Raw genomic sequence first — 62,500 nt, 5'->3', positions numbered from 1 at the left:
CTGCAGTGCCCCAGCCCCTAGCTGCAGTGCCCCAGCCCCTAGCTGTAGAGCCCCAGCCCCTATAGCTGCAGTGCCACAGCCCCTAGCTGCAGAGCCCCAGCCCCTAGCTGCAGTGCCCCAGCCCCTAGCTGCAGAGCCCCAGCCCCTAGCTGCAGAGCCCCAGCCCCTATAGCTGCAGAGCCCCAGCCCCTAGCTGCAGAGCCCCAGCCCCTAGCTGCAGAGCCCCAGCCCCTAGCTGCAGTGCCCCAGCCCCTAGCTGCAGAGCCCCAGCCCCTAGCTGCAGAGCCCCAGCCCCTAGCTGCAGTGCCCCAGCCCCTATAGCTGCAGAGCCCCAGCCCCTAGCTGCAGTGCCCCAGCCCCTATAGCTGCAGAGCCCCAGCCCCTAGCTGCAGTGCCCCAGCCCCTATAGCTGCAGAGCCCCAGCCCCTATTAGTCCATGGGCTCAGACTAGAATTTTTACTAGTGAGGGACATTCAAGGTGGCAAATGCTATCATGTTTTTTTGAAAAGGTCTATATCCCTAGATAATATTTCAACATGATAGCAGTTCCCAAGTGGTAGCTTAGTTGCAGTTATCAGCCTTCAAAGACACCAACTATAGATTCACAGAATGAAAAATCGCCTAACTGTTTTTTGAATAAAACATGTCATACAGAGGGAAAAATTAAGAATTATCTGTCTTTCACTCACTTTAACCAATGAACATCATCATAATCATCACTGTCATATCAATATCAATCAGTTTCACTTCAGGTTTGTAGCTTGCACATTTCTGTGCACTTTAATTTGTTGGCAAGGCAGGAGCAATCTGAAAGCTTGCAGGTCCTTACACACTTGCAGGCCATAAATTCCAGCACAGCCATTTGTGCTGGTGCCCCCCCATCCCCAGTCTAAAATCAGCATACCTATAAGAATAAGAGATGTCATCCATATCAGTTAGGAGCCCAAATGACTATACATTTCAGATTGTTGGGCATGGGGGGGTCAGATCAACATATGGAATAAATTCTGTACTGGCCATATATGGAGTGTGTCTTGAGTGTACAGGGTTTCATTAGGTCAGATCAACATATGGAATGTCAGAACGGGTCAGCTCCATATATGGAGATCTAATGGTGGGCGGGGGCAGTGTATTGAATATACAGGGCCTGTTGAGAACTATAGTTTTCGCCGGCTGCCGGGCGCGGCTGCACTAATACCTTTGCGGCAGGCCCGTCTAGAGTTTAAATGGACAGGTATCAGTCAACAGGCCCGTCTAGAGTTTAAATGGACAGGTGTATCAGTCAACCGGCCCGTCTAGAGTTTAAATGGACAGGTATCAGTCAACCGGCCCGTCTAGAGTTTAAATGGACAGGTGTATCAGTCAAAAGGGAGACATCAAAGAGGAAGGACGGGTGGGGATGGATCAACATATGGAATGTCAGAACAGGTCAGCTCCAGTTTTGAAGCTCCATATGCAGATCTAGGTGATGATCCAGTCTTCTCCATGTATGGCTATCCAGGGTTTGATGAGGGCAGTGTCGTGATCTTCATATATGAAGACGGCCATATATGGTGGTGTGATGTGTCACGAGGCATGAGGCACTGACGGCCATATATGATGGTGTGATGTCACAAGGAGAAATAAAACACCACATTCCACTATAATCTTTGGCCTTTGTTGGCAAGCGAAAACATTCAGTGGTATTATTCTGGTTGCTGATCAACATAACCAAAGTCATATAGTCCTCTTCTGGTTGGACAGCATTTTGAGTATAACCTTGCTCTCTCCTCCTATGTCCACAAGGCCTACAGTGACCTTTGTGATGTGAAGTGCATTATTCACCCAATGGCACAGGGATCTGATTCTTATTGAACATGAAATGTACATTGATGAATTCTTGTATTTTAGAGGGGAATCAGAGGGGACGTAGTTTCATAGCACATTGAGAAAAGAAAGGTAAAGTTCCCCTATTTCGGGATCTTCTCATCCTCTCCAATTTCGGAGAGCTCATGCTCTCAAGTCTCAACCAGCTGCGCTGTCTGTTATCAGTGTTATCTCATTTCATCTCATCTCAAATGCAAAGCACGAAGACCTCTGTCAAAGGCTTCTCAGATGCCAGGATTGAGTTATATGCTGACCAGATAAGGATATTCGGGTGTGGTGGAGGTAGGACTGCTGTTTCCTCAGGTCTTTCAGAGGGCAACTGGTCATTTCAATAAGTAGTGACTGCTAAGCCCTCAGGGACATCTTGCTAGGAACCCCAAGAGGGTGACAGGTCATCTGTTGACATGGTGTCCACGACCAGGACATCCTCAGCTTCAGTTGTGCGCATGAAGACTTGAAAGTAGCCAGACCAGACATGCTTGATTCCTTCAAGGCTTGCCCCAGGATTAAAGTCATCAAGGTTACATAACTTAATTATGACAAGACGTTATTTTATGAACATCAAAACAGACTTAGACTGTAAGATCCTTCTCAATAAAGGTAAAGCAAAACATATAATAGCTATTTATGGGTTTCAGCCCAGTTATGCAAATGGACATGTATAGACTCTAAGAGTCTAAGAGAGACTAAGATAATTCTTTACTAAATTGTGAAAAATGTTGTTTCTTTCACGACTTATGCAAATTATGCAAATTAAAAAGGTGGCATGATTGAACTATGGTAACAGATGAATTTCTAAACATCACAAACATAGACTTAGACTCTTAGATCACCTTTTTAAGTAAAGCAACGTTATAGTAATTTCTTGTTTTGGGGAATAATTAGCTAATTATGCTAATTTATTACTATTATAGGCCTACATGTTTATATACTTTTATAACATACTCTCATGTCATTGCATGTGTGTGTGTGTGTGTAATTATAAGTGTGAATCAAACATAATTGTTACATATACCACCTACAGTAAACTGCACAAAATCCTACTCTGCATATAATGGGAGTTAATGGGGAAACAATGAATGTCCCAAAAAAGTATTAAAGCTACTCTTTTGAAAATTCTATCATGTCTCAAAGTACTTATATGGACCCAACAAACAAAATGGTAGCAAAGAGATTTTGACACCAAAAATGTCCCTCACTTCTGGTCTGGCCCATGGACTACTAGCTGCAGTGCCCACCCATGCACTCAACCAAAGATACATTATGTAAACTTGCATTAACTCACACATGCAGCCTTAGCGATAAGATGCAGTGCTGTTCCCACCCCTTTCAGAGAAGATTAGTGTTTCCCGTTGTGTTTAGACTAGTCAACCTACAGTAACCCCAAAAAAGAGAGTGCAGTGGCTGTGTGTGCAATTGAATGTCTGGGTATAAAGAAAAGTAATTTAAGTAGCAAGGGGGCACTTGGGAACAGGAGTACAGGACATTCACTTTCACTCCATGTGCCAGGTCTGTTATGTAATACACTTCAGTGCGAGTGTACTCAGTCTGCTTGCCTGTCTGCTCCTAGCCAATCAGAAAGCTTTCTTTCTATACTGTAGGTCCCCAAGGACCAGTGTTTTGTCCCTAATCAGATTGACAGGCAGAGGGCGGGTCTAAAGAGCTTTATGGGCATGAAGGCGTAGCCCAAGGCATAGACAGAGGGGGGCCTTGAGGGGGTACCAGGGGGCCCCCAGCAAACGTATTTAATAGCATCAAAATCAGTGTGGCTATTAACAAGAGCAGGTACTGATTTGACTTCTTTTTCACAAAGTGCCTCCAGGCCAAAATTAAATTAAATTGATAATAATCATGACTTAAGACAAATCCTTCAACTCTCGTTCTAAAAAAATAGAACAAATCTATGGTGGCCTGTGCTGAACTATTGCTACTGCCATTTAGCAGTGGATGAGTTCAAATAAAGCCGATGATGTCGATCTACAAGCTCCCAACGGGTCGCTATTTTCCCCAAATTGTGAAAAACATTTAGATTAATCTTAGATCACAAATCATATGGGGGGGTCCCTGGCACAACATATTTTCAAATGTTGGCCCGCAGCTAAATACATATGAATTTTAATTGGGGGGGTCCTTGACATCAAAATGCGTGAGGGAACCATTGATACAAACAACACTGGAGACAACATGGTGTGGTCATGTGTGTGAGAGAGTCTGGGAGCAAGAAACTGCAAAACAGCAGCTGTTATTCATGAATATGGAAACCTGTTGCCATGGTATAATACATGCCAACCCCACCTCCCTCCTCCTCACTCCATTTTCCTCCCTCTACCACCGCCCCTTCCCTTCTCCAGGGAAATGCAAAGACCCCTAACGGTATCTGTCACACTAGTGCACATTTGGCTTCCAGTTTGTCGGGTCAGTGAAACATCTTGTCTTTTCTGTCCTAGCCGTTCTTTGTAGGGTTACCGTTTATATTATATAACTCTCAAGCCAGGACCTATTGGTGGGTGGTTTAGATGGGGGGGGGGGAGCAATCTATACGTTGTTTTGTTGTCAGTATAGACCTTCATTGGAATCCCTTCACTGAAGCACGTCGTATAATGATCTTCTCATTGTTTTAAGTAAAGTGATCACACATTCACCAGAGGAAAGGACAGTAAATCAATGTTTCTTTACCTCGTTAGCAGGCTCACATTTATGAGGTTTACGATTCAGTGACTCTTAGGTCTACAGTGCACCATAAATTAGCAATGAAGCCTTTGACCTTACTTGACTTAACGATATGATGTTTACCATTTACCATGTCCTTCAGCTTTCAATGGTAAGGTTTTTCCTATAGGATCAAATGACTTATCTATAACACAAGCTGGGTAAGGTTCTCTTCTGGTTATTTCTATTACATCACACTGTAGAAAATGAGATACAATGCGTCCAACTCACGATTCTAACAACTGGGTATGTTGAATCATTAAAGTAGTAAACAGTAATTAAGAAGACAATGACAGGCCTCCAAATGGACCATTTAGAGTGCTGTCCTTGCCTCCTTAATTACATCACGCACTGTAAAATCAAAGCACCCATTAGGGCTGAAGAGTGTGTGCAATGACGTGGGAAGGATTTCTCATCAGTAGCCTATTATAAAATCAGCCTCTGCACTCTGTAATAAATGCATATACAAATGCAGTGGGATTGTGAACTCTGTCCCAACATACCACTTATACCTTAAACCCTACATACTTCGTTGACCGTTGTCCCGTAGGGGTCTGTACTTGGGATCTACAAGATCACAACAAATATGTGAGCTTCTAGCTTCTACAGTAGCTGCACTTTGTGCCAAATGTTGGCCTTTATTTTCACTGAATGCTTGTGATATAGGATGGTGTATGGAGTTAAACAGATTTGGTTTGTGAGTGTGGAAAGATCTGTTCCAGTGCCTGCCTGGCTGTTTTTAGCTTCTTATTGATCTGAAGAGCCTACCGGAGGTGATCGAGGGCCGGGGAACTATTGGTGTCAGCAATTACTTTCCCCAGAATCCCCACCCTCTGCCTGGCTCTGAACAGATTCTGGTCAATTAAATGTTTCATGACATTCATTTTTATTTAGTTTTATCGTTTTTATTTTAGGTTTTATGACCTCAATTACACCCAAACAACCTGAACTTTGAACATTCAGTGGATTTTCTGTTGCTTGGGATTTCCTCTGTGTCTGTGAAGCCTTTTGAGCTGCAATGAAAACAGGCAAAACAGTGACATCTGCTGACAAATCCCATTGTCATATATGGGATTTGCTGGCTCTTACATCACACTCCACAGGAAGATCAGAGCACTTGTTTGAGCCAGAAAACCCAAGACCACAGAAAATATACTGAATGTTAAAAGTTCAGGGTTTCTTTGGGTGAAATTGAGCTCAGAAAACCTAAAAGAAATAATAAGAAAAATTACAAAATATATATATTTTTTATGTCACAAATTAAATCCCTTTAAGAGGATAAAAGAAAAACTAAAAAATACAGACATTGCTAATCTGATACAAACAGGCTCTGCAGTACGAGGCATGCTGACTTAGATGCAGTGTCTTTAACAACCAGTCTAGTCACATCAAGTTGGCAGCGTTCCCTGTGACTGTCACTGATCCGCCTCAAGCTTCCGCCACCTTACGCAACTTAATCCATTGTCTGGGTTACAAAAAGCCTTAACCGCTGATTTAGGGTCAGATTGGCCTCACAACAAAGCAACTCGACAAGCCGAGGGAACCTTATTCTCTTAAATCCACTGGATCATGTAAATGAGACAGACACACTGTACTGTACTGAGACAGACACACTGTACTGGGACACGTCTGGATTTGTCCTTACCTTGCATTTCTATTATTTATGTTGACTTTCACTGACTATATTCTCAAGTCAGCCTTTTGTTCTAATGCAGGGGTTTTCAACTGATTGTGAACCAGGGACCACCACCATGGCTAAGAATCAACCTGGGGACCACTGTTGTGTTGGGTGGGGATATATGGGCTAAAAAGATTATAGTGTTTTCTTAATCCCATGCATCCCATGTGTATACAACATCCCACTGTTTCTCAACAAATATGGTCCATTGATTAATAATTTCCTAATAATAATGACTCAACCAGACAACCCGGTGCACTTCCCCCTCTTGAGATTCTAACTCCCTTTTTCTGTTGAATTTCTTGACCTCCAACTTGTGGAAATAAAATGAAAATAAAAATAAATCAACACATTACTAGATGCATGGTCAGGAACCACATGCACAATCTATGTAAAGCGCCTTGGATAAAGGCGCTATATAAATGCACCATTTACCATTTACCATTTACATGCAATACCTTCATGAAGCACCTGTTTAAAACCCTGCCTGTTCAAATGTAACTGCTGTGTATATCGTATTATCGGTTTAGATCCTGTCACCTCTACCAATGAAAAGACATGCAGATGGTTCAGTAGTTTTAATCCCTCAGGGTTATAGGGTTAACACAAACTCTATATCTGTATCTCCATTGTTTGTAAATGCCAGGATGGTGTTCCTTCACTCAATGATCATAATCTTAATCGGACTAGATTGCATTGTGGTCTGGTTCTAGAGGTCAAAGGTGGACTGGCTCAGTCTGGGTAAGAGGAGTGAAAGACTATAGCCTACAGTATAAGGTATAATTATGCTTATCGGCGTTGCGAGGATGAGGGGTGTACCAGGAAAAAAGTCTCCCCCCAAGGGGTACCTGGGCCAAAACAGTTTGGGAACGCCTGCCCTATTGTCTGTTTACACATGACAAATGTGTTCTCATTTAAAGATTGTTGATGAAAGCACAGTGACTGGACTAATAAGTGACAGCGATGAGAGTACCATAGGAGGGAAGTGGAAGATCTATCCATATGGTGCCATGATAATAACCTCTCTAAATGTTGATATGACAAAATAAATGATTGTTGACGTCAGAAAGAATGGGATGAAATAACATTTGTATTTCTATCAATGGGTGTTGTTGAAATGGCAAGAACACAGGACTGTACAGCCAAAATCATTTGCGTCAGTGGCTCAGGGGTAGAGTGACCGGACGGGAACTGCAAGGTTCCCATTTCGAACCCGGGCTCCCCCAGAGTTAGTGTCAAAGTGTCCTTGAGCTCTGAACCCCAAATTGCTCCCGATGTGCAGGTTGGTGCCTTGCATGGTTTCCTCCGGCATCGGTGTGTGAATGGGTGAATGTAATGCACTTGTAATCTCTGTAAAGCGCCTTGGATAAAGGCGCTATATAAATGCACCATTTACCATTTATACCACCACAACTTCATAACATTTACACCACCACCCACCACCTCAGTCATACATTTACACCACCCACCACCTCAGTCATAAATTTACACCACCCACCACCTCAGTCATACATTTACACCACCCACCACCTCAGTCATAACATTTACACCACCCACCACCTCAGTCATAACATTTACACCACCACCCACCACCTCAGTCATAGTCCCTTCCCACGGTCAGGTTGCTGAACAGCTGACACACCCTGTAGGCTGTGCACCGTACATATTGTTGTATAATATGTAACGTTATACTGTGTATAGAATGCATTGCCTACTGTATGTATGCGTGCATTATGGCTACACAGTATGTCTTGTTTGTTTTGGGATGGTGTGCCATTTGTGTTTAGGCACACGTTATTTCATTACGGTATTAATCAGGTATAAGATGTTGGTCCCCATCATTGACATTTTATTTCTTTTTCGCAATCCTAAAATGACATATTCCCAACTCAAATTATACTGTCTGAAAGACGGACATGGTTGTGGCAGTCTTAGATTTCCAAGAATTGAAAATCAACATGACTTTTTAACTATAGACATCATTAAAATGACCCCATATGAAACTTCTGAATCGTCTGGTTGTTCTTATGGAAATTGACCTCACTTGATTTTCTATGACAAAATTACAAAATTGTCAAACGTCAGAAGTCCAAGACTTTGTCAGAAGTACACAAACAGTGTGTGTCCTTATTGGGACCAGTTGGAACATGAAGATGTGTTTACTGGTGTTGTTACTGGACACCTTGAGGTTTACAAAGAAAACTCAGTACTCAAGTATGCTTTCCCATTTATTGGTGCCAGGGACTTTTTCATATACTGTAGCCTATGCATGACAATACTGTTGAGCTTGAAGTAAGATTTCTTTCTTTCTTTCTTTCTTTCTTTCTTTCTTTCTTTCTTTCTTTCTTTCTTTCTTTCTTTCTTTCTTTCTTTCTTTCTTTCTTTCTTTCTTTCTTTCTTTCACCTCAATATTAATCTATGCCAGGAGCTTTCCTCAAGGATATGTATGTTCAGATAATATGTAAGAACTGTAAACACAGACTTCATAATCAGTCAGTTTATTTTGCGATAGGCTTGGTAAATATTAAGTTCCCATTCCCAAAGGCTTCAAGACGTCTGTATTTGACTCAACATTTGCTCAGCATTTTGCACTTCAAAATTAAATAGGGTTGGAATGGTGGCTATGGTAATGGTGCTGGCTGGCCTGACATCTGTTGACCAGTACACATGTTGCCCACACACACACACCCCCTCACGATAGGATAGATTGCATAACAGTTGCATTAATATTCATGGAAAGTAGCCAATCGTCACGCCTCGCGGTTACAACTGCATAATAGTGTATTTGTAGCCTACTCCGGCGTAGTAAGTCAGATGGTGTCGCTTGAGAAAAATAAACAGATCACCGACCGATATAATATAATAATAGCTTACAGATCTGTTCTTAATTGGCAACTGAGACTGAAGTATCAGATTTTCCATCAAGAAATAGCAAACATTAGCCCAAAATGTGTTGTTATTGTTATTACATAATAAAGACCATAAGATAAAGACCTTATATTATGTAATGCAGTGGTTCCCAAAGTGGGGTCCGGGGACCCCTAGGGGTCCTTGAGAGAGTTCCAGGGGGCCTCCAGCTAAATGATAATTAGGAACCAAATGGACCCTTATGGGTCTATAACTCGATCAGAGAGTGTACAAATGGAACCAAATGGACCCGCCTCAGAGTTAAATTAACATTGATTTTACAATATACATTGGGGTGCCAGAGATAGAAATGCCATTCAATGGGGGGGGGGGGGTCCTTGAAATGGGGGTCCTTGAAATGAAATTCGGTGAAAATCACTGATGCCAGAGCAGTACAAATATTCTCTAATGGGGGTCCAATTAGTGTCAATTTGTTGGTCCTTTACTCCTTGACATGAAAAAGTTTGGGAACCATTGATGCTTTTTTATTATTATTAAGTATTGTTTGCGTAAGATAATAAAAACATTAATTTAAAGCCCTGTTTTGCATCATGACCCATTCATGGTGCTATTTAGTTTGGACTGTAGCTCCCTCTTGTGTGGAAATGAATGCATCACAGTGTGAAACCACAAATAAACACTGCACGTGTACCTAGTATTAAGTAGCATTAATGAACCGACCACAATATTATAACTAATCCTTCATTTGTGAACACATGTATATATTTTATTTTAAAATTTTAAACGAAAAATCATGAACGGGAGTTGAAAAGTTTTACAGGCATTTCTGGAAGATGCACTGGCACTGCACGTGCCAGAGTAATCTAGTATTAAGAGAGTGGCGACACTAGCGTCGACTCCCATTGTGACAATGGAATGCGGAAGTGCTCATTCTATCTCAATGGGATAGTGCCAAAGTTTGGAACTATCGAGATCAAAGCGTGTCGCCACTCTCTTTACTAGATTACTCTGCCACGTACGCACGCGACTTCCGCTCCGGCCCGGTGTGTGTGAGGACCCCGTGAGGACCCCCCATACCAGCAGGAAGATGTCCATGCTCGCAGAACGTGAGTAGTTTTCTGTCGATATTATTTTTTATTAGTTTGTTGTTGTTGTCCTTCTTGTCAAATGTCAGTACGCGGTGTTGGCGTAACAGTTTGTGTTTTCTATCATGTACCAAAACGCTTCTCAACACTAGTGTCTCTCACTTCTTCAGCAGCTAACATTAGCATGTGTTGTAGCTCCCAATGCTACACACATGTGCAGCTGCAGACATGTCATGTTTGACCAGACATTTGATTGATTGATTTATGTATTAACAGTTTGCAGAATTACAGTACATTTCAAGCACAACTCGATACAAAAAAACTGATAACTGTGAGTGGACGACACCATCAAAGCATTACACTTGTTTACATACAAGAGGGTCCACCATTTTCAATTCATCATAACATTTAGAGACGTACAAATATATATACTTATATATAGCCAAAAGATGTTTGACTAGACATGTCATCATGATGATGAACTGTCACTGTTTTTATTTAACAACATAAGAAAGTACTTGCAGCAGACAGACGACTTCTGGCAACTGGCAACAGATGACTTCTGCCATCGTTACTAGGCACTGTCTGCATTTAGGCCCAGGGGTCCTTGAGGGAGTTCCAGGGGGTCCCCAGCTAAATGATAGCTTGGAACCAAATGGACCCTTATGCCTGGGTCTGTAACTCTGAGAGTGTACAAATGGAACCAAACGGGTCCATTTGGTGCCGTTTGTACACTCTCAGAGTTAAATTAACATTGGTTATTAATATAAATTGGGGGTCTCAGAGATAGAAATGCCATTCAATGGGGGGTCCGCACTAGACTAGGAGAAGAAGGTCAAACATCCGCACATCGGTTTAAATGTTGAAACGTTGTGCCATTAAATGAAATAAGCTTTGGGGGTTTAAACCAGTGTTACCTTATTCTACTTGATTCTTGGCTTAGTGGCCCGAGGCCTGGCCCGACTAATTACCATACACGTTGTAACGAAGACTCTCGCTTCCAGTCATGTTGTTGGATCTGAGTAGTTGCTCATTGGATATTTAGTCCCCATATATGGGGATATCCGACTAGGACGTTGGGCTATATGACATATAGACATGTCTAGTATGACAATCCCTATATTTGGCCCGAGCCGACCTAGTGCTAGATATCAGATAGATGTGGTAGAACCATATATGGATAGATCTAACTGGCTTGGTCATCGTGACAAGCATAGTCGGAGAATATATATAACAAGGGTCAGCTTCAGGGAGAAGGCAGAAGTCGAAGCATCCTGGTTTAGGTTCTAACCGGACGGACACCACTGCGGCGGGTCCTAACCTAAGTAATCAGCAATAGAGCTTTGAGCTATTTTACACGTAGACCCGACGCGGCCCTAAAACATCGGGTCGGTACTAGGGTTGGGTTTGGGCAGGATTTGAGAACCCGATCACAGAGTAAAAGTGAAATGTCAGTCAGCAACACTTTCACAATAGATAAATACACAGACAGAACAAATTAATTTTTATTTTTTATTTTTTTTTCATTGAGTGTGAGGCCCAGTCCGGCCCTACTATTAGCATACATTTTAGGCCCGGCCCGAAAACGTCGGGTCAGGCAGAATTTGAGAACTCTTAATTGATTGACAAAATGAAACTCCATCATACTGTCTTAGCACGGAGGAAAAAGAAGTGGTCTGTAGACCCCAGGAACAGTGCCTGGAGTAACGATGAATCCAAATTTGGCCAGAAGCTGATGGAGCGAATGGGATGGTCCAAAGGCAAGGTATGCAAGCATCCTGTGATCAGTGTTGTTTTTGGCAGCAAATTTCTATTTTAGTTTTAGTCATAGTCTCTTGAAACGTTTTCATTTAGTTTTTGTCACATTTTAGTCACCTGGAATGTTTTAGTGTTTAGTCTAGTTTTAGTCGACTAAATATATGATTTGTCAACTAAAGCTACAGTTGATTTAGTCGACTAAAATTTATTTTGGCGGGCCTTGATGCCGTCGTAATGGCTGATTTAACACTTGCTGAAAATAGCCGATCTACAAGGTCACGACGCGTCGCGCTGCAACGCATTGTGAGCTTGTAGATCTGCTATTTTCAGCATACAACCAAGTGTAAAATGACGTATACTGGATCTCTTCCCCACTAGTCCCTTCCTAACATTTTAGTCTAGTTTTTATTTGTTGACAAAATCAACAGTATATTTAGTCATAGTTTTAGTCACCATAGCTTAGTTTTCATTTCGTTTCTATTTTGTTTTTGTCAGTGAAAAAAGGTAGTCGACGAACATTTTTCGTCATAGTTTTAGTCGACAAAAACAACACTGCCTGTGACTGACTGCATTTATGAAGGTTAATCTAATGTAAGTCACATTGACAAGCTCACAGTAGGGGGGATTTCTGGTATCATGATCATCACATCTTGTCTTTTGTTTTATGTCCTGTGAACTTAGGGTCTGGGGAGAAATATGCAAGGCTCCACAGATAACATAAAAGTCAAGGTGAAGAATGACAGCCTTGGTCTCGGAACAAATGTTAACCATGAGGTGAGTGAGTACAAAGAAAAGTTGCATTCCTGATCACAAGTTTTCATACTTCTGTTCCAAGTCATTTCTTATGGTGCGTTTGCATCAAAACGCTACCAAATAAAACCAGTCCTAACAGTCTGAGGAAGCCCAGCCTTTGAACAACAATGAAGACACCATGAAAGAGCAATAGTCTGCAGCTTGTTGGCAGTAGACAACCATATTGTGCTGATATGTGATTTTATGTTTGCATAAACGCTGCAAGTCTTTTATTTTGGCTGCAGTGCTGCAAGAAACCAAGTGGCTGCAGATAGAGGTTTAACCCATTTAGACCTGAGGACAAAAAGTTTTCTAAATCCTGACAGTTTTCTGAAAATCTTATGTTTCTATGCTCAACCTTTTTCATGTCAAGGACCCCCAGAATTATCTATTTGGCCACCGACCCCATCTGAAAATATGTTGTTCCAGGGACCCCCTGCCCCTCTATTCAAAGATTTGCGACACATTTTCATGATTTTTCAAAAATAGCTGATCTACAAGCTCGTAGCGTGGCACTCGGTGCCGCACTATGAGCTTGTAGATCTGCTATTTTTCAATAGCTAAAGTAGAACATAATGCTTAAAGCACCAAAAGGGGTTCCCGCCCAGTATGGTTTAAAGATGTGTTCTCTTTTTCATGTGAAGTTGCTTTTAAAAAAAGAACGACTACTTATTTGTTATTTCAGTCATTATTGACTTATGAACTAGTTAGGTTGTAAAATGGCGCTTTTGGTACTGTGCTCAATTCAATCTCTTGTATTTACAGGACAACTGGATTGCCCACCAAGATGAATTCAACCAGCTTCTGGCTGACCTCAACAACTGCCATGGTCAAAAAGACACCAGTGGTATGTGTGTTCCATATTGTATGAATTTATTTTTTGTCAGGTGAAACCTGACCTAACATCGCTAACAAGCGGCCAATTCGCCAGCTAGTTAGACTGATTGGCTCCTCTGGCCAATGGGACACCAAAGTCAAAAGTCATACGATTTGTCACACACGTTACAGCAGTGAAATTTGTTCTCCGCATTTGACCCATCACTTGGAGCGGTGAGCCGCAGGTGTGTGTGTGTGGGGGGGGGGGGGGGGGGGGAACACAACGGAGACAGCACTTCTTTCACCTGACAAATATCACTGTGATCATTTCTTGTTTTTCAATGATTCATTATATGCGACTAAATTTGTCTGAGGGACTGCCATTTGATATTTTCATGTCATGTGAAAGCAGGGAATCATAGCTTCAAATTGACATATTGGTTGTTCAGTTTGACCAACCAGGAGATATGGCTTATAGAGTAATGTCTTACAGAAAACAGCGAGTTGAGAAAACAGGCTTGAAAGGTTCACTTCTATGGTCTCTAACATTACACCTAGCTACATGTTTAAGCATTTATTTCATATTTACATGTCGATTTCAGCTCTGACACTTATTTCAGACATGCTCTAGTATGTGAAGAGTTAATCATGTGCTATTAACTCATTTTGGATAATAAAAAAAAAGTTTTTCTCTGGTGAAAAGCTGGAGGTTGCACGATGGCAGGCTCTCAGTCAAATCTGGTCACACTGAATTCTTATGTTGAAGGATTGTCATTAATTTGGTAATTCATTCAGACGTTTATAACAATTGAATGGGATTTACAATATCATTTTGTGGACAACGTGCTGTGGTTTATTTATTAATCCTTTGTCCAGTAGAGGGTGCTACAGTACAATAGGTCACAGTCACAGATGAACAGCATCACTTTCTAGTTTGAGTATTCAGGAAAGGAAGGAGTTTAATATAGAAATTATCACATAAAGCCCTGATTTTATTCTTATTCGCGTGCCGAAAATAGATCTGCTATTTTTGGTGCCATTCTGTGTCATAATTGTGTTGACAGTTTCAGTTGTGTAATTCACATTATTTTTCCATTTTGAATTGCTCGTAGAATCCTCCCCGCCAGACGAGCCGGCGCCGCAAGGTTTTAGTTTGGAGGAGAAGTCCAAAACGTCCAAAAAGAGGGTTCACTACATGAAGTTCACTAAAGGTGGGTTTATCTTCTATTGATTATCATACGTAACGTAACTGCCACTCACAACGTAGAAGATTATGTTATACTGTAGCTGTTGAAAAATAGCAGATCTACAAGCTCATGAGCTTGTCGATCTGCTATTTTTGAAAAATTCTGGGGCGTCCCTGGAACAACATATTTTCAGATGGGGGTCCGCAGCCAAATACAGATAATTCTGGGGGTCCTTGATATGAAAAAGGTTGAGCACCACTGACATAGAAACAGGCTTTTCAGAAAACTGAGTACTTAGAAGGCATTTCTTTTTAGAATCGGCCTCAGGTCGAAATGGGTTAAAAGAAATAATAGCCAATGGCTTGCCCTTATCAGTTTTCTTTTCTGGTATTTAACATTTTGGGTGGAAGCATCCTTTTTTTATGAAAACAAAAACACTTGGTTTCAGAGTAGAGCATATTTTGTATTGTTTTGGGGATGATGATGCCACCGGTATCTGTGCCAGACAGGTTGTCCAATCAAAGACATCAACTCTTTCTCAATCTCATCCGTCATCATTTGCCATTTATCTGCCAATCTGTTTTCCATTCTATGTAGATTTAAACCCCGTACAACAAGGGTCTCTTTGATCTACATACAGTCACAACGTAGGAGTGCTGCTGTATTGAAATCGGTTTAGCCTCTCGGATCATAAATAAACTCGTCAAGGAGAACTGCTCGTTGATCCTACGATCAGCGTTTTAATTTATGAGTGATGAATGGGTCCCCTGCTGGTTCTCATATAGCCCCCCCCCCCCCCACACACACACACACAGTCAAATCCTCAATGTTATCTTATCATTTTTTTTTACTCCTGAGAGCATGCAAGTGTAACCTTTTGGTTACACTTGCATGCTTCTCAGAGTTCCATTACCACTGAGGATTTTTCCTGTGTACCGTACATACCCCACACATGCGCACACACACACACACACACACACACACACACACACACACACACACACACACACACACACACACACACACACACACACACACACACACAGAACCTCCTTCAGCCTAGCGCCCTTGGCCCAGGACCACAGATACGGATCACAGCAGCACTTCATCAGCCCCGTGCTGGGTCAGTTGGTCCGGTCAGTGTTGGAGGAGGAGAGCAGGTTATTAATCCATTTTGGGCGGGAACCCCTTTTGGTGTTTTAAAGCATTATGTTATACTTTAGCTATTGTAAATTAGCAGATCTACAAGTTCGAGCTTGTAGGTCTGCTATTTTTGAAAAATCGTGAAAATGGGGTGCAAATCTTTGAATATATGTTCTTTCAGATGGAATGTTTTAAGCTCAAATCTGGTTCTGGGGGGTTCCTGGAACAACATATTTTCAGATGGGGGTCGGCGGCCAATTACATATATTTGTGGGGGTCCTTGACATGAAAATGTTTGAGAAAGACTGACCTAGAAACATACAGGGTACGTAGGGTTTTTCAGAAAACTTGTCAGGATTTAGAAGACATTTGTAGAATCTGGTCTCGGGTCAAAATGGGTTAATAACTCATCTTCATGTACTTTCATTACTCCTTTTGCACGTCAGGAAGTCGAGGTCTGCACGTCAGGGCGAGTACAGTGATAGGCCCCAAGGAGGAACCAGTGTTCAGGGTCACCGGAGACCAAAATCTATGACATGTACGTCCATAATTCGCTGTTGAGTTGTGATTAGAAGATTGTTTGGCACAGTCACTGTAGTTATTTTGCCGTTCAGTTTGCAGCACCATGTATTAATCCAATCAGGGCGGGAACCCATTTTGGTGCATTATGTTATACTTTAGCTGTTGAAAAATAGCAGATCTACAAGCTCATAGCACTGCACCGAGTGCCGCGCTACGAGCTTGTAAATCGTAGATTTTCTTTTGGAAAAATCGTGAAAATGTGGGTGCAAATCTTTGAATATATTTTCTTTCAGAGCGAACGTTTATAACTCGAATCTTTGCTTCTGGTGGGTTCCCTGGAACAACATATTTTCAAATGGGGGGTCAGTGGCCAATTACATATAATTCCTGGGGGTCCTTGACATCAAAATGTTTGAGAACGACCTTTGAGAACGATGGGTTTTTCAGAAAACTCAGGATTTAGAAGACATTTGTAGAATCGTCCTCGGGTCTAAATAGGTTAATGGGAACGCAGTGCAGTGATTGTAGCAGTAAATTAGCCCCTAGTAAATTGAACCCAAATGACCCGAAGAAACCCAAGTGATGTTTGAACTAGGGATGTCCCGATAAACTTTTTTCGCATCCGATCCCGATACCTCAATATCTGTGTTAGCCGATACCGATACCAGTGTCGTGATCTCATGTTGTGTTTATAGCTATATCTCGTGTTGTGTTTATAGCAGACTCCTCACTCAAATGTGCACTTGCAGTTTGGGCAACTCCAAAGCAAACTCCACATGCCCCAACATTTTATTTACCTGCCATAGTGTCAACCCCTTACCCCTGTGTCGGATCTGTGCTTAGACTGGCATATTCACCGATACCGATATGACCCGATATGACAAATAAGGGCCGATCCGATACTTTTCCCGATACCGATACAGTATCGGGACATCTCTAGTTTGAACACGTCATTAGGTCAGTTTGCCTTTCGGAATGCATGAAAATATCTTCATAACTTTTACCTCACCTGGAAGAGCCTTGTCTTTACGTCATTCAATAGCAAACTTCCTGTTTCCTGTTTGGTGGCATCTGGCATGTCCATTTACTGGCCTCCCCCAAAAAACAACACCTCCCATCCAGCACTTGCGTGACCCATTAGATGACCCTGGCAGATAAGACCAGGCCTCAATCTCTCCCCCAGACCCCTTCGCCCTGGATTTTCTTCTTTTTTTTGTTGTTGGTGATCTTAATTTAGCTGCTGTGTCCAGCCTTGCCTTGGAGAGATAGCAGGAGGGAGAGAGGGAAAACAACTGGATGCACTTTTTTTTTTACAAGAGTCTTAATTTAGCTGTTAGTCCAGAAGAAGGCCTTGCCTTGGAGAGAGAGAAAACAACTGGATAGAGAGATAAGCAGGAGGGAGAGAGGGAAAACAACTGGATGGGGAGATAGCAGGAGGCAGAGAGGGAAAACAACTGGATGCACCTTTTTTACAAGAGTCTTAAGAAGGCCTTGCCTTGGAGAGAGAGAGGAGAGAGGGAAAACAACTGGATGCACTTTTTTTATTTTTTATTTAGCTGTTAGTCCAGAAGAAGGCCTTGCCTTGGAGAGAGAGAGGGAGAGAAAACAACTGGATAGATAGATAAGCAGGAGGGAGAGAGGGAAAACAACTGGATGGAGAGATAGCAGGAGAGAGAAAACAACTGGATGCACCTTTTTACAAGAGTCTCTTAAGACATCATGGAGGATGAACATCCTTGTCCTTCCACTTCCAGGCCTCCCCCCTCCCTCCCTCCCTCCCTCCACCCCTCCCTCCCTCCACCGCAACCTCCAAAACAACCCCATTGACCCCACAAGACCTGGAGTCAGTTTAAAAGTCTAAGTCTAACATGCCAAATACATATATTTCTGGGGGTCCTTGACATGAAAATGTTTGAGAACAACTGACATAGAAACTTAGGTTTTTCAGAAAACTGTTAGGATTTAGAAGACTTTTTTTTTTAGAATCGTCCTCAGGTCAAAATGGGTTAAACCATTCCACTGTGACCCGTGTGGGAAAGCTAGTAATCCAGGTGACCTAAGATGTTGTGAGTTCACACCTTATGAAAGAGAAACCATATTAGTGTAAACGGCACGACAATTTGGATTTGGATTGATGCCAACAGTTTAATTTCATTGTACACTTGTGTCCAATGATAAAATCCATCCATCCATCCAGAATCATAATCATAAACGGTGCTCAAATCTAAGAGCTTTACGTTTTATTTTATTTGTTTACAAGTGAATGCTTTCTATAATAATTTCAGTGGGTGTGTGACATATTCACTACATCCATTGTAGACAAATTGTGTCCATATTGGGTATTCTTTTATTTTCGCTTACAGTTAGTAAACCATAGCACCACCACCAGCAGTTTTTGGGTTGATCGGTTAAGCCATAAATCAAACGCACTAGTAGACTCTGCCGTTGCCCCTCAGTTGTAGTCAAGCAATTAACTACTAGGAACTTTAGCTTTCTTGTTTTTCCGCAAACGCAACAAACGTTAGTATTTGAAACTTGAGAGTTCAGCGCTCGGTTTACAGTGGAAGGCTTTAGCTGCTGGAAGACCATAAAGACTTTAAATGTCACCTCCCGTTGACCTTACACACCCTCGGTCCAGCTTGTGGTCTGGATTGCCTCGCGCAACCTAAGAGGTTACTTGGCAACCCGAGGCCCTGCCACGCCTCTTTGCATGCATCCAATCCAACCTCTGTGTGACTGTTGCCAGGATAATGCCGTTTAGTGGATTTAGCGTCGCTAAGCCGTTTACATGAGGTTGGAAAAAGTTGAATGTCAAGTTCTACTTATGGAACTATGTTATGTGTGCTTAGATGGCGTGTAGGCATAGAGTCGTTGCAAAGATTTACAAGATGTTTAAAAGGACTTGGAATGTTATGAACAACCCCCATTAATCACTTAAGCCCTATTCATGCATTGCATCGCAAGCTTGTAGATCTGCTATTTTTGTCTCCACAAAGCCGAAGGCATGGGGAGAGACTGTTTTGCAACCTGTCCGTCTGTCCGTTCGTGTGTCCCGTCTGTGGACACAGCTAATCTCTGGCACTGTTGGCTTGATCGCAGCCAAACTGCACACACACTCCCTGGATGACACAGCAGAACCTCTGCCCCAAATCTTTCAAATGGGCAGTGATGTAAATAGGTTTTCAATGTAATGAGTCCCAGGGACATTTTCTGAGTCCCATTTCCACAACGTTAGGAGTCATATTATGCCATTTTTACAAATTGCAGCATTTAACTCCCATTTAATTGTATATGGTTATAATGTGGTTGTATTAAGAAGAAATGATTATTATAACTAAAGCAAAATATAGCAATATGTGTATTCTTTTTACTGTACATGCTGAGTACAATAGTGCATCCCGTGGATGCAGAGGTTGGTTTATTGCATCCCTTAGCTATAAACTGCGTTTTGGGATGCAAAATGCACCCTATTTGAATCTTTCAAATGTTCCACCGTAGTGCCACCAGGAGGCACATGGTGACAGTACACAACTACACATACAGATTTTGTCCCAATTTCACGCAAATCGGTGCACAAACTGCACATAATCTCTATAGTCATGTGATCAAGACGGGTTTTGTTTGATTTCTCATATTCCATCCTGATTGGCTAAGTTTGCGGGACTGGCCCGTTTTGAACAAAATGGCGTAAATCATTGAACGCGGCGTCCAATTGTGGTGAAACTGTGCACTCATATTCACACCTAGACTGAGGAAGAAAACCAGCCTCATGGTGGCGCTATAACAGGCCGAGTCGCGTCTTTACCTAATAACTGCACCGATCTGTAAATCATTGTATGCACCCTCCCTAGAGGCCAAGGAGAGACGTCTGGCCTGCATTTTTCCAAATCTGCCTTTTAGAGCGCCACCAGGAGACCAACTTAAGCAAAACACATTTTCTTGTTCTTTGTGATCCTGTCATAATAAATCGTCTAAAGCAGGGGTTCTCAACCCGTGGGTCGCGACTTATTTTGGGGGGTATTTATTTATGATGTATTTTCACTATTATTATGGTTATTGTAGCGGCCAATTTGTATTGGGGGTGGGGAGGAGGGCGGGGCGGGGGTCACGAGACACGGCCAAAGCATTTCTGAGGGTCCCCAGCCCAAAACGTTGAGAAGCCCTGCTCTAAAGCACACGACAAGCTACTGTTAAGTCTTTAAAACGTTGAGAAGCCCTGCTCTAAAGCACACGACAAGCTACTGTTAAGACGTTGAGAAGCCCTGCTCTAAAGCACACGACAAGCTACTGTTAAGTCTTTGTCTAATATATATTGATTATTAACGTCTACTTCTACGATCACTCAATACCAAACAATGCACGCCCACAACAAAAGGTCCTGACCTGGTGGAGACCTGTGCTCCGAGGAGCACTTACTCTAGTTTTATATATATATTTTTAAACGCTTTTGAAAATATTTTCAAGGACACCAGGGTAAAAGTGGTCAAGAAATCTGTAACATGGGCTCAATTTCTGTGTATCTACTTTATCCCATTTTGAACGGGAACCTCTTTTGGTGTTTCAAGCATCATGTTGTGCTTTAGCTATTGAAAAATAGGAGATCTACAAGCTCATAGCGCGCCACCTTGTAGGTCTGCTATTTTTGAAAAATCATGAAAATGTGCCTCAAATCATTTCATCAGAGTGAAAGTTTTTACCTCAAATCTTTGCTTCTGGGGGGTTCCTGGAACAACATATTTCCAGATGGGGGTCGGCGGCCAAATACATATAATTCTAGGGGTCGTTTACATGAAATATTGAGCACCACTGATACAGAAACGTGAGGTATTTCAGAAAACCGTTAGGATTTAGAAGCCATTTTTTGAATCGGCCTCAGGTCTAAATGGGGTTATACTATACTATACTATACTATACTATACTATACTATACTATACTATACTATACTATAGTATAGTATAGTATAGTATAGTATAGTATAGTATAGTATAGTACTAGAATTAAAAACAGTCCTGTAGTGGCCAAACAATATTCCCAGCCAGTGTAAGGCTCTGGGCCTCTGGCTGCTGAAAAGCACGCCTGCTCACTCTCTCCCCCCCTCTGCTTTTTTATTGATATCCTGTTCCTGTTCATGCTAGCTCCTCCGCCGCCAACGCTGAGGATTGATGGCTTTCGTTTGTGGGGAAAGGCACCAGCATCTCCGATGTTCAGGCCTGTGCCCACAGCGTAAACCAGTAACCCACTTTTAATTGTCCCCCCATCTATCACTTGTCATGGCAGCAAGTGTGGTGGCCTGTGCGAAAGTTAACACATTCTGTACGGGAACCTGTTTTGGTGTTTTAACTAAGCATTATGTTATGCTTTAGCTATTGAAAAATAGCAGATCTACAAGCTCATAGCGCGCCACCGAGTGGCGCGCTACGAGCTTGTAGGTCTGCTATTTTTTAAAGATTGTGAAAATGTGGCACAAATCTTTGAATATATATATTCTTTCAGAAGACTATTTATTTCAGGCCTAAATTGGTTAACTAGTACCGCTCTCCATCCATATATCTGCCTTCACCCTCATGGCCCTTTTTATTTTTTCTCTCAAACCTCATTTCTGCACGTTAGCCACTAGATCATGGTTCATCTGCATTTTATGGCAAAGCAGACCTACAGATCAATTTCTATGCAAAGTACAGTGCCGCATAGGTCACAGGTGCTAACAGAATTACATTCCGTTCCATTTTTACCACTAAAGTCGTATTTTATACTTTGTTTTACAATGGCGTCGCATGATGAAATATTGCTGATTTACAAACTCACAATGTCTCAAAATCTTTCTTTTTTTTGTGTGTTCGATTTTTGAGAATATTTTGCCATGGCCAAAATACGGAGGGTCAGGTTGAAAGTGTTTAATATAAATTTGAAAACGGTTTTCCACTCTGCTTTTCAAGTTGTCCATAAATGTGTCAGTTGTCAGATTAGTGGGTATGTCCGTTGGAGCCAGTGCAATTTGTTAAAATCTGGTTTGGCTAGTTGTCCGAAGTGTCACTTGTTGTCATCTCAACAGTGACCTTGGAAACCATCAGGTATTCCATAACACTTCCTCCCACTGCACATTAGCAGTGCCTCTACCCCCCCCCCCCCCCCCCCATCCTGCCCGATGGCATTCAGCCACCCTTGGAACCATTAAAAGAAAGACAAAAAAGCCTATGCCCCCTTTTTATCTCAACATTGTTGTTTGCACTTTCACCTGAAAGCCTCGGCTTGAGAATTTTGACAGGTACTTCCTCAGTCAAACAGCAGAAAAGGTCACGTTGGGCTTTAATTTTACCTTCGACCCGAGATCAATAGGCGAAATACACCACACAAGTTGACACAACCCCCCCCTTGTTTATTTTAGTCTTAAAACATAACGCCACAACTTAGGCCCTTTTAGACTTGCATTTTGCAGTGGCTTTGAAAGAGAGGAGGGGAGAAAAGGGTTTTTAACCCATTCTGAACGGGAACCCCTTTTGGTGTTTTTTAAGCATTATGTTATGCTTTAGCTATTGAAAAATAGCAGATCTACAAGCTGGTACGAGCTTGTCGGTCTGTTATTTTTGAAGAATCGTGAAAATGTGTCGCAAATCTTTGAATGCATATTCTTTCAGAGCAAACATTTTTAACTCAAGTCTTTGCTTCTGAGGGGTTCCTGGAACAACATATTTTCAGATGGAGGTCGGCGACCAATTTCATATAATTTTGGGGGTCCTTGACATGAAATTGTTTGAGAACCACTGACATAAATATAGGTTTTTTTTTTAGAAAAATGTCAGGATTTAGAAGACATTATTTTGTAGAATCGTCCTCCGGTCTAAATGGTTTAACCCATTTTGGGCGAGAACCCCTTTTAGTGTTTTAAACATTATGTTATAATTTAGCTATTGAAAAAATATCAGATCTACAAGCTCATAGCGTGCCACTCGGTGGCGCGCTATGAGCTTGTAGATCTGATATTTTTGAAAAATCGTGAAAATATTTATTTCAGGAAACTGTCAGGATTTAGAAGATGTTTTTTCGACGGCAGGCCTAAACGGGTTAAAGCAATAAATAACCAAATGTTATCAGGGCCCTGCTGGAGGAAGAGGATGCAGCTGTACGAACAGGACTCGGGGCCTGAGACGGCCCACTGTGTGCTCCAGGAGTCTTTGAGGCCTAGAGTTTGAATCCGCCGAGTCCGGAGGAGGTGTGGCACGCCAGACCCCGTCGTGGCCGGTTTATTTTTCTTTGCCGTTTTATCCCAAGAAGTAAACCACACACAAAACGTGCCCTTTCTTTGTTCCAACAACATCTCCTGCAACTTGTTTGGCTGGCGTTTGAAACCACCAGTCAGGTGTTATCCAGGTTTTAGCATGTTGTTGATTTTGAACTTGATTTTCTGATTATCCTGTAGGCATTCGTTCGCCATTTTAGTATGTTTTTTAAAAAAAACCGTTCTCTTAACTGTTGTACTGCTCCTGGCGGAACGTTCCGTCATAAGGAATCCAACCAGCAACTGCTTCTGATAAGCTTTATTATTGATATCGGACCGGATCGCTGATTTCTTTTTTTATTTATTATTTTGGCTTGGCCTTTCCTTCTTTAGCGATCCTAGACCGGATTGCGCAACTGCGCTGCCGTCCACCTCCCATTATACAGGATGACTAAAAAGCAGAATCATTCGAAATCTACGGAGCTCTCCATGGTTTGGATGAAATGTGCGATGTTCGGAGGTCTTTGCTGATTATCCGGTGGTTTGATGGAAACATTGGCGCTTTCTAGAGCAAGGATGGCTTCATGTTAGCTCGCTACCGCTAGCATTGACTCTATTTATTTAGCATTAAAGATGGACGCTCCAGACAGGATGTCAGTCCAGCTTGTGCTACATTGAAACCTGCTCGGCAGTCTGCGGTTGGCTCTGCGTCCAGCAGGAGGCAGTATATGGGTTATATTTTTGGTTGTGTCATGTTAGTCGCAGCTTTCCGGTTGCTTTTGGTTATGATTAAGCAAACAATATTTTTTTATGTACCAACCTGTTGATTTGTTTTATAACAAATCAGTATATGAATCAGTATAATAATAAATGCTTTTTGTTGTCTTTAAAAACGTTATATTTCACTTTCAGGAAAGGACCTTTCCAGTCGAAGTGAAACTGACTTGAACTGTATCTTTGGAAAGAGGTCAAAGTCTGGTACAGACCAACCGAAGGTAAGAGCCGCTCATCAGCCGCTTAAGACGGATCATTTCTTACTCAGAAAATGTAAATAATGTGAGAGGAACAGTGTTGCCTAGCAACGTCCGTTGCCAAAAAATGGATTTTAGCGGTCCACTTTTATATTGATAAAGACCTTAAGACGTCCCCACACGTCTTTAGCACCCGCGGTTTTATTTGAGAAGACGTGTGTGGGCGTCCGTCCTAGGCATCAGAAGTGTTAATCTACCAAGTATTCCTTTAACGTACAACATACAAAAACAAACTAAAGGACATTGCGGAAAAATCATTAAAGAAAGCTCTTTTATATGACAAACTATGTGCAGGAACCTAAATTATTGAACTTGACCTCAGCATTTAACCCATTTTGGGCGGGAACCCCTTTTGGTGTTAGCATTATGTTATGCTTCAGCTATTGAAAAATAGCAGATCTACAAGCTCATAGCGCGCCACCGAGTGGCGCGCTACGAGCTTGTAGGTCTGCTATTTTTGAAAAATCGAAGGAACGACTGACATAGAAACATAGCTTTTTCAGAAAACTGTCAGGATGTAGAAGACATTTTTAGAATCTGATCTCAGGTCAAAATGGGTTAACAATCAGTCAGTGTACTGACAGCATGATTATCTCATCAATTCTTCAGATCCACATAATCTGTTCATGCCAGCCATGGCATGCATAGTTGAGTTGAAGGAGTACTTCACATTCCTGTTTGATGTCATTTCCTCACATAATTGAATGTTCATCCATGTGGAAATATATGCTTCCCATGTGTTTTGATTCAGCAAAAAGAGGCAGCAGGTACATGGATGATGCACTGAATTAGCTTTAACCCATTGAAAAATAGCAGATCTACAAGCTCATAGCACGGCACCGAGTGCCGCGCTACGAGCTTGTAGGTCTGCTTGAAATCCTGAACATGTGGTGCAAGTCTTTGAATATATATTCTTTCAGAGCAAACATTTTTAACTCAAAACCTTGCTTCTGGGGAGTCCCTGAAACAACATATTTTGAGATGGGGGGTCGGCAGCCAATTTCATAAAATTTCTTGGGTCCTTGATATGAAATAATTTGAGAACCACTAATATAGAAACATAGGTTTTTCAGAAAACTGTCATTTGTAGAATTGTTCCCAGGTCTAAATGGGTTAACTAGAAAGTGCCAGTCCCTGATTTTATGTCTCAATGTCAGCTGAGCACTGCAGGGGGTGAGGAGGAGTGGAGTGGCACTCCTCCAGACCCGTCAAAGTGGCTCTGTGCTCGTGTGCATCTCTGTGTGTCAGGGACGTGCAGAGAGTGTCAGAGAGGCAGGGGCTGAAATCCCGTAAGAGGGCACTTTTGGACACAAAATAGCTGATCTACAAGCTCTCAACGCGTCGCAGCGCGACGCGTTGAGAGCTTGTAGATCAGCTATTTTCGGGGCGCAGCAACCCAGCACTCTTTTAGCTAGTGGAGATGTGGGGTGTGTATACGACATGGATTTCTAAACAAATTTGTTCCAACGCAAAATGCTGTGTTCAAGTTCAGGAGACCTCGGAGAAGGGAAAACAATGCTGCCTTCTGGCATGGAAAGGAGTGGCATTTGTATTTATTTTTATCATAGTGTGAAAAGGGCAGTTTTAATTTTCTATAATTTTTATCCCACGATTTTGTAACATTTTCCACCCCTGTGTCAATTATCTAATGTGATCCTGGGCTCTCTACACACCCTCCGCCAACCTAGTCCCCATATATGGGGGACATGGGGAGAGCAACGGACTTGAACTCATGCTTCCTTCATGCATGAGTGTCAGGGCAGTTGTTTTACAGACGGGTAAAAGGGCAGTAGTTGTTTTACAGACGGGTGAAAGGGCAGTAGTTGTTTTACAGACGGGTAAAAGGGCAGTAGTTGTTTTACAGACGGGTGAAAGGGCAGTAGTTGTTTTACAGACGGGTAAAAGGGCAGTAGTTGTTTTACAGACGGGTAAAAGGGCAGTAGTTGTTTTACAGACGGGTAAAAGGGCAGTAGTTGTTTTACAGACGGGTAAAAGGGCAGTAGTTGTTTTACAGACGGGTAAAAGGGCAGTAGTTGTTTTACAGACGGGTAAAAGGGCAGTAGTTGTTTTACAGATGGGTAAAAGGGCAGTAGTTGTTTTACAGACGGGTAAAAGGGCAGTAGTTGTTTTACAGATGGGTGAAAGGGCACTAGTTGTTTTACAGACGGGTAAAAGGGCAGTAGTTGTTTTACAGATGGGTGAAAGGGCAGTAGTTGTTTTACAGACGGGTAAAAGGGCAGTAGTTGCTGAAGCCCCCTTTGATGTCTATGTGTGCCCGTGCCTGGAGTGTGTGTAATGAAGGGTGACCGCCTGCTGCTGCTGATGCCATCGTCAGTGGCTCCAGCAGCATGTGATCCTTTGGCCTCTGCAGGGCCCTGTATGCCCTCCAGCCCAGGATTAGCCCTGTCATAGCATGCATCCTGAACAGCGCCAGCAGGCCAACCGTTCGTGGCGAACGCACCTAAATCCAGTTAAAGGATTTGACACTAGTCTTTGCCTTCTACTCTCTACTCCCTCCTCTCCTGCACACTTCAGCCCTTCTCCACTTGATGCAGTCACATCACATCAAGTAGTTAAATGTGCCAGTGGGCACCGTACCGTTACAGGCAACTTACGAATTTCGGTGAGGTTTGCAGAAATGTGAAGTGATGATGACGCCACCGAGGAATATAAAATGTCCTCTTAGCTTTGATGGTTTGGTTGGTTACTTTCCAATGTTTGTTTTTTTTACCTATAGGGGTACTTGCACTCAAGCAATAATTCATTTCAGACATGATGTGAGACAATTATTATCTCAGTTCACAAAACATAAATAAAACAATTCTGAAGTTAATATTAGTGTAATACTACACATATCTAGTGGAGTAGCCAGTATATACTGTAATTGTTTTCATGTGCTCCATTTCATAGATAAAGAATCAGTCCAAGGAAATCTCCATGGTTACTCCTATCTATCAATGACAGTTTTCTTTAGATTACGCTTAAATGGCAAATGGTGCATTTATATAGCGCCTTTATCCAAGGCGCTTTACATAGATTGTGCATCACATTCACCCATTCACGCACACATTCATACACCGATGGCGAAACCATGCAAGGCACCAACCAGCACATCAGGAGCAATTAGGGGTTCAGTGTCTTGCTCAAGGACACTTCGACACTAACTCTGGGGGAGCCCACAGGGTTCGAACTGGCAACCTTGCGGTTACCATCCGGCCACTCTACCCCTGAGCCACCGCCGAGAACGCTTGTTCTCATATAATAACTTAGAAGACAGTCATATGTACTTGCTTTGGTAATTATTTAAAATCACTTGATTTAATGTGTGAGTGATCGATTCGAGAATCACGATTCCTGTTTTTTTACAGTTTGGTTACAGTTACAGGAGTTTTCACTACATGGTGTTTGTGATATGAAATGTAAGCTTACCCTAATCACAGTAAACATCATGTCATCATGTCATTTTCAAGTTACTGTAGTCAGTACTAGTCACTTCAGTTCAGCACAGCTGTATTGTATTGTAGTATATCGAGAATCATTTTGAATAGAGAATCATTTTGAATCTGGAAAAAAAATGCTTTCAAATTTTCGTTTTTGGATTGAGAATCGAGTTTAATCGAATCGTGACCCCAAGAATTGAAATCGAATCGTGGGACACCCAAAGATTCACAGCCCTAGTAACAACGGCTCTCAGAGATTTGTATGTGCCATTGGATTTGTAAAAGAAGTGTTGCCTAGTACCTGTGTTTGTTATGGGAGAATACAGAGAGCAGCTGAAAGCTGAAACATGAAGCCCAACATTATGGCGTGTAGATGGTGATTATAGATGTCACCATTATATAATGCACAGACAAAGGTATTCAATTAGGTGTGTGTGTGTGTGTGTGTGTGTGTGTGTGTGTGTGTGTGTGTGTGTGTGTGTGTGTGTGTGTGTGTGTGTGTGTGTGTGTGTGTGTGTGTGTGTGTGTGTGTGTGTGTGTGTGTGTGTGTGTGTGTGTGTGTGTGTGTGTGTGTGTGTGTGTGTGTGTGTGTGTGTGTGTGTGTGTGTGTGTGTGTGTGTGTGTGTGTGTGTGATGAAAATGTAGTCCATATGAAAGAATTGGGGAATCAAACGTCTATTGGAACACCCTTCTCTTTCAGTATAAATATCAATGATTTACCTCTTTTGTTAACAAATCATTTTACCATTTAAATTTCTGGTCCTCTTTATGACGCTGATTAAGCAACCATAGATGTTGCCTTTTTAATGCGGATACACTACAAAGTGTAAACCCCCCTTTGCGCAGGCTTGCATTTTTATCTCATGCCTTTTGTTTGAAGAAATTGGCATCTTTAAAATCCATAAATTGCCCTGAAAAAGCCAGTGTTTTTCTCCTGTGAGACTCAGCAATTGCATCACAATGGCTGCTGCTCCCCAGCTGATTAACATTGGAAATGCAAGCAATACATGCCATCTTTTTTTTTTTTGTGTCATTTTTTCCTCTAATCGTTTTGTTATGGGTTGTTATTCCTCGGCCAGGAGGGACACCATTGACCATATCGAAATCACTCAACACAATTACAGTGGCGTCCCGCGAGGCCTTGTGGTTAAGGTCTAGGAACATCCCAGGCTGCTGTGGGTAGAGTGGCTCATTGACCAGGTTGTGGTCGTTCTCGGGCGCCAGGTCCACGTTGTGGACGATGAAGAGGTCCCAGGCGTGGTCCCTGAGGGCCTCCAGGTCTAGTCCAGGGGTCCTCAGGCTGCTGGGTACAGTGGCTCATTGACCAGGTTGTGGTCGTTCTCGGGCGCCAGGTCCACGTCGTGGACGATGAAGCGGTCCCCAGGCGTGGTCCCTGAGGGCCTCCGGGTCTAGTCCAGGGGTCCTCAGGCTGCTGGGTAGATGTGGCTCATTGACCAGGTTGTGGTCGTTCTCGGTCCCTGATGGCCTCCAGGTCTAGTCCAGGGGTCCTCAGGCTGCTGGGTAGAGTGGCTCATTGACCAGGTTGTGGTCGTTCTCGGTCCCTGAGGGCCTCCAGGTCTAGTCCAGGGGTCCTCAGGCTGCTGGGTAGATGTGGCTCATTGACCAGGTTGTGGTCGTTCTCGGTCCCTGATGGCCTCCAGGTCTAGTCCAGGGGTCCTCAGGCTGCTGGGTAGAGTGGCTCATTGACCAGGTTGTGGTCGTTCTCGGGCACCAGGTCCATGGCGTCGTGGACGATGAAGAGGTCCCAGGCGTGGTCCCTGAGGGCCTCCAGGTCTAGTCCAGGGGTTCTCATGCTGCTGTGGGTAGAGTGGCTCATTGACCAGGTTGTGGTCGTTCTCGGGCACCAGGTCCACGTTGTGGAAGATGGCGTGGTCCCTGAGGGCCTCCAGGTCTAGTCCAGGGGTCCTCAGGCTGCTGTGGGTAGAGTGGCTCATTGACCAGGTTGTGGTCGTTCTCGGGCGCCAGGTCCACGTCGTGGAAGATGAAGCAGTCCTAGGCGTGGTCCCTGAGGGCCTCCAGGTCTAGTCCAGGGGTCCTCAGGCTGCTGTGGGTAGAGTGGCTCATTGACCAGGTTGTGGTCGTTCTCGGGCGCCAGGTCCACGGCGTAGTGGAAGATGAAGCAGTCCTAGGCGTGGTCCCTGAGGGCCTCCAGGTCTAGTCCAGGGGTCCTCAGGCTGCTGGGTACAGTGGCTCATTGACCAGGTTGTGGTCGTTCTCGGTCCCTGAGGGCCTCCAGGTCTAGTCCAGGGGTCCTCAGGCTGCTGGGTAGAGTGGCTCATTGACCAGCCATGCTCTAGTCCAGGGGTTCTCAACGTTTTTGGCTGGGGGACCCCCGGAAATGCTTTGGCCATGTATCTCGACCCCCTCCCCACCCCAATAAAAAAAGGACTGCTTCACCACTTTTCAACCTATCTTCATATAATTGGTCCTAACTAATGTTCATGATAAAACACCACAATTATTTTCTACTCAGTCTGTCTGTGTCTCATAGGAGGACTGTGGGCAGTTCAGAAACAGTCTTCCAGTGACATCATCGATGGGGAATCCAAGCTAATATAGAAACTGCAGGTTTTCTATTCCTGAAAAGTTGCAATGCGAAAATGGAAGTCATTGTATTCACGATAAAAAAAAATCTAAATATCTATTTCAAAGTAATATCTGCCTAACGATGATGTGACTGGTGGACGGGTTTCTGAACTGCCCACAGCCCTCCTATGAGACACAGACAGACTGAGTAGAAAATTATTGTGGCATTTTATCATTAACATTAGTGACGACCAATTTTATGAAGGTAGGTTGAAAAGTGGTGAAGTGGTCCTTTAATAATAGAGAAAATATATCATAAATTAATACTGAAACAAGATATAATCATTAAGGAAATGTATGCATGTACAATGTGTACTATGTAAACTCTTAATTTCCATTTTCCAGCCATTCAGTTGGAAATAAATAAAACCTGTGTGTCGCGACCCACGGGTTGAGAACCCCTGCTCTAGTCTTTCCGTGTCCTGTGAATATCTCTGTAGTGAATAGAAAGCATAATGGCGTGTATGCTGTTACATTAACCGAATTAAAACATTTTGAACATCCTTGCCTATAATGACGTGGCCAAAATAGTGACACCAGGTTGTTCTCTTTTTTTTCCCGGTCACGTGATCCAAACGCTTGACGTCACCGGGTTGTCCGACAGAAGCCATGTATGTCTTAAAAGTTATCAAAAAACGGCGAATAAATCATATAAAATGTCGGGAATAGCGTGAACAGCAGGGAATGTGTTAAAGTCGGGAAGAGCCGTGCATACCATTCTTTTTTTTTAAATATATTTTTTGGCGTTTTATGCCTTTATTGATAGGATGACAGTATACTGACAGGAAATGGGGAGAGAGATAAGGGGAAGACACGCGGCAAAGGCCGTCGAGATCGGGAGTCGAACCCGCGGCACGCCGTCAGGCTGGCTCAGCAGCCTAGGTGCCCCAGACCGTCCGGGCCGTGCATAGTGCATACCTGGCCTCAGTGGCCCATGTCCCGTATCCAAGATGGATGTGTGTGCGTTGTGCTTGTAGTTGAGGGTGTAAGTTAGTGTCTATGGGCCAGATTCACAACAGCGTTTACGCTCCTATCGTGACATTTACGATCATCCCCACGTCACGTGTGGAATATCTTTCAGGACCTTTCACTGCTTCGTCTCAACCATTAGGCTATGGCTCTGGTCTCAGCTACCGCAGTGTATTTTTTTGACGTTCCGTTTTTCTGTTGAATGTTGCCACTACTGTTGGAGCAGCCATAAACTACACGGGTTCATCCCAATGTTCTGGGCATCTTTGTAAAGTTAGTGTTAGTAAAAAGCAGGTAAAAGAGTAACGTTTGAGCAGACTAACATCAGTCACTCTACCATTCAATGTAGTAGAAGATGTGCCTGTTTACACCTCAGATATGTCGTCTCCGCCTACAGGAAATACGTTTGCTGTGACCATGAGACCCGTTTCTGAATTTTGTCTATTCAGTATTTAAGTCCGACGTCATTTTGTAGTGCTACGTTACGTCCGGGTCCAAGTGGCACCATCTCCCGTCCGCATCTCATTGTAAATAGAATATCTAAACGCGTGAATCTTTTTACAATGACGTTATTTTTCAGAAAGGAAGCCATTGAGGGTTAATGCTTCCAACTCGAGTGGAATTATTAATGTTTTGTACAATTGTCCATGACAAAGAAAATATATGATGTGGAGACAATAAAGACTATTATTATCATTATTATTGAAGGTGGTAACAGTCCATTTGCTCAGTACAATATTTCGGGGGCATATTTAGAGTATTGTTGAGTATGTTGAATCTAGTTTGCAATTAATGAGGATTTAGTTACACAATGAAATAAAATGGCGATAGTATTCCGTGTGGGGCAGACGGCCTGTCACAGCCAGATTTGGGAGAGCAGCAGCTTTGTTGTTGCGAGGAAAGCGCTAAAATGAGACTTTCGTGGTTGTTTTCGTCTCGGATTTAGTCCGACGGAGCGTCACAGTATAACTATATGGGGACACAAAAGCGACACAAAAGTAGGACCCGGAAGTATCTCTGGAGGGGGCGCTCACGTCACGGCTAAAATACAGAATATCTACTTTGGGTTAGGGGTGTGCAGGAGGAGCATAGAGTGAGGCCATACGTAGGTGGGCAGTGATATTAGTCTGACCATGCCAGGCTATAGCGTGGTGCACATACTGTTGCCTGTTGCATGTTCTGCACCCTGACAGTCAAGGTAGTCTGGAACTCTGGATCAGCTTCTCTAAAACTGTACTCCTTCCTCCCCTTCTGTCCCACCGTCCCACCCACTCCCCCTGTCCCACCCACTCCCCCTGTCCCACCGTCCCACCCACTCCCCCTGTCCCACCGTCCCACCCACTCCCCCTGTCCCACCGTCCCACCCACTCCCCCTGTCCCACTGTCCCACCCACTCCCCCTGTCCCACCGCCCCACCCACTCCCCCTGTCCCACCGTCCCACCCACTCCCCCTGTCCCACCGTCCCACCCACTCCCCCTGTCCCACCGTCCCACCCACCGCCTACTGCTGTCTCCCCTGCCTGCACTTCCAAGAGCCCCCCCCTCTGCTGGGGTTTTCCTTCCTCCATAGAGATGTGCTTCCTGCTAGCCCCTTATCGCTGCTTACAACGCTCCCTGGAGCACAGGCACACGCACACACACACACACACACACACACACACACACACACACACACACAGGCATCACTCGTATGTTGCACACCAAAGACCAAAGTGTTGTCTGTGTTAAGTGGAACAGCCATCATTTATTTTCTCCCCTCGACTGCATCAACAGCCTCACAGTGTAAACCATGATTATGGTGATTATCAAAGTTATCCAGGGTTCAAATCTGATAGTGGATTGTTCATATATTATAAAAATATAGTATTTGTTAACCCATTTAGGCCTGACGTTGAAATAAAAAAAACGTTTGCTCATATATATTCAAAGATTTGTGCCGCATTTTTTCAAAAATAGCAGACCTACAAGCTCGTTATGAGCTTGTAGGTCTGCTATTTTTCAATAGCTAAAATATAACTTAATGCTTAGTTAAAACACCAAAAGGGGTTCCCGTCCATTAACTATCTGACATAAAAAATGCCTGAAATTTACATGGTAGAAAAAAACATTTGTTAGTTATATATGAATCAAGCTAACGGCATGACCAGCAATAATTAACCGTAAACCCCATCAATCCCCTCCTGTAGCCGCCTGAAAATCTATACTCGAGACCATTATTTACCCTCCTTGACCAGCGAGTGTTGTGGAGCTGTGGTGGAGCACCTGTCCATCTGCAGTCGTCTCCGTTATCCATCACCCGTCCCACGCCCGCGAGCTCCCTCCGTCTCCTGCCTCCTCCCTCCGTCTCCTGCCTCCTCCTGCTGCCCCTGAACACAATTACTCATGGCAAGACAAATGACAGGCTCCCTCTGCTGAGATATCAAAAAGGCCCCGGCCACTTTTAACCCCTTCTGAACGGGAACCCCCTTTTTGGTGTTTTAATTTAGCAGACCTACAAGCTACGAGCTTGTAGGTCTGCTATTTTTGAAAAATCTGTGAAAATGTAGTGAATCTTTGAATATATATTCATTCAGAGTGAACGTTTTTAACTCGAATCTTTGCTTTTGGGGTGTTCTCTGGAACAACATATTTTCAGATGGGGTCGGTGGCCAATTAAATATATTTTTGGAGGTCCTTGACATGAAAAAGGTTGAGAACCACTGACATAGAAACATGGGTTTTTCAGAAAACTGTCAGGATTTAGAAGACATTTTGTAGAATCGTCCTCGGGTCCGCAAATCTTTGAATACATATCCTGTCACAGTGAATGTTTTTAAGTAAAATCTTTGCTTCTGGGGGGTCCTTGGAAAAACACATTTTTAGATGGGGGTCGGCGGCCAATTACATAAAATTTTTGGGGTCCTTGACATGAAATAGTTTGAGTGATACAGAAACATAAGGTTTTTCAACTGGCAGGATTTAGAAGCCATTTTTTGTAGAATCGTCCTCAGGTCTAAGTGGGTTAAATGAAGGCACTTTGGCAGCCCTGTGCTCCCTGTGCTTATCGGCGGGCGAGCAGTGCCCCTGGCCGTCCTGTGTCCCCCTCCCCTCCCCTCACCACCACCCCCAGTTCTCTGTGCCCCCCCCTCAGGGGGTTTAGTTAGGGGGAGCCACAGGGAGGGCCAGCCCGGCTTGATTTATCTCCCTGGCCCCTCTGCCCGGCCACTCAGGCAGGCCGAAAGAGCCGACGAGGCTCCAACGGGCCTTGGCTAGAAAGCCCCGGCATTAGCTGAAATAACCCATTTAGGCCCGACATCGAAATTTAAAAATATGTCTTCTAAATCATGACCGTTCTTTTTTTTTTCTTTTTTCACAGTTTTGTTTATTCAAGATTTCAGGGTATACAGTAACTCAGATAATATATTTGACATACCCATATGGAAAATAACATGAACATTACACAACAGTAATCATGACAGTTTTCTGAAATACCCTATGTTTCTATATCAATTCAGTGGTGCTCAATATTTCATGTCAAGGACCCCCATAATTATCTGTATTTGGCTGTGGACCTCCATCTGAAAATATGTTGTTCCAGGGACGCCCCCGGAAGCAATGATTTCAGTAAAAACGCTCGCTTGAAAGAAAATATATTCAAAGATTTGTGCCACATTTTCACGATAAAAAAAAAGCAGATCTACAAGCTCGTAGCGCGGCACTCGGTGCCGCTCTATGAGCTTGTAGATTTGCTATTTTTTCAATAGCTAAAAATATAACATAACGCTTAAAAACACAAAGGGGTTTCCCGCCCAGAACGGGATAAACCATCCTGCCGCCCAGTGAAAAATGTCCCCTGATTGGCTAATTAATCAGTCAAAGGGGAGCGACGCGGCGTGTGACTTGAGGGACCCGAGCGGGCGACCGCAGAGGGCCCGCTGATAAATAGACTCCCAGCCGATTCATACATCAACAAAAGTTACTCATTTTTTAAAGCCACCAGCTCATGTGAAAGGTGGAAACACCGAAAGCCCCACGGTTATATATATTTTTTGCCCGCTATATTTCTGCCTCTTTTTTTTTTGAGCTGTGTGGGGAAATGGTTAATCTCTCACAACTGTAGTTTTTAACATGGTCATCATGGTCACTGATCATGCAAGAACATTTTTCTTGATCAGAAAGAGCATTTTTGACATCTTTTTTTTTGTTGTCATATTTTTGTCATATTTTATACTTGGGCTTGAATTGAAAATAGTTATCTACAAGCACATCACTATGCGATGCATTCCAACCTTGTAGATCAAAACATATTTTGAAAAAGGCACAACGGGGCGCCCGCTGGCCTAGCGGTCCAGGCGCATGCTGCCACATATAGGCTCTGGCCTGACAGAGTGTCGCGTGTTCGAGTCCCGTTCATGACGACCTTTGCTGCGTGTCTCTCCCCTTCTCTCTCTCTCCCTCTTTCCTGTCTATCATCACTTATCAATAAAGGCAGAAAAGCAAAAAACAAATCTTTAAAAAAAGAAAAAGCCACATTGCGTCCACAGCCAAAATACACATCAATTTGGGGATTCATTGGCATGAAAATGTTTGAGAATTGAGAACCACCAAATTAATGGATAGATTAATGGAAGCCTTTCGACCGTAAGGTCGTGGGTTCGATCCCGGGCACCATCAACTCTGCGTACGAGTAGCACGGCTTGATGTTGTGCTCTAAGTACTGGGAGCTGATGGTAGGTGTTGTAAGTACTGGGAGCTGATGGTAGGTGTTGTAAGTACTGGGAGCTGATGGTAGGTGTTGTAAGTACTGGGAGCTGATGGTAGGTGTTGTAAGTACTGGGAGCTGATGGTAGGTGTTGTAAGTACTGGGAGCTGATGGTAGGTGTTGTAAGTACTGGGAGCTGATGGTAGGTGTTGTAAGTACTGGGAGCTGATGGTAGGTGTTGTAAGTACTGGGAGCTGATGGTAGGTGTTGTAAGTACTGGGAGCTGATGGTAGGTGTTGTAAGTACTGGGAGCTGATGGTAGGTGTTGTAAGTACTGGGAGCTGATAGTAGGTGTTGTAAGTACTGGGAGCTGATGGTAGGTGTTGCGCTCTTCTCCACCTCAGCATTCCATCTCCCAGAGGTCTAGCGCATTGAAACGGGGATAGACTCCCACACACCCTGGCCCATACCGACAATAAGCCTCTCTGACTTAACAGTACGGTATTTAATTAATGGATAGATGTGAGCTTGGAGTATTTTATCTAATGCTCAAAGAGACAAATTGGTTTTCTTTGTGACCACCGCGCTCTGACTCATGGTGCGTTACCCGGTCAAATCATGCAATAGAAATAACGGTGATGGGGTCGCACACACACCAAGAACTGCTTTAGTTTTTATTCTTGCATAGTGAATAATACACAAAACGTTTTCGGCTATCCAGCCTTCATCAGTGTCGAGAGACAAATCTGGTAAATAAATGTTTGTTTGGCAAAAGCCCATCACTGAATTAGCGGGAATTCCCTGTTGATTTCCCGGAGGGAATAAATCAAAGCAGTTCACTCTGAAAGGCAGTACATTCTTGTGTTTCTAAATAAAAAAAAAATCATAAATAATGATTCATAATAATGGTTCAGTAGCAGCTAATTTAATACCAGTACTGTGCTCAAAAAGTGTAGCGGTGATAATAGATTCTTTGATTTGCGATTTTCTGGGTTTTGACATCCTGAAAGTCCCAGACAGGCAACGGGGCGCACGGTGCACTGCGCTCCCCGGGTCGCCGTGACCCCTGCAGCCTCTCTCACTCCCACTCCTCTTCGGGGCACAAAGGGTCCAGGACCGAGCCTCATCGGGTGGCACCTGTTGCGGGTTCTTCCTGCCCACGCCTCGTCCACATGAAGGATCGCACGTCAGCGCCGGCTCCCCCGGCGCAACCATCTTAACCCGCTCTGGGCGGGAACACCCTTTTGGTGTTTTTAAGCGTTATGTTGTTATACTTTAGCTATTGAAAAATCGTAGATCTACAAGCTCATAGCTCGAGCTTGTAGAGCTTGCTATTTTTTTTAAATTGCGGAAAATCTGCCGCAAATCTTTGAATATATATTCTTTCAGAGCGAACGCTTTTAACTCAAATCTTTGCTTCTGGGAGAGGGGTCCCTGAAAACAACATATTTTCAGATGGGGGTCCTGCAGCCAAATACAGATAATTCTGGGGGTCCCTGACATGAAATAGTGTGAGCACCACTGACATAGAAACATAGGTTTTTCAGAAAACCGTCGTGATTTAGAAGATATTTGTAGAATCGTCCTCAGGTCTGAATGCGTTAAGGAATATGGGGCAGGGGCGATGCACATTGGGGGCTTGGCGTGTTCGGCAGATGCGGCAGCAGGGCGCCAGGGAGTCAGTGGGCGGAGTCGGAGCATGCAGTGAAACTTTGCTGACAGCGGCGCAAAAAAAAGCAAAGTGTCTTTTCTTTTTACGAAAATATGCTAATTAACGATGTTACAGGTCTCACGAGTCAGTCAGTGCTACCAAGGCTTATACGGTGTTGAATATCTGCTGGTGGGTCAAGAAACTAGCTGGAATGTGGAATTTGCTAAAGTTTGTGCTGTATGAAATGGCCATATTTGAACCCATTTAGACCTGACGTCGAAATTTATAAAATGTCGTCTAAATCCTGACAGTTTTCTGTCAGGATTTGCGCCACATTTTCACGATTTAAAAAAAATAGCAGACCTACAAGCTCGTAGCGCGCCACTCGCGCGCTATGAGCTTGTAGATCTGCTATTTTTCAATAGCTAAATTATAACGCAATGTTTAAAACACCAAAAGGGGTTCCCGCCCAAAATGGGTTAACCTTACTTTCCTGAAGGTTCGAATTCCCCTATGACATTATATAGTTGGCAAAAACATTGCACCAAAATTGTGGTTTTATTTTCAGCTAAATTGGCCGCCAACTTATGCATCTGTTGAGAGAAGTCGCGGTGGAAAACGTGCATTGTTGAGCGAAGCGTCTGGCACGACTGTCTTGGAACGGGCCTAAAAAAAAATGCACTCGTGCTGCATGGGCACCTTGTTTGTTGTGAAACCCAGGAACTCTAATTCACTCTCGGATAACATCTAATTGCCTCAAACAAAAGCTGCGCCTCTCGGAGAAGCGTGTCCGTTGACAGGGCACCATTGTCGCTGCCGCCGAAAATAACCCATTTTAGGCGGGAACCCCTTTTGGTGTTTTAAGCATTATGTTATACTTTAGCCATTGAAAAATAGCAGATCTACAAGCTCATAGCGCTACGGCACTCGGGGTGGTCCCTGGAGCAACATATTTTCAGATGGGGTCGGCGGCCACTTGGGGGTCCTTGACATGAAAATGTTTGAAAACGACTGACATAGAAACAGAAAACTGTCAGGATTTAGAAGACATTTGTAGAATCGTTCCCCGGTCAAAATGGGATAAAGGGACCCGCCAAGTGACACAACCACCACCACCACCCCCCACCTGCGGAGCCGTGTGTGTGTGTGTGTGTGTGTGTGTGTGCGCACACACACACACCTACTATCTACCTCCCTGGCAGCTCTGGACGGCTCCCTGCAGGCCGTGCCAAGCTCGCTGACACTTACAGATTAGTGGCGGAAAAGGAGAGCGTCTGTCTCTTAGTTACAGGACTGCGCTAGAATGCACAGGGCCAGGGGTAATTACCGCCTGGTGCAGTTAACTGCCCAAAGATTTCCATCCAGCCCCCTTGGCTTGTGTTTACGGCCACAGCACCTCCCGTTTAATCACTGACTCTTTAACTTAATAAATCACGTCTGGGGAAAATAATCGCTGTATCTTCTTTCTTTGGTGAGGAGATTGGGGGGGGGGGGAGGGTGTGGGTACCTTTATGCTCTTGGGGGGCATTGTCGGCAAGCACTTGCAATGTTAACCCTTTTTGGACTGAGGTCGATTTAAAAAAAAGGCTTCTAAATCCTAAAATGTTTCTGAAAAACCCATGTTTCTATGTCAGTGGTGTTCAACCTTTTTCATGTCAAGGACCCCCAGAATTATCTCTATTGGGCCACGGACCCCCATCTCAAAATATGTTGTTCCAGGGACCCCCCAGAAGCCAGTATTTTAGTTAAAAATGTTCGCTCTGAAATATATATTCAAAGATTTGCCCCACATTTTCACGACTTTTCAAAGATAGCAGACCTACAAGCTCGTAGCGCGCCACTCGGTGGCGCGCTACGAGCTTGTAGATCTGCTATTTTTCAATAGCTAAAGCATAACATAATGCTAACAGTAACACCAACAGGGGTTCCCGCCCAAAATGGGTTAAACAAGCACAGGGCAGTGATGCCGCATGCATAATCTTGTCTTCATTTGTTACTGTATGATAAACGTTCCTGCATCCAGGAGCAAAGTGCAATTTCTCAACGCCAACTTCCTTTTTTACTTTTTTTTCCTCTACTTTGTTTTCTAGAAGCGAAACAGAAGCTAAGATGGTGTGCCTTTTTTTTTTTTGAAAAAGAATTGAGGTGGGCGAACCTTCCATGTCGAGCATTATTTAGTTATTTTGTTGAATATCCTTTTCAGACATTTCTCATTTTATTATGTGCACATTTTTATGTACACATTGTCATTTTGGTTCATTGCTTACTGTAAATCATGTTACTTTCGGTATTTCTGCAGAAAGTAACATCAAATATTGCCTTTTTACCAGTTTCATCGCTGCTTCAGAGTCAATGAATGATGTATCTTCTCTTGAAAATAATTGATGGTGAAGTGAGTGGTATGTTTATCCCATTTTGGGCGGGAACCCCTTTTGGTGTAAGCATTATGTTATGCTTTAGCTATTCAACTGTAGGACAAAACTATCGCACACCTAGCAATCAGGCGTATGCACAGGTGCGTAGGCCAGTGGACATCAAAGAAAGCAATAAGGTACACCCGCACACTGTGTATCTGCTCGGCACAAGAGTATTGTCTTATTTAATGAAGCAACGTTTCGGTCACTAGGGACCTTCCTCAGGCAATGCTTTAGCTATTCAAAAATAGCAGATCTACAAGCTCATAGCGCGCCACCGAGTGGCGCGCTACGAGCTTGTAGGTCTGCTATTTTTGAAAAATCGAAGAACGACTGACACAGAAACATAGCTTTTTTAGAAAACTGTCAGGATGTAGAAGACATTTTTTAGGATCTGATCTCGGGTCAAAATGGGTTATTTCTCGGAGCCTAAGCAGAGTGGTATCCACCTGTTTTCCTGTCCGCCCACGTCAGCCTCATGAGGGATGGGGCCGGTGGAGTTCTACTGCTCATCAGGGAGAGACAGCTGTGTAATCCAGGCCTGATCCATAGACCTCGACTATCGCCAAATTTATTATCGTGGCAGGACAATGAAGGCACATTCGTGGCAATTAGAGAACCAACCAATATCGGCTGGATGTTATTGAAAAAGATTGCGAGTAATGCAAACGGGCACTTTTTTAAAGAAAATAAATGGGTAACCAGAGCTCTGTCAAATGCTAATGAATATACCGTAGGTCCCAGAGGTGACTTGGTTTTTTTCTTTCTTTCAGAAGCTGATTATTAGGACATAACGTAACTCTTCACATTCGAGCATTCCATGTAGTCTTTCCCAGGTTTTGTCCCTCAGTCGTAGACTTTAGTTTTTACTTCATATACCCACCTTCACGTTCCGCAACATTGGGTTTAGTAATCCACCATAAATTGTTTTTGCCAATTTAGGCATTTAGCAGAAGCTCTTAATCCAGAGCGATTTACATTAAGCAAGAGCAAAAAGCATGGCAATACATCACATACATAAAAAGTAGTTATCATGAATCATACGTAAGCTAAGAACGTAACAGTGGAATATCTATATAATGAAACTATGCATGTATACTTTATAGTGCTATGTCTACATAAAAACGCTATAAGTCTACATAAAATGCTATCTAAGTCTACATAAAAATGCTATAAGTCTACATAAAATGCTATCTAAGTCTACATAAAAATGCTATAAGTCTACATAAAATGCTATCCAAGTCTACATAAAAACGCTATAAGTCTACATAAAATGCTATCTAAGTCTACATAAAAATGTCGGGGCTAGGGCAAGTGCTACGGGCCATGATGGAGTCTGGAGAGGTGGGTTTTCAGACTACGGCGGAAGGTTGGGGGTGAGGTTGCATTTCTGATTGTAATAGGAAGTGCATTCCATAGTTTTGGAGCCAGAAGGGAGAAAACTTTGTTAAAACATGACTCACACACATCAATCAAATGAGTGGTGTCAGTTATGAAGTTTTAATTTTATCAATCATTTCTCATTGCCCACTTATTTACACAATTATACCCGTTTCGCATTAATCTCGTTAATGAGAACAGATAACCTATTGCTACTCAAGTGCCAGTGTATTTTGATTTAGGCCCTTTTCCACTGGGGTTGAACTGTTTTGGTTATTTTTTCCCGTCTAATATTGAACGAGTGTTTACACTGAGAATGAATTGGTTACAGAACCCTAAAAGTCGGTTCGGAACTGGAACCAAAAAATGGCCGCCGGTTCCAAGAATCTAGAACGGAACCAACAATTCTTCTAGTATCAAAGCTTAGTTTATCAGGACTTGTTTCTTTCTCCTAAGGTTATGTGTGTGTTGCTATCTTTAACCATCTTTACTTGACCGTTAAACCATTGAAATTTAGGTTTTTCCTCAAGTACAGCTGTGCATTATGCCATTAACATTATTCAGTTTACTAACATGTTTCAACCTTAGTTCATCTCGTCTCATAACCATATGTGTTTACAAAAGACGGCTTTTATAAAGAGATTTCCTATACACTTATACAACGTAGAACTGAATTGAACCCAATGTTGTTTGGCTTGCAGCAAGATCACAGGCACCGCGATGAACCTTCCCCACTATTCCTTTGTGTGCTCCATGAACTGAATGTCCTGGCACCTTGCACATGGCACTCTCCCTCCACTGGCTCCATTAGCAGTGGGAGAGATAGAAACTGGAGTATCTTGAAGGAGGTGGCCTGTTGAATGTCTTCCCACCTCTCCCCCCCCCTTCGTTTCTCCGAGACCTCTCTGTGGGTCCTCCCTGTGTTCCCTGCCCAGCCCCAGCCCCCGCCAGGAGAGAGCGAGAGCAAAGCAGGAAGGGCCCCCGATAGCCAGCCAGACCGCTCCTCTGCCGAAGGAGCCTTATCTCAGAGCTGCACACAGTGCGCTGAGCGCATCCTCTTCCTGGGGTTCTGGGGCTTGGAGCAGTGGGAGGAGGAGGGAACAGGAATGGTTGGATATAGGTGTGTTTACCACCACCACCCGGTGCTGCTTCACTCCCCCACCACCACCACCACCACCACCACCCGGTGCTGCTTCACTCCCCCACCACCACCACCCGGTGCTCCCTGTCTGGGCCTGCCTGCCTCCTTCTTGCAGCCATTCTTCTCCGGGTTTTAGTGTCGTGAGGCTCGCTATGAAAACCGACATAATTACTTTTTGAACTGTACAGGACTACAGGAGGTGGTTATCATATTGACCAGTCTTCTAGTTTGGGCACAGATTTGGCTAACATTAACACATGCCTTGAGTGTTTGGATTCTGCACTCGTGCGTGCGTGCGTGCGTGCATGCGTGCGTGCGTTGTTTTAGCTGTCCAGATACCACAACATGCAAGAGTTCTCTGGTTAAAGACTTGAAAACCTAATGCTAAGTCATTTGTTTTTTTGTGTCATATGAAAGCAGGGAATAGCTTCAAATTGACATATTGGTTGTTCAGTTTGACCCACCGGTTTTGGAGATATGGCTTATAGAGTAATTAATGTCTTGCAGAAAATAGCGAGTTGAGAAAACAGGCTTGAAAGGTTCACTTCTGTGGACTCATTTATTTCATATGTACATGTTGATTTCAGCTCTGACATTTATTTCAGACATGCTCTAGTACAGGGGTTCTCAACGTTTTTGGCCGGGGACCCCCGGAAATGCTTTGGCAATGTCTCGGGACCCCCGCCCCGCCCCCTCCCGACCCCCAATATAAATTGACTGCTACAATAACCTTAACCCATTTTGGGCGGGAACCCCTTTTGGTGTTTTAAGCATTATGTTATAATTTAGCTATTGAAAAATAGCAGATCTACAAGCTCATAGCGCGCCACCGAGTGGCGCGCTACGAGCTTGTAGGTCTGCTATTTTTGAAAAATCGTGAAAATAAAATTAAAAAAAACATATATATATATATATATATTTTGAAAATAATTTGGGGACCCCCTAAAATAATTTGGCGACCCCCCGAGGGGTCGCGACCCACGGGTTGAGAACCCCTGCTCTAGTATGTGGAGAGTCTGTCATTTTGGATAAAAAAATGAAAACAGTTTCTCTCCTCCTGTTAGTCTTGCCGCCATGACTGTCTGTATCAAAAAGAGTCACAAATGGTAAACAGGAGTGGCTGCCTACAAATTAGTAGTTTATTTGAACAAATTTAGACCTTCTAAATCCTAACCTAGGTTTTCTGAAAAAAATCTATTTCTTCCTTTTTTATTATCTAAAATGACACCGATACTTTACTGGTTTTAAATATATAACAACGTATAGGCTATAAGTCTATACAGGTTAATACAATGGTTCCCGGATTTTCAGGGGACCCAATATTGTCTTTACTTTACTTTAAATCCTAATTCTCACTAGTATGTGATTGTAAAAGCAAAGGTATAAGTAGCAAAATGCTTGCTTTACTTAGCAGAGGATGTTCAAATGATATACTTATCCAGAACCAGGCCTGGACTGGCCACTTGACACACCGCTTAAATAAACAAACACGTCCACGGGACTACACGCTCGCACACACACACACACACGCTCACCCCAAACACACACACACACACACACACATACACACACACACACACACACACACGCTCACCCCAAACACACACACACACACACACACACATACACAGGCGCACACACACAGGCGCACAGGCACACACACACACAGAGACACACACACAGGCACAGGCACACACACACACACACACACACAGGCACACACACACACACACACACACACGCTCACCCCAAACGCAGACAAAAAAACTTTTTTTAATATCAATAAAAAAGACCTAATGACGCCTATACACGTCCAAGGCACCCCATGGTTTTGATATAAAAGACACATATACTATGCACGGCCAAGGCCAACATTGTGTTAACGCAGTGTCCATGTGTGGCCAGTGAGAATGACTAGTCTTTAACCCAGAGAGGAAGAAAAGCATCCGTGAGCTTACTGTATGCTTGGCGCACCTGGTAGGATTTGTGCATAATAATGAAAAAGGGGAAATGTTGAAAATTCACTTGGAATAGTTAACGGGGGTGGCGGTGGCTCAGGGGTGAGAGTGGCTGGATGGTAACCGCAAGGTTGCCAGTTGGGCTCCCCCAGAGTTAGTGTGGTGGAAGTGTCCTTGAGCAAGACTCTGAACCCCTAATTGCTCCTGATGTGCTGGTTGGTGCCTTGCATGGTTTCCGCCGCCATCAGTGTATGAATGTGTGTGTGAATGGGTGAATGTAATGCTATGTAAAGCGCCTTGGATAAAGGCGCTATATAAATGCACCATTTAACAAAATAGCTGGTTACATGAATTTATAAATCAAACAAACAAATGCACAAAAACACCTCGTTAACCACAGAAATAGTAATTTCTCTGAGATATTTTACCTCGGAGCACAGATCAACAGAATCTCCAGGGGTGCCAACTCTTTTTGGTGTACATGGCTCTGGTTGTCCAGCCGATGCTCGGCACAGCAATTCTTCCCCTGTCGTATCAGAGATGAGCCTAATGGAGCTCCCCAGGCTGTGAGAAGACCAAACCACACACCAGGTTCCAGCCACTTCCCTGATGAAGGGGATGTTTCTCTCACTCTCACTGCCCTTACCTTCTCCTTACCCTCGCTCATTCACCCCCTACCTACCCTCCCTCTCGAGAGAGTAATTTCACAGGCAGTTGGAAAGTGGCCCCCAGCCATCATCCCAAATCCCTGTTACATGTTGTTCGGCGCTGTCAGCTCTTAAACCCCATCCCCAGTCTCCCGACCAGAGAGGATGCTATTGTGCAATAACAGGGAGTATAGATTTTTCTCTGGGAAGTTGGAAAGTTTTGTTTAATGGCATCTCACCTGAAGGTCCATATCCCCCCCCCTCGTTAGAAGTAGAAGCCTATTTTTGGGCTAAGGTAGTGTAGAACTTTCTAGGGGTCTTTGAACAACCAGCCATGTGTCTTTCAGCCTCACTCATTTGTGAATTTACCCTAAAGATTCTGATTCTCAACCAAACCATTGTGAAATACTTAAAATTGGTGAATATTTAAAACTTTTATACTATTATATTAAGTAATTCTGAAAACTGAGAACATTATTCCATCTTCTTGATCAATAATACCGGGTAATCTATTGCATTTTTTACCGATTTGATCAATGTATTCGTCTTCAACACAATGACTGTACCTTCCTTTCCCGTATAGAATAGTATTGACTCTTAAGGGGTGTCTTAGTCTCTTATGGACAGAGAGTAATCGTGGGCTTCTTCGTAAAGTCTCCAGAGGCCTGGCTTGAAATGAGAATCATGCTGGACTCCAAGTAACCACATTAACAACCAAAATGCAGATAGAAAATGCATGCCAATTATTCCATATGCTCGACGGCACACCTGCATGCTCAGGTGTGCATTTCAGCATCACAAAGACCCCACAACTCACCTCTCGGTCTACACACTCATTGTTTCAGCAGCTCATCATTTTCGCGTGACTTTCTCTCACGTCGTTTTCGGGGGTCAAAATCTGTGTAATCTGGATGTAAACGCATAAAGGCCAAACGAGGAGGCGATTGACCTCAACATGCTTTTTTCACGTTTATCTCTAATCTGTTAGGGTTTGAAAAATGCCATGCCTGTCCGCCATCTCAAAGGCAATACACAGAGCGGCAGGCATTGTTTAGCCAGAGATCCTCTGGAGGAGCTTCTGTATTCTTCGGGACAAATCATTATGCATTGAGTAGGCCATTAGGAAAATGAAGACAAATGGGCCCGCCGGGGCGGTATGACAAACTGTTCATGGTGTGTACAGTTAACCCGTTTTGGGCGGGAACCCCTTTTGGTGTTAGCATTATGTTATGCTTTAGCTATTGAAAAATAGCAGATCTACAAGCTCATAGTGCGCCACCGAGTGGCGCGCTACGAGCTTGTAGGTCTGCTATTTTACTGCACTTTTAACTTCTAACTGTTATCGGTGTTAGTGTGCCTTAACCCTTAACTCATTTAGACCTGGCACGATATTCTACAAATGCCTTCTGAAGATGTTTCTGTGTCTGTGATTCTCAAACAATTCCATGTCAAGGACCCCTAGAATTATATGAAATGAAATTGGCCGCCGACCTATATCTGAAAATACGTTGTTCCGGGGACTCCCTGGAAGCAAAGATTTGAGTTAAAAACGTTTGCTCTGAAAGAATATATATTCAAATATTTGCGCTACATTTTCATGATTCTTCAAAAATAGCAGATTTACAAGCTCGTAGTACGGCACTTGGTGCAGCGCTATGAGCTTTTAGATCTGCTATTTTTCAATAGCTAAAGTATAACACCAAAAGGGGTTCCTGCCCAAAATGGGTTAATGCCCTTTTGCGCTTTATTTATTTATTTTTACCAGAAATGTGTAGTGTTAAAATAAAATAGTAAAGCGTATCAATAAATGTAACTTCATGGATTAAAAAAAACATCCAAGTCATTATTAACCCTTCATTTTGGAGGGCATTCTGCAACTTAGTTGTGCCACTAACCAGTATATTACTGACGCTGAACAGACAGAAATGTACAATAATTGCTGAGAGCAATTATTTTTGTTTCCTAACTTTCCTATGATTAAAAAACGGAAGTGTGTTGTAATGTGAGGTAAATTTGAATATTTGTGGAAATATTATAACCAACCTAAGCTTGTAGAGCTGCTATTATTTGGAAGTATAAACAAAATATGGAAGTGGTTCAAGAACCTAGTAGCGAGTCAAGTTGAGAGACAGAATGAACAGAATCTGAATGAACAGTAGCCCTAGTGCCCTGGCAGCTTCCCAGGCACGTAACTGAAGGTGTGGCACACACTTCCAGCACTGTATTATGTTGGGAGATGAATGTGATTTACATGTAGATGCGTAGCTAGTGGCCCCATGCTTTTGTCATCTGCTTAACGGGAACCCCTTTTGGTGTTTTAAGCATTATGTCATGCTTTAGCTATTGAAAAATAGCTCATATGAGCTTGTAGATCTGCTATTTTTGAAAGATCTTGAAAATGTGGCGCAAATCTTTCAATATATATTCTTTCAGAGCGAACATTTTTTACTCAAATCTTTGCTTTCAGATGGGGGTCGGTGGCCAATTACATATCATTTTTGGGGTCCTTGACATGAAATATTGAGCTCCACTGATATAGAAACATGGGTATTTCAGAAAACTGTCAGGATTTTTTAAATTTCGACATCAGGCCTAAATGGGTTAAAACACTAAGACCATGTATGGTCCCCCAGTGGTCTATACTTGGTCCACTCCTTTTTTTCCTCTCTACACCAGAAGCGAAAACAGCTGATCTACAAGCTCACAATGATCTACAAGCTCACAATGCATCGCAATGCCTTGGGGACTCACTAGGGTTCATGTGGTTAAAAATAACATGTGTTTTAAGCAGATCTTTTAACACTCATTGTTAAATGAAAGCTCTATTCTGGGCCCCTTTTAAACTCATGCAGATCTGGGCCATTTGAACTGACAATCACCTCAGCTTTGGGGTCTTCCACCATTGTCTGGTGGTCTATTTCTGTGTCGGCCCCTCTTAAACGCTACATGGAACCCTTGTGGCGCTACCTTTCTCATTTGTATCTTTTCTGTCTTCTAGGAGAACAATAGCAGGGATTCCCTAGAGGAGGAGAAGAAGGAGAAGAATGAGTCTCCCACCACCACCACCTCTGAACACGATGTCGAGTCCATCACCAAGACTACGACCAGCACTCTCAGCATGCAGGAGTATTTCGCCCAGAGGATGGCTAAGCTGAAGAAGAGGGCCTGTGGTGGTGAGGCTGAAGTCTCGTCTTCCACACCTGAGACCAACGAGACGCCGGGCTCGTCCGAAGAAGTCGACGCCGTACACACGAACGTCGACGGCACGGGAGAACCGAAGAAGAAAAAGAAGAAGAAAAACAGCGAGGCTAAGGACGAGATGACAGAGACCGCTGTTACTCTCGGTATCATCGAGGGAGTTGAGGATCAGGAGGGTGTCTGTTCAGAGAAGAAGAAGAAGAAGAAGAGGAAAAAGGCGATAAAAGAAGAAGATGCCGTGAATGGGGAGGACTGCAGCTCCACCTCTGGTCTGGAGCAGAATGGCACGGAGGAGGATCTGCCCCCTGCTAAGAAAAGAAGCATAAAGCTGGCAATAAGGACACGGATACGATGGATGGACACGGCCCGACGGAGAACCTAAACGTGGAATCTGAGGTTGTACACAAAAAGAAGAAGAAGAAGAAGCACAGAGAACAGGTGGACAGTGAGGTTCTAGTAGTGGCTCAGGAGGAGGTAGAGAAGAAGTCCAAAAAGCACAAGAAAGAGAAAAAGAACAATTAAGGTCCCCACACACCGAGCGCGTTTTTCGGATTTCTAGCGGCGTTTCTCCATCGGTTTTCCGAAAAACGCGTCCAGTGTGCAACCACCTTTAGGCCACAATTTAAAGGACAAGTTTGTTTTTTTCAACCAAGCTTCATGGTTTGGGTTATTAGAGAGAGTTTTTTTCATTTGCTGCTTTCTTTTGTTCGAACACGTGGCTACATTTGTATTTATAAAAATACATATTTAGCCACGTGTTCGAATGCCCCCCGCCGCCCCATCAAACATAGCTAAAATCGTTAAAATGAAAGAAAGCAGCAAATGAAAAACACTCACCTTTTACTTTCTCTAATAACAACCTAAAACATGAACCTGGGTTGAAAAGAAAAAAGAAAAGAAAAATGTGTCCTTCAACTTTTTTTTTCTTTACCTTTTCCAGTATATAATAATTCTGATAAAACATCTGCACACCAGTATTGCTGCTCCCAAATGCAAGTCCACTCTAACGTTCCTCGGGCTCTTCCTTCCAGTGTTGATTTCGTCGCTCGCATTGCGTCGCGACGCGTTGTGAGCTTGTAGATCGGCTATTTTCAGCAAGTGTAAAAACGACGTCATTACGACGGCATCATGGCCCGCCCAAATACATTTTAGTCGACAAAATCAACCGTAGATTTAGTCGACTAAAATCTCGTGACATTAAAACTAACACTAAAACATTTATCAAATCGTCATTGTTGGTGAATTGTGATTCTATGCTTTCAGAGCTTGTACGATGGACAGACATTTATGCTTAAACTCATTCACTGCCATGTCTGAAGGAATGCCAGTCTGTCCAGTCACTGCCATGATGTACTGTCAGGAACGGTGCCTTATTCAAGGGGAAAAAATTACCCCGGGTCTTGAACCGGAAGTTAGCAAAAAAGCATATGGATTCCCTCGCGGACTATTTTTGGACCACCCGAGGCATGAATTTTGTAATCACGACGTCAACGTTTTGATCATAAACGCAATCTGGGAAAAGAAAATGAGATATACAGGTTTTAAGGTTTCAGTCAACATGCAAGTGGACAAGGGGGAACACTAACTGACAGAAAAGAAATAAAACATGTTCTTGGTGGGTTTCGAGTTAAAATATGTTTTAAAACAGTCCAATGGAGCCTTTTTATTGTGAATCTTGCGATATGAACAGTACAAGAAAGTGTATTCTTGCACTGATGCTCCACTACTGATGATCCTGCCTTGCTCTAGAATGCCATCAAACCATCAAATTCATCATCTTTCCTTTCGGTCTCGCTAAAAGAAATCTTTTCTTTTTTTTGGGAAACAGGCCCCATTGCTCGGCAATGCCTTGCTCAGCAGCCCCGCCAAACCTGTTTTGTGCGCGCACACCGTTCACTTCCTTGTTTAGTAATCCAATGACCAGGTATATCAATATTTAAATGGGAAAGTATGCAAACATCCGATTTACTTATACGTGATGATTTGAGCATTTGATTATATAAACTAGAAAAAGTGCCCTTCTGGGCACAGGTCTCCACCAGGAGGATAGGACTGTGTGAGATGTTTGGCAAAATGTTTAGGATTAATATAAACATGTTTTTGAGGCATTTTGTTCCAAAAATGTGTTTTGCAAAAATCAACCTGTTGGTGGCGCTATAACAGGCCAATGTGAAAAGGGTGGGATATATTCCTCAGCCTAGTAAGAAAATGTGTGAAAGATTTCACGTAAATTGCATGCTGCGTTCATGATTTGAGGCTTTTGTTCAAAACGGGGCAATCTTGCAAACTGTGAAAGCTAATTATAGCCAATTAGGATGGAATATGAAATATCGGACAGATCCGACTTGAGCACATGACCATAGAGATAGTGTGTAACGATTTGTGAGATTTTTGGACAGAATCTGGAGGAGTAATATCAAAAAATGTGTTTTACAAAAGTCGGCCTCCTGGTGGCGCTATAAAAGGCAGATGCGGAAAATGCAGGTCAACGGTTTGTCCTTGGCCTCTAGGGAGTGTGCATGCAACGTTTCACGCAGATCGGTGCAGTTTTAGGTAAAACATGTGAAAAGCTGCCTCATGGTGGCGCTATAACAGGCCGTTCTGGAAAATGTGGGGCAGAGGTTCATCGTTGGCATCCAGGGAGTGTGTGTGCAAAGTGTGGCATCGACCGGGTTAACGGTGCCGGAGATTAGCTGGTAACGGACGGACGGAAGGACACACACACGGACACACGGACGGACACACACACGGACGGAGTGCAAAACATACTCTCTCCCCATGCCTTCGGCCTGGTGGAGACAATAATTGTGATGTGATTTTAGTCACTGCCATCCATTGCCACAGCTGGCACTCCAGGAAAGATGCATCCAGTCATTTCTCAATCGTACAGAGCAGTGATTCCCAGACTGTTTCATGACAAGGACCTCCAAATGTGCATTATTCGTCCGCGGACCCCCATTTGAAGAGAGATGCCAGAGACTCCCATAAGAGAAGATTGTTACGGCTCTAGCAGTGATTCTCAACCTACCTTTAATTTCAGTTTATCATGAATTAGGCTACGGAACCCCATTTAATGGCATTTCTATCTCAGACTCCAATGTATATTGTAAAATCAAAGTTAATTTAACTCTGAGAGTGTACAACCCATAAGGGGTCCCCAGACCCCACCGGTCTCCAAATATAGCTAGTGTGGGCCAATTTTACTACTAGCGTACTCCACCACACAGACGGCATAAAATATCAATGTATTAATTGCAATACATCCTGGACTGGAGCTTTAAATCATAGCATCCTTTTAATTGCATTATCTAGCCAGCATTTATAGGTGTGTGTGTGACCTCTGCTTTTGGAACAACAGAAACCTTATATGCATGTGATTCACATGAATTATACCTCGTTTGTGTTGATTTTGGTGACACATTTCAGTATGACATAAATCTAAACTGTTAACAAACGGAACATGATTCGGAAATGATTCTTAAGAAAACTTGACGAGTAGTTATTCAGTTGCCGTTCAATCAGAAAAGTCCTCTTTTAATAAATCAACATTATGCATATGTGTGTTTCTTCCATGTAATTTAATTGTGCTGATTGCAAGAAGAAATGCAAATTGTTCTCCCCGTGTCCCCTAGGGTAGGTACCCTCACAAAAAACATGCTGTATTCCTGTTCTCTAAACTGCCTCCCCCTGGCCAGCCGGGGCGCCTGCGGCCTGATGGAGGGGAAAGGAACTGGTTGGAATAACGTGTCCCTTCCACGCGCTACGTCCAACCAGGGAAACTCCCCCCTGTCAGGTGTAAAGGAGCGACTTGGACATGCATGAAGGAAGCATGAGTTCAAGTCCGTTGCTCTCCCCAGGTTGGCGGAGGGTGTGTAGAGCCCAGGATCACATTAGATAATTGACACAGGTGAAAAATGGGTTACAAAATCGTGAGAAGAAGAAGAAATGCAAATTGTTTTTTTTTACAAATGATTACTGAACTTATTCTGAGGATTCGTAGACAGTAGATTGCTGGATTTAAACTGTCGTACGATGGAGTTGCACGCGTTGATCTGTGTGTGATCTGCTATTTTTTTTAAATTATTTTTGGGTCTGTCATATGAAGTATAAATCGGTAATCAACAACTGGCTAAACGATGAACGTCATTCCGTCTCTTGCATGAACTGTTTGCGACACTCCTATGTATCAATAGAGAGAAGTATGGCCCAAACGGAAATGCACTCATAAATGGAATTCACAGCAGACTCCTGTCTCCTAACCGATATGATTAATGACGTTATGAATTCCTGTTCTTTTTGACTGAACAGACCAGACCCTTAACAAGCTCGTCTTGTTCGTTCCGAGACAGAGTGGGTGTTATGAGTCAAAGGAGGAAAAAGGAAACTAGCCTTCTGCTGCTGCTGCTGTCAGAATATGTATAGCATACATTCCCGTCAATGTACAGATTCATAATGTGATTTCATTAACGGCCTCAATGGATTTTTGTCTTAATTTAGTTCCTTTTTGGTAGGTTTAGGCCTACATGTGTGTGGTTAAGGTGTAACTAAGGTTCTGTCTCATCAATCTTAATGCGGGTGAATTTACACGATTAAAATGAAATAAACTCAAACAGGTTAACGTGACAAATGTTTAGACTACTTTTGATATGAAGTCAGGTGATTATTTCTTTTTTCTTATGTCTTGGGCATGATACTTAAACCTTTTAGGAACTTGTCAAAAACAATGTTCAGGAACAATTTGATGTTTCTTGTATTTGCCTGCCATGCCCCCAATGTATGCTCCATTGTAGGACGTTGCTCGTGCTCTGGAAATATCAGATCTACAAGCTCACAACTTCATCAGCCAGGAGTTGTAGATCGGCTATTTTCTGCACACAACACTGACAAATAATTAATAGGCTAATCCACACTCTCTGACCTAAACGCCTACAGGGTCACGCTCTCATCAATCTCAAACTCATCTTAATCTCAGTCTAAACAAAGACTGGCCTACTAATATCCTATGCAACTAATAGTTGCCTACGCATTTATAAATTCAAGCAATGTTGGATTCCATTTTACAAGTCAAGTCTAATTAATTAAATAGCCAACTAAGACTTGTGGACTACAGTCTTTTAACATTATGGAATGGTGTCTTGGCTTTTGATACATTGATTTATTGAGGTATATATATATATAGCCTGTGTGCCTGAACTCCTTCCGATATAAAATGTGAGTCTACTAAGGGTCTTATAATCTTGGTAACATTAGAAAAAGAGTAGGCTACACGGCCGGGTGAACAACATGCTGATATATTTCCACACACACTGTGGTTAACAAATAAGGAAACCCCCATTCGTGGAGAGCATAGCCTGGCTACTTCATAGTATGTATTGCGTAAGTATGGTGTCACCAGAGTAATATAGTAAGAGTGGCGACACTAGCGTTCACTCCCATTGTAACTATGGAATGCGGACGTGCTCATTCTATCTCAATGGGATAGTTCCAGCCATAGGAGCAATGTTTGGAACTATAGCCCAATAGGCACCCGCTTTGCGGCGAGATCAAAGCGTGCTCGCTGCTCTACACTCTGGGTGTCACATAAGCTCATTCACAGACTGACGTGTGTGTGGATGCCTCAACTCACGCTTACGTAGTTGGAAGTTTACAAACTTGACCTACCATACATGATCATTTTCACTACACACCCTGACACACCTAATATCCTCAATGGTAGCATGGCCTGGGCTGGCCTATCGGTCCAGGCACCTAGGCTGGTGTCAACCACCCGCCCCCCCCCCCCCCCCCCCGCATCTCTCCCCATTTCCTGTCACTACTATCTAGTGTCTACCTAGCAATAGAGGCATAAAAAGCCTCTATTGTTTGTTCAGTAACATGTCTCCCTGTCTCTCCAGCTCTTCAATAATCGAGAAGATGCATTTTCAGGTATAGGTGATGAAATCTCAGCCAATCAGGAGAGAGTATCAGCTTCATTAGGTTTAGGTTTATTTATTTCATTGTCTCCACCAGGCCGACGGCATGGGGAGAGAGTATGTTTTGCACTCCGTCCGTCAGTGCGTGCGTCTGTCCGTCCGTCCGTCTGTTACCAGCTAATCTCCGGCACCGTTAACCCGGTCGATGCCAAACTTTACGCACACACTCCCTGGATAACATGATGAACCTCTGCCCCAAATTTTCCAGAAAGGCCTGTTATAGCGCCACCAGAAGGACGACTTTTGTAAAACACATTTTTTGATATTACCTCTCCAGATGTTATCCAAAAATTCCGCAAATCATTACACAGTATCTCTAGTCATGTGCTCAAGACGGATCTGTCCGATATTTCATATTCCATCCTAATTAATTGGCTAACATTGTCTTTCAAAGTTTGCAGGATTGGCCCATTTTGAACAACAAGCCTCAAATCATGAACGCAGCGTGCCATTTTCGTGAAATCTTTCACGCACCTTCCTACTAGGCTGAGGAATATATCCCACCCTTTTCACATTGGCCTGTTATAGCGCCACCACCAACAGATGGATTTTTTTAACAAAATGCCTCAAATCATCCAATTGCCATCAAAGGCTTAAGAAGAAATGGCACCCTTTTCACATTGGCCTATTCTAGCGCCACCAGGAGGCCACAACCTGACCTGCCCTGGAGGGAGCCCTGGTGGAGACCTGTGCCCCAAGGGACACTTTTTGAGTGGTGCAACCACTCCCTTACGGAGCTGTGTGTGTGTGGGTGGGTGGGTGGGTGGGTGGGTATGAGCACGAAAACAGCATGGTTGTTTTTCACCACCTGTGTGCAACCTAACACACACACAAACACATGCACGTATTAACTGTATATATGATGCTTTCGGGTGTGCCAGTACAGTGACAGTACAGTAGAGGGACTGCCGCACGGTAACTCATTTCTCAAACGTTTCGGACGCGGGGCGGCACGCCGGAACCGGCCCGGCCCCCTGGGCGCGTTCCTGGGGGTCTGGAACCCACCCCCCCCGGGAACCCCCACACGGAGTTGCACCACTCACTTCACACAGGTGTGATTTTTCTAGTTTTTCTAGTGTTCCAGTTCCAATTTTGTCTGCTCATTTCTCTGTGTCATCACTTCCAAATGTAATCTGTATCCAGTCTCTATCCTGATGATCAGATCGGTATCCCAACCTGAAAATGCATTTTTCTGTTTAAAAAAGAGCTGGAGAGATGCAGGAGTGAGACTAATATCATTGGGAAAACACTCCAAGTACTATCAGAATATAGATGTTTTATCCAAAGAAAATCACTTAAACCCTATACATTTTAATTTAATTCAGAGAGTTTACAAATGGACCCTTGCTGGAGTGTATAGGCCTATAACTAACTCTGAGAGTGTGCATACTTTAACACTTTCTTTTTTTACAGTGTGTAGGCTATACTACACACACACACACACACACACACACACACACACAGTCAATGTCAGAGCATGGGGAGGAAGTGTGGGTCTATATATCACCCCATGTGTCTGCTCTCTCTACGCAATCTGGGGCATCAGGTGCCGGGGTATCCTGTTCCTGTGGGGGTAAAGAGAGAGTCCCACACAGAGCAGAACTCTGAGAGAGTCCTACCGTAGCTGGACCTGACACTTCATTCTGATGGCTGGGGACGGGAGGGGACTGGTTGGCCCGTCGTGTGTAATGGATGTGTAATACAACCTCAGATGCACGTTCCCCTGTGGAGCCACATCACAGGAAGGCCTATAGTAGTATATCCTATCCCTATGTTATATTATATCCCTTGTAGATGGGCAAGTAGTATATATACCAGGACAAAATGCTACACTTGCAAAAAAAGGGGGATCTGCATGTATGGGAGATATTGTTGGTGGATATGAGGTGAGCAGGAAGAGAGAGACATGTTATTTAGAACAGAGGTACCCAAACGTTTTCATGTCAAGGACCCCGTATTGGCCCACGGACCCCCATTTGAAAACATTATGCCAGGGACCCCCCCATGAGAGAAGATTTGTATGGCTCTAGCAGTGATTTCTCAACCCGTCATTTCAAGGACCCCCAGTTTGACATGCATATTAGTCTATACAGACCCCCCCATTTAATGGCATTTCTGGAACCCTCAATTTATATTGTAAAATCAATGTTAATTTAACTCTGAGTGTAAACATTTGGTTCCATTTGTACACTCTCAGAGTTACAGACCCATAAGGGTCCATTTGGTTACAAACTATCATTCAGCTGGGGACCCCCTGGAACTCCCTCAAGGACCCCACTTTGGGTACCACTGATTTAGAAGACCCTGAAGACCACATACATCAAGTATAACCATATGCAACTTTATACAAAAAGGATGAGTAGTTGTTGCAATTATGCCATACTAGACCGGTGCCCGGCTGTAGAGCACCGAGTCAGTAACGATGGAAGTTGGAGATCCATGCCCCACCCGGCTATGCAATACCCGCTGTACCCGTTCCACCCGTCTATGCAATACCCGTTGTACCCGGTCCACCCGTCTATGCAATACCCGTTGTACCCGTTCCACCCGTCTATGCAATACCCGCTGTACCCGTTCCACCCGCCTATGCAATACCCGTTGTACCCGTCTATGCAATACCCGTTGTACCCGTCTATGCAATACCTGTTGTACCCGTCTATGCAATACCCGCTGTACCCGTTCCACCAGTCTATGCAATACCCGTTGTACCCGTTCCACCAGTCTATGCAATACCCGTTGTACCCGTTCCACCAGTCTATGCAATACCCGTTGTACCCGTTCCACCCGTCTATGCAATACCCGTTGTACCCGTTCCACCCGTCTATGCAATACCCGTTGTACCCGTTCCACCCGTCTATGCAATACCCGTTGTACCCGTTCCACCCGTCTATGCAATACCCGTTGTACCCGTCTATGCAATACCCGTTGTACCCGTTCCACCAGTCTATGCAATACCCGTTGTACCCGTTCCACCCGTCTATGCAATACCCGTTGTACCCGTTCCACCCGTCTATGCAATACCCGTTGTACCCGTCTATGCAATACCCGTTGTACCCGTTCCACCCGTCTATGCAATACCCGTTGTACCCGTTCCACCCGTCTATGCAATACCCGTTGTACCCGTTCCACCAGTCTATGCAATACCCGTTGTACCCGTTCCACCAGTCTATGCAATACCCGTTGTACCCGTTCCACCCGTCTATGCAATACCCGTTGTACCCGTTCCACCCGTCTATGCAATACCCGTTGTACCCGTTCCACCAGTCTATGCAATACCCGTTGTACCCGTTCCACCCGTCTATGCAATACCCGTTGTACCCGTTCCACCCGCCTATGCAATACCCGTTGTACCCGTCTATGCAATACCCGTTGTACCCGTTCCACCCGTCTATGCAATACCCGTTGTACCCGTCTATGCCATACCCGTTGTACCCGTTCCACCCGTCTATGCAATACCCGTTGTACCCGTCTATGCAATACCCGTTGTACCCGTTCCACCCGTCTATGCAATACCCGTTGTACCCGTTCCACCCGTCTATGCAATACCCGTTGTACCCGTTCCACCCGTCTATGCAATACCCGTTGTACCCGTTCCACCCGTCTATGCAATACCCGTTGTACCCGTTCCACCCGTCTATGCAATACCCGTTGTACCCGTCTATGCAATACCCGTTGTACCCGTTCCACCCGTCTATGCAATACCCGTTGTACCCGTCTATGCAATACCTGTTGTACCCGTCTATGCAATACCCGCTGTACCCGTTCCACCAGTCTATGCAATACCCGTTGTACCCGTTCCACCAGTCTATGCAATACCCGTTGTACCCGTTCCACCCGTCTATGCAATACCCGTTGTACCCGTTCCACCCGTCTATGCAATACCCGTTGTACCCGTTCCACCCGTCTATGCAATACCCGTTGTACCCGTTCCACCCGTCTATGCAATACCCGTTGTACCCGTCTATGCAATACCCGTTGTACCCGTTCCACCCGTCTATGCAATACCCGTTGTACCCGTCTATGCAATACCCGTTGTACCCGTTCCACCCGTCTATGCAATACCCGTTGTACCCGGTCCACCCGTCTATGCAATACCCGTTGTACCCGTTCCACCCGTCTATGCAATACCCGTTGTACCCGTCTATGCAATACCCGTTGTACCCGTTCCACCCGTCTATGCAATACCCGTTGTACCCGTCTATGCAATACCCGTTGTACCCGTTCCACCCGTCTATGCAATACCCGTTGTACCCGTCTATGCAATACCCGTTGTACCCGTTCCACCCGTCTATGCAATACCCGTTGTACCCGTTCCACCCGTCTATGCAATACCCGTTGTACCCGTTCCACCCGTCTATGCAATACCCGTTGTACCCGTTCCACCCGTCTATGCAATACCCGTTGTACCCGTCTATGCCATACCCGTTGTACCCGTTGTCAAAGTACCTTGACAACGTACCTTGGAAACAAGGCCGCAAGGTCTTTCTTCGTGAAATCCTTTTTCGGACAAAAAAAATGCCTGACTGTACATTGTGCTGTTTGCATTTATATGTTGCCTAATAAGATATTCAATCAATCAAAAAACCTGTTCCACCCATCTGTCTGTGTCCCTTTTATGCCCATATATGGAGATTTCTGTATCTGTGTCCCTTTATTCCTATAGAGTTCTGTGTCAGGCATGCTCAAATGGCGTGTTGTTGTGATGTCAGAACAGGCCAGCTCCATATATGGACCCTGCAGGGCAGGGGCCCAGTCCAGAGCCCAGGCAGATGCCTTTTGTGGCGATTCTGGACAACCGTGGGTCCGACGGACTCGACACCGGGGACAGCACTCCCTGTGGGGGTGTAGAATTTGAAGTCGGTGGGGCGAACGGTTCTCGAGTTATGTGCATTTCAGCCGCACACACATACGACAGTCACAGCCATACAGAGACATGGTGCATTTATAGATAGATATAGGCTTTTGATTGATTGAAGTATTTATTAACAGTTTGCCGAATTACAGTAAATTTCAAGCACAACTCAATACAAAAAACTGTTAACTGTGGACGACACCATAAAGCATATACACTTGTTTACAAGTTCAATTCATCAGAACATTTAGAGACGTACAAATATACACTTCTATATAATCAAAAACAGGAAATCGTCGTAAAAGGAGGTAAAATGTGGGGGGGGGGGGGGGGGGACAGTGAGGGGAAGAGTTTGGGGTTACTGGGGGCCAGTTGCAGCTGTCCGTAGGTGCCCTTTGAGAGAGGTTTTGAAGGAGTAAAGGGATTCACATGTCTTAATGACAGTTGGTAGGGCGTTCCACATTTTGTTGGTATATAGGAGCGAAATTAATTTAGTCCCTTGTTTGTGCCAAATCTGGGTTGCACATGGTATGTTGAACTCCCTCTGGTGTTGTGGGTGTGGAGTCTGTGGACAGTGGACTTCGTTGACATTAAGGAAGTATTTAGACAGGCACATGGGTATCTTGGTGGTGTAGCGAATCTTGTGGACCAGACCCATTGCAAGATGCTGTACTCTGTCGTCAACCCTAAGCCATTCCAGCCTGTCAAAATTGGCAGGGGTTAGGTGGGTTCGGGGAGTGAGGCCAAGTAGTAGCCTGACCAGTTTGTTTAGGGAAGTCTGGAGCCTTGTTTTAAGGGCCTTTGAGGTGCTGTGGTACCAAGAGGTGCATGCATAGTCGAATAAACCTTGTATGAGGGGGCTCCTATAGGGTCTTCAAGGTGTTAGCCTATGGGAGAGAGGTGTGTGTGTGTGTGTGTGTGTGTGTGTGTGTGTGTGTGTGTGTGTGTGTGTGTGTGTGTGCGTGCGCGTGCGCGTGCGCGTGCCAGCGCGCATGTGTATCCTGTCAACAGGAACTCCTGGGTTTGATATGCACTCCACTCGCTTCTGACCACAGAGGGAAACTGATTTGTGTGGCAGTGTGGTGGTGGTGGTGGTGGTGGTGCAGCGCACTGCGCTCAATGATGGTCGTTTCCCATTCTCACCACATAAATGACAATGTTTCAGTGTTTCTAAACCAAACCAGTCTTTAAACCCAAGCTTACTGGACTGAGTTGGCTCTGTCCGTGTAGGCCTATGGCTTTTTTTTCGTGTATAGGCTATAGTCTTAAATATAGTATAGGCTACAAGCCCCAGTGCATTTGGGGCTGGGCTTGTAGATCTGGTATTTTTCCTCTCCCTATATATAATATGGATGCCGCAGCTGGTTCAAGTGGTTTAAAGGGAAATATTCAAAGGACATCATGGCAGAGAGAAGCAGTCCCTGAGGTTTATATAACAGTACATCACTAGGCTACTATACTCACCTAGGCAGTTTGCCATGATGCAGTTGTATTGTAAGTTCACTGCAAAACTGGTCGGGTGAGTTTGAGAGAGACGGTCTTTCCTGACTAGAACTAGGAGTTGTTTCAGAGGCATTCTACGTCATTACAAGTGCAAAAATATATAGCTATCCCCCCCTCCCCTGAATATAGTTTAATGGTGTCATCATTGTGATGTAATCAAACAATAGGCCTTAGCCTATTTGTGTACATGATGTACAATGGTGTAGGCCTACATGTCCTTAATAAGTAGTTTCCATCATGTATGGAGGAATAGCAATAGGCCAGCCCATGATCAAACAATACAAGAGACAATCATAACCCAATTGTTTCATCTGCAGCAAAACAAAAAAGGGGGATTATTTTAATGGTTGAACAACGTGTTGTTTTGGCGAGGTGTTTTTTTTTTTTTAAGTAGTCAATGGTGTTGAAATGTTGCCCTCTCTCTCTCTCCCCCCCTCTTCCCTTTTCTTTCACGGGGCTCAAGTTGCAATCAAGGAGGAGCTGAGAGTCCTGCGGGGTTTCTCTTGGAACCTGCTCCTCAAATATAAAGCGCTCCCCCCATAGCTTCAGCACGAGGAAACACTGACTCACAACTGATCTTTAAACCAGCAACAACACAGCAGCACAGGCTTTAACACAGCTCCAACAACCCACTGGAATCTTGCTTTAGTTTTGCTGTGATTTTCGCTCTTTTTAACTTTTTAACTATACGCGTCTGTAGAAAGCAAAACTTTATTTTTCCCCGACTGACTGACTGAGTGAGGAGAGTGAGACTGAGAAGCGCATCTTTTTAAGTTTCGCAGAGAGAGAGAGAGCGCGCCGCGCGCACTGCAGAATAGATCAGATCAGATGGCTGCCCTGATCAGCGCGTACTCGTCGTGGCCGGAGTCCTTCGAGTGTTCCGCGGGAGGGGACGGCGACGTGCCCGGCGACGGGCACGGCGGCTCGCACAGGACCGGCCCGGCGGCGGCGGCGGCGTGGACAAGGCGTCGGAGCCGCGCATCCGACGGCCCATGAACGCGTTCATGGTGTGGGCTAAAGATGAGCGCAAGCGGCTGGCCGTGCAGAACCCGGACCTGCATAATGCGGAGCTCAGCAAAATGTTGGGTGAGATGGAAGGTTTTATTTAAAGTTGGCCTGCAAAAATGCCCATGTATTATGCCTTTATTATTATTATTATTATTATTATTAGGCCTATTATTATTATTATTATTATTATTATTATTATTATTATTATTAGTATTATTATTAGTATTATTATTATGATGTTATTGTATAGGCTATTCAAATAAAGTTCCCTATATAGGCCTCCAGCTTCTGCCCAAAAGTTTTCAAAGTTGAACACAATTATAGTGTTGCGAAATTGAAGAGAATGTACGTGTATATAGGCCTACAACAACATTAATAACCAACCTTGGAATGTAACTTTTTTTGTTA

At 43.8% G+C, this 62,500-nt stretch overlaps 2 protein-coding genes across 2 annotated transcripts in view; both read left to right on the top strand.

Annotated features, from left to right (window-relative positions):
• The first annotated feature begins 10,094 nt into the window (after positions 1 to 10,094).
• Positions 10,095 to 52,314, top strand: pinx1 (PIN2 (TERF1) interacting telomerase inhibitor 1). The gene is given in 8 exon segments (XM_079525875.1): positions 10,095 to 10,227; positions 11,862 to 11,971; positions 12,646 to 12,738; positions 13,522 to 13,603; positions 14,685 to 14,783; positions 24,553 to 24,635; positions 48,558 to 49,116; positions 49,119 to 52,314. Coding segments are annotated over 8 exon segments (1,206 nt in total). The 5' UTR covers positions 10,095 to 10,208; the 3' UTR covers positions 49,280 to 52,314.
• Positions 52,315 to 61,666: 9,352 nt separating this feature from the next.
• Positions 61,667 to 62,500, top strand: part of sox7 (SRY-box transcription factor 7) — a gene marked incomplete at its 3' end in the record, with an annotated part of 13,592 nt that continues 12,758 nt past the window's right edge. The window contains 2 exon segments of the mRNA XM_079525661.1: positions 61,667 to 62,020; positions 62,023 to 62,170. Coding sequence (XP_079381787.1) covers positions 61,913 to 62,020; positions 62,023 to 62,170 — 256 coding nt within the window. The 5' untranslated portion in view covers positions 61,667 to 61,912.

This window comes from Electrona antarctica (assembly GCF_951216825.1).
Source record: "Electrona antarctica genome assembly, chromosome: 17".
NCBI classification, from domain to species: Eukaryota; Metazoa; Chordata; class Actinopteri; order Myctophiformes; family Myctophidae; genus Electrona; species Electrona antarctica.
Note: the sequence above shows the minus strand (reverse complement) of the source record. Positions and strands in the feature narration are given on the sequence as shown.